This window comes from Simochromis diagramma, unplaced genomic scaffold (genome assembly GCF_900408965.1).
Source record: "Simochromis diagramma unplaced genomic scaffold, fSimDia1.1 OVJJ01000079.1, whole genome shotgun sequence".
Taxonomy (NCBI): domain Eukaryota; kingdom Metazoa; phylum Chordata; class Actinopteri; order Cichliformes; family Cichlidae; genus Simochromis; species Simochromis diagramma.
This window is the reverse complement of record NW_024387075.1, coordinates 1,685,491-1,757,579: the sequence shown is the minus strand read 5'-3', so window position 1 is coordinate 1,757,579 and position 72,089 is coordinate 1,685,491. Positions and strand designations below refer to the sequence as shown.

The window sequence follows — 72,089 nt, the reverse complement described above, 5'->3', positions numbered from 1 at the left end:
ACCCCAGTGTCAGGGCACATCAGCTAAAGGTTCAGCTGATATTCTTCTGCACACTCAATTAGTAAACCTCATATAAGGAGGACTATTTTACCCTGCTTCTCCTTGATGCTTCTTCTGCAAGCCGCTTTGCAACCTGCCTTTACACCAGGTCTTGCAATGTGTACATGAGATTGCAACATCCTGTGTGTAAGCCACTAACATTAAATGTTTAGACAGAGACTGAAGAATATAGACTGAGTCTGAAATATAAAATTCCTCGTTGAGTCCTTTCCCCTTCCACTGTGTATGGATAGGAAACTGACAAAAACAACACTTAAAAATTATTTCTATTATTTCTATCTATCTATCAGCCAGAAGAAGGTTGAACACTAAAAACAAAATGAGTTAGACAAACTAATGCTTAAAAGCAGAGCGTGAGCGCGGTTATGCAGGATGACTACACACAACCAAAACACAAGCATAATCAGTTTTCCATAACATTTCAGATGTTCTATGCCTTAGAAATTATATATTTTTTTCTTTAAAAAAAAAGGATATTATGTACTTTATACAATGCATCTATCTAAACAACCATAATAGTAAATATGTAACACTGACCTGATACCAGATACATTTTTATCCAGTAAGTGGTGTGAGAGGATGTCTTGAAAAATTGTCTTTCCTTCATCTTAAAAATCACACACTGATCTTTAAGGAAATATGCACAGTATCCAGATTTTAGTGTATAGGATGTTTCTTTATTCATCTGTACTATCAGCAAATCCTTTTTTTCTTTTCATTTTAGTAATAGCTGCTACTATGCAACTTTCAGCAGCTACTATAGACGCTAGATGTTGCCAGTATCATGATTCTTTGTATAAACACATAAATGTTTGAAAGAATTATTGCTTCCGCATGAATTTAAAAGATTCATAAAGTTTCAGACCAGGTGTAGTGGCTTTTTTTGCAAGGTGCTTTAAAATTCTGGTTGGAAACGCTTGATACAAACTGGCCCTAAAGGGACAGCGCATTAGGTGAGAATGGCGCAGGAACTGAGAGCAGGTGGAAAAATTAAAGCGACACTGTGTGAACATGTAGGTGCTGATAAGGCTTCGGGAGTGCAGCGTGAAGTGCAGCAGTGAGATTCCAGAGTCGTATAAAAAAAAGCCAAGGCAGGATTTTTACATGTCAAAGCAAATAGGCACGTGTGGAGGATTGAGCGTAACTCTGCCAGAAGGAAAAAACACAACATATTAGCCTTGTTATATGTATTTGCCCTCACCCAGGCAAACACATATGACTGGCATGTGTCCCATCTCAGCACAAAGCACATCTAGAGTGGAAAATGCACTTCATACCTGTATACTCCCAGCTCAAAGTAAGGTCATGGAGTATGTGCATTTGCAGAAAACAATTCAATTCAAAGCTCTATTTTTCCTCGGTCTAATGAATCTTTTTTTTAATGAATTGTGTTAGTCTCTTGCAAGGCTAACACAAAGATGTGGAGAACCATTCAAATTCACACCTATGGGCAACTTAGAATCATCAATTAGCCTAACATCTATACTATTTTAATTAAGTAACCTAATTACTCCATTTATCCTTGTTCTTTTGCTGTAGTGCTAGCTAGACGCTAAAGTACAGTAACCACAACTTTATTGAAATCTGCACCTTTCTTTGCATGCAAAGGAAAAATGACGTGTTGAGAATGTAAGCAAAGGCCATGGGAAGACATTGCTTTCGTTTCATTCAGCAAGTATTTGCATGCTTTTACCTGAAAGCTACTGTAGGCTCCAGCATGCAAAAAAAAAAAAAAACTTACTCTCCACTATTGCATATTAATTTGCTTATTAATATGCTGACAGCCCATTGTTTATATTGCATTTATATAACACCCCTCGCCCCTCCGCGAATCGCTACCTTATCGTGGTGGAGGGGTTCCTGTGTCCCAGGGATCCAAGGGGCTATGTTGTCTGGGGGCTTTTACCCCCTGGTAGGGTCTCCCATGGCAAATTGGTCCTGGGTGATGGACCAGACAAAGAGCGATTCAGAAGACTCCTATGAAAAGACCATCGAGGGAACAGTTCACCCTGCCCGGGATAGGGTTACTGGGGCCCCACCCTGGAGCCAGGCCCAGGGAGGGTGCCCGAGGGCTTGCGTCTGGTGGCTGGGCCTTAGTCCGTTGGACCTGGCCGGGCACAGCCTGAAAAAGGTACATGGGCCCATCTTCCTGCAACCAGCCGCAGGGTGGGTCGGTAAGTAATGGTCGGGTGCAATGTGAGTCGGGTGGCGGCCAGGAGCGGAGGTCCTGGCGGACCGATTCCCGGCTACCAAGACTGGCAGTTGGGACATGGAATGTCACCCCTCTGTGGTGGGGAAGAAACCTGAGCTAGTGTGTGAGGTTGAGAAGTACCGGCTAGATATAGTCAGGCTCACCTCATCGCATGACCTGGGCTCTGGAACCAGTCTCCTGAAAAGGGGCTGGACTCTGTCTCAGTCTGGAGTTGCCCCTGGTGAGAGGTGTCGGGCTGGGGGTAGGTATCTTGGTATCCACTTGCTGCTGGTATGTTGGGGTTTCTCCCAGTGGACGAGAGGGTTTGTTCCCTTCGCTTTCGAGTCAGGGAACGGGTCCTGACTGTCATCTGTGCGTATGCGCCGAGTGGCAATTCAGAGTACCGAGCCTTCTTGGAGTCCCTGGGTGGGGCACTGGGGGGTGCTCCCCCTGGGGATTCTGTTGTCCTACTGAGAGACTTCCTGGGAGACAGACCTGGCACGCCCAAACGTACAGTGAGTGTGTACTGGGAATGTCTAGCAGAGGCCCCGGTCCGCGAGATCTTCAACTCACACCTCCAGCAGAGCTTCAACAGCATTCCGAGGGAGACTGGGGACATTGAGTTGGAATGGACCATGTTCAGCACCTCCATTGCCGAAGCCGCTGCACTGAGCTGCGGCCACAAGGTAGTTGGTGCCTGTCGTGGTGGTAATCCCCGAACTAAATGGTGGACACCAGAGGTGAGGGGAGCCACCAAGCTGAAGAAGGAGTCCTACCTGGCTTGGTTAGCCTGTGGGACTCCGGAGGCAGCTGATAGGTACCGACAGGCCAAGCAGAATGCTGCGCGGGTGGTGGCGGAAGCAAAAACTCGGACGTGGGAGGAGTTCGGAGAGGCCATGGAATAAAAACTTTCAGACTGCCTCGAAGAGATTCTGGCAAACCGTCAGGCAACTCAGGAGGGGAAAGCGGTGTTCCACCTGCACTGTGTATAGTGCGCGTGGAGTGCTGCTGACTTCGACTGAGAAAATTGTCAGGCGGTGGAAGAAATACTTTGAGAATGTCCTTAATCCCACTGGCACGTCTTCCGTGGCGGAAGCAGAGTCTGGGGACGAGGGGGATGACCTGCCAATCTCTGGGATCGAGGTCACTGAGGCAGTTAAACAACTCCTTGGTGGCAGAGCCCCTGGGGTGGACGAGGTCCGCCCCGAGTTCCTAAAGGCTCTGGATGTTGTAGGGCTCTCTTCGTTGACACGTCTCTGCAATGTTGCGTGGAGATCAGGGGCAGTATCCCTGGACTGGCAGAACGGGGTGGTGGTCCCCATCTTTAAGTAAGGGGACTGGAGGGTGTGTTCCAACTACAGGGGAATCACACTCCTCAGCCTCCATGGGGAAGTCTATTCCAGGGGGCTGGAGAGGAGAGTCCATCCGTTAGTCAAACCTCGGATACAGAAGGAACAGTGCAGTTTTCGTCCTGGTCATGGAACACTGGACCAGCTCTTTATCCTCTCGAGGATACTTGAGGGTACATGGGAGTTTGCCCAACTAGTCTACATGTGCTTTGTGGACTTGGAGAAGGCATTCGACCGTGTCCCTTGGGGGGTCCTGTGGGAGGTACTCCGCGGAGTATGGGGTGTCTGGCCCATTGCTACGGGCCATTCAGTCCTTGTACGACCGTTGCAAGAGCTTGGTCCGCATAGCTGGCAATAAGTCGGACTTGTTCCTGGTGGGTGATGGGCTCCGCCAGGGCTGCCCTTTGTCACCAATTCTGTTCATAATTTTTATGGACAGAATTTTTAGGCGTAGCCAAGTGGCGGAAGGCTTTCACTTTGATGGTCTCAGGATCTCATCTCTGCTTTTTTGCAGATGATGTGGTCCTGTTGGCTTCATCAGGTGATGGCCTCCAGCTCGCCATGGAATGGTTCGCACCAGAGTGTGAAGCAGTGGGAATGAGGATCAGCACCTCCAAATCTGAGGCCATGGTCCTCAGCCGGAAAAGGGTGGAGTGCCCACTCCAGATCAGGGACGAGACCCTGCCCCAAGTGGAGGAGTTTAAGTATCTCGGGGTCTTGTTCACGAATGATGGGAGAAGGGAGCCGGAGATTGACAGACGGATTGGGGCTGCGGCTGCAGTGATGCAGACGCTGTACCAGTCTGTTGTGGTGAAGAGAGAGCTGAGTGTAAAAGCGAAGCTCTCAATTTACCGATCGATCTACACCCCTACCTTCATCTATGGTCACGAGCTGTGGGTAATGACTGAAAGAACGAGATCGCGAATAGAAGCGGTGGAAATGGGCTTCCTCTGAAGGGTGGCTGGCCTCTCCCTTAGAGATAGGGTGAGAAGTTCATCCATTCGGGTGGGGCTCAGAGTACAGCCGCTGCTCCTCCACATCGAAAGGAGCCAGTTGAGGTGGTTTGGGCATCTGACAAGGGTGCCCCCTGGGTGCCTCCTGGGTGAGGTTTTCCGGGCATGTCCCATCGGGAGGAGGCCCCGGGGCAGACCCAGGACATGCTGGAGAGACTATATTTCTTAGCTGGCGTGGGAACGCCTTGGTGTTCCCCAGGATAAGCTGGAGGAGGTGGCTGGGGAGAGGGAGGTCTGGGCCTCTCTGCTTGGGCTGCTGCGCCCATAACCCGACCCCGGATAAGCGGAAGAAAATGGATGGATGGATGGATGGATGGATGAATGGATGGATAACATTTTAACCAACCAGCTCGATAATGTATGGGGAGAATGTAACAATTTTTGTCTTCCTAATCTGAAAATGTTCTATTTCTTCTTTTATTATTATATACGAACTGGCAAAGAACTTGTGTCAGTATTGGAGAATTTAATTAATCTCATTTGTGGGAAGTGCAATTAGCTCTAATAATGCATAAAAGACAGCATCATGAAAAAGACAACATAAAGATTCTTTATGCTACATCTTGTGAAATGGTACGTCCTAAACATGTAAGTGAAGCACATGTAATGTGCTTCAAGTGAAGATTCCAGCACATAGTAGTATTTTTATCCTGCTGCTAAGCTGAATGGATTTTCCCAGAAAAAGGAGTAGCTAAATGAAGCAAATTTGGAGGGCTTGGGGGGAGGGCAGGAAGCTTTGCGGAAGGTCTTTGGCTGAAAGGAGACCTTGCTCCTGGCAAGGATTGAGTAAAAAGATATCTGCACCCTTGGATTATGTCTTTGTCCGTCCCTCCTCTTAACTTGATTTCCTTAATAGTTGATCACGTAAAATATTTATGTGCAGACTGTATGTATGTGTGTGTGTCTGTGTGTGTAGTTTGTGTGTGTTAGGTGGGAACTTAAATCTGTTTGCATATTCACATCTTGGGAATCTATTTTTCTTAGATAAAAAGAAACAAGAAAAAACAAACAAAAAAACAAGAACAGCAACAATTCCCCATGTTCTATGTAATTTATGATGGGGAGTTTAAACAAATTCACAACCTTTATAAAATAATATAAAAAAAGCTAATCAGTACACCGATTATGTGCCATGCTCCCATTTTTGATTTCAATTTTGTGAATGTCTCTACAAATGACAGAAGATGAAGTACAAACTAAGAGAACACACATAATCAACAGTTACGATAACAGCTATGATAACATTAAAATGCATATCACTATTTACAACAAGCATTAGTTATTTTATTCATTTCCAACACCTACTATACAGCATCACTTGCTATGTGGACAAGTTGTCTCATCACGTTAATGTCCATGTAACTTGTGAAAGAATGTCTCATGGCATATCTGGGTCAGGTCGTGGCCAGCACACATCTAGCAGTAGTAACAGTGGATTTCACTTAGACTACAAAAATAGATACCTAAATAAAATATGGTATTATAACCGATTGATTTTATGATTCAGTGCCCTAAGTTCAGTTCTAAGTATATTGCATTGCACAAGGACAGAAGTATTGAACATTAGGATAACTTTTAATTTATGAAATAAGAAAAAGAGACTGGACAGATGTCCCCTCTGGGTTCAAACTAATCGCCTTTAAGTGAGAGACGTTCTTTCAAATAGGGTGAAAACTATTCTCAGCTTTCCATTTACAGAGATACTGTATGTGACAAGAACACTCTTGTTTACTAGGGGATACTGAGGGAACAATATAGGAATTTGTGAATTAATTTATAAACAAGAGGCAACATCTTTTAAGATGCATTATGCCTACAAGTTGCATGATTAGCAGTGGTGCATCACTGGACTAATTTTTCATCAATGTTTCTTATGAAATAATCAAAGTGAAACTCTTCTAAAGAGTTTCAGTTGCTGAATCTCTGATCAACTTGCACCATGGATGTTAGAGCCCAATGTATCCTAATTACAAGTATAACGGGAAACTGAATTTCAAGTATGTATATAAATACTCCACTGAAAAGTTCCAAAGGATCTAAAACTGAATCCCACCAAACCAGGATCCAAACACTGACAGCACTTAGTCATAGTTAAAGATCTCAGGGGAAGTCTTGTTTAATACACATTAGTCCACGTGTTTTCAGTTGTGGAAACTTATTTATAGCATGATTTATTTTTGTTTATGGTGTAACAGTCATGTTCTTAATATGACCCCTATCTGTTTTAAAATGTGATCCTAGTGCAGCTTATTAACTTGCTTCATTCAATATCATTGATATTGCTCTGAGCATAAACAAGACTACATTTATTTAGCAAATAATTGCTGAGAAATCAAAATCCAACCATATGATTTTTCAACTGTTTCTTCAACTGTTTGCAGGATGTTTTTTAATAATATGATAACATGCAGCAAATAATGCCAGTCTAGATTGGGCATTATTCTGGATGGGATTCTTTTCATTTCTGTTATCGTGGTGATTATGCACACTGTTTGAAGTTCAGGTCCTGTTAAGTTTAACCACAATGTGGCCTTAGACAAAACACAAACACTCTGACTTTTAAACGGTTTATTGGAAAATACAAATTTGGAGTGAATGATGGCAGGCAGTGAGGAATGGAGAGTTTGTGAGTCTAAAGGCAGACAGGGCAGAATGGTGGCTTTTCTGAAGAGAAGAGAATTGGAAAGTAATCCATTACCAGAGCACAGAAAATGCTAAGTTGGTAATGGTGGTGGAGTGGGCTGGCAGGCAGGGTAGAAGATGGCAGAGTGGTGAGCTGGATGGTGAATATCTTGGTAGTGACTATTCCTGAAGGTGAGAAGAGCTAGTAGGCAGATGGCTGTTAAGTCAACAGGCCTGCAACTGAGGGAGAATCTGAGGCACGAAAAAGCAGCAGTAGTAGTAGATTGTGTTAGCCTGAGAACATTGCTACAACTGGAGATGACAGAACAATCTGGCAAGGCAGAAACAGGTCTTGATAGTAAGGACTAGCTCAAGTGTAGGTGTGCCAGGCACGTGAGTTCAGAGACAGAAGAGGAGTAGCCACACCCAGGGACATACAAACACTCAAGAATACACAAGTTGTTTGTCTTTGATGTGCCATCTCCAGCACAGCATCAATCCAATAAGTCATCATTTACATTGCAAAAGATCCTTGCGTCTTTTGCAATGCAAATCACACTAAGAGAGTTTCACAAGTGGCGTATTAAGTCTATGGAGATTTATATGTCATTTACATTGAAAATGTTTGCTATTTGAGACTGTACTGTATATGTCCTCATCTCCTCAAATTTCCCTTTTGACACGGGTTCCTTAAAATAAATAAATATATAAATAAATAAATAACCCTCTTTCAATTTTAAATGACATCGAACAGAAAAATGCTTCTTTCACACACTATGATAAAGTCCTTCTGAAAGACAGAGCTTCAAAACTGAAGAAACTGTAAGCGTTGTTTTAAGTTGGAGTGATTTGCTCTGTGGCCATGTCTGACCAAGGGTATGCACTAGGTGTATTTCCAAGGGTGATATTTCTTTTGCAAAGATATGGTGCCAGTGCTGATCTATTTGAACACTTATCTGAAAAGCAGGCGATATTTTAACATTGCATAGGGACTTCAGAGGGGGGGAAAGATAGCTGTGGACTGTAACTTCAGATCATTTGTGAATATTTCACAGTGCCTTTTTCCATTGTCACTAATAGTAGTGGATCCTTCTTTGATTCAAACAAGCAGAGAAGTGTTTGGGGATTTTTTTTGTGCTAATGTGTGGAGCCGGTTCTCCATTGGCCACTAGCAGCATTACCAGTGTTATAATCACAGCACAGCAGTGGAAACAGGAGTAAAAAAAGGATAAGAGGGAAAGGAAGAAACAAAGCTAAAAACAAATTCCAAAACAAAGGTAATGATGAAATTCACCACATTCTTTTTTTTTTTTTTTCTTTGTGTCCCGTTTGGATCTTTAACCATCAGAATTGTTGTCTTAAGGCCAAGAAAGATGCCAAGCGGATTTATTTTACCAAGTGGATCATCATGGCCTTGCCATATTGGTCCATTTGATTGACCTTTATTATAATTATGAATTTATTTTATTTTCGGTTGCTACTAGGGTTGCCAACTCCCTGAAAAATAAATAAGGGACACCTCGTGGCCAGGGCCAGGCAACCCAGTTCACCCTTCCCAGTGTGGTGAACTTTGTAGCTCTTTTTTTGTGTGTGAAATTATTTTTTAACCATTTGACTTGAATTTGATTTAAGCAGATGCATATTCTTTGTGATATGACCATATGGGAAACAAATGATCATTTAGCCATTTATTTTTAGCTCAAAATGACAACATTAACACAGTAAAACAGGTCTCTTTCTTAAACAGAAGCCTGTCATGCTTAACTTTTGAGAATATAAGTAAATCTTTCTTTAAAGAGAACTCTGTCCTGCTTAACTTAAAATTATATAAATTAATAGAAAACAATAGAACGAAAAATATTCTTGTAACTGTGCACATATAGTGCATTTAGTACAATTGGCTTCAGTTGAGGTATTATTTCAGCTTTTCTAATGCTAATCAGCTGCTCCTGTTTGTAAACCCGCTTGTTCCCATGATTACACATCATAACTCATCATCATTATTCATCTATGTATTACTTTTATGTATTAGTCATCTATTTGTTGTAATCATCTATCCTTGCAGTTGTTTATTACACAAAATAAATGATATTATCACACTTCTGGCCACATAGCGCTGATATTCACTGCACATGCCCATATTAACCTTAACCAGAGGGTTTAAAAAAAACCAAACCAGTGTTTACATACCATATCTGCTTCTGCCGTGGCCTGGTGGACAAAAAATTGGTTAAGGGTTCCCCGAGCTTTCACGCCCCTCATTTTCTTCATGTGCCCACCACTAGAAGCATGCCTATGGAAAAAGTGCGCCGGCACACAGTGCAGTGCGCTTTAAAGGTGTTATCGTGCATTTTCCCAGCCAGGTGTTTTCCATTCCTCCCTGTACTTTTGCAGCCTTTTTTTTTCTTTCTCTGAGGGGAACAAACATTGCTGCTCTAATGCTGGGCTTACACTGTGCGATTTTTTGGCCCATTTTGAGTCGATTTTTGAGTCGTGCGACCGATTTGGTGATCGGCCCGATTTTGGCCTTCATCGTGCATCGTGTAGTATACGTGGGGTAACGAGAAGCGATTAACACCTCACGACCAGCTCCCGATCATCAATCGCTCGTGACGGTGTCAACACAGCCGCTCACGCGCAAACACGTAAACGTCGGTGAAAAAGATGGAGCAGCACAGCTGTGCAGCGTGTGATCTGGACACAAGCGATGGAGGCACAACTTGTAGAACTTTGGAAAGCTCATCTGAGCCTTTTCCATGTGGCATCACAAAATTATCACGACCACAACAACCGTGAAAATAGTTGGATCTACACTGCTGCTCAATCACAGCTGCCTGATCAATGTTTTTCATTAGCAATTTAGCAAAGTTGATGGTGGTGGTGTGTCTGTGTGAGTGAAAGACAGAGAGAGCGAGAGAGAGCGCGACAGATTTTCTGTTATAACCTTCATTTTATGGAGGCACAGTGTGAGCACTCAGGTCGCATCAGAGCATCGGCGGTATAGTGTGAGACCCTGCATCGTAACCTACCAACTTCTAACCCCTGCGAGTCAATCGTGCAGTTTGAGCAGGAGCTGAATAACGTGACTGAAAAAATCGCACAGTGTTTGCCCAGCTTTAGGTGTACTGTCGTCCGAGACTTGCACCGCAGTGTCGGCGTTTGTTTCCCTGTTGGCCATGCTTGTTGTTGTGGTCATCTCTTGTCTTCCGGTATTTTCTCCGTAAGCGACCTTTCCTCGACCAATGAGATGAGCGGTAATCTGAATTGTCATACTTGAATTGTCATAAGTGTGCTGTCAGCTCATTGGTCACAAAGCAGGAGAGGGGCTGGGAATTATGTTTTCAAACAAAGCGTTAATTCCATAAACATTTATAGACTACTTTTGATTCTCACTGTATTACGGGACAAAGTGCGTCCCTTATTAGCTCAATATGGGACGTGAACTTTTGTTTCTAAATACGGGACGATTCCGTTTTTTAAGGGACGGTTGGCAACCCTAGTTGCTACAAACGGGACAGACATGACTGGGGGATAGGACAGGGAGAAAGAATGAAAGAAAGAGAGGGAGAGAAAGAAAACCAAAGGGGAGAAAAGACGGTGAGAAATGGGGGAAGAAAGAAAGAAAAAAAACCCAAAACACCTGGATCACCTGTATGGAGAAAAAAAACAGAAGAGAAAGCAAACAAAAAAAAGAGCAACATAATAAAAAAACAGCACCATCACAATAAACTAGCTAGCAGTAGATAACAGTAGATACTAAATATTAAACGATATTGTGCAGCACGTAGGATAGACAGCGCACAATGTGCTTTGAGGCAGCAGCCAAGAAAGGTGTAGTCAGCGTCTGTGAACACCCGTGTGTACACCTGTGTGCATACCTGTGTGGATCAGCATGCTTGTATTCCAAAGGTTTCTCCATGTAACGATCTGCTAGGGAGTGTGGGGAGCCATAGCCCCGTCCACCAGGGTATGAAGCAGGTATGGAGGAGATCCAGGCCCCAGATATCCAGAGGCCCCAGAGTACAAGGACCTGAGGAGGACCACCAAAAGGTCCCCTCCTGGGAAGAGCTGAGTAGAGCCCCAAACGAGAGGTCACCCAGCAGCTACGGAGCAGAGGCCAGAGGGGGTTGCAGTGGCGTGCCCACGGGCTCTGCCGGCAGCCAGCTGTGCCAGAGAGGACCGAGCTTCAGGCCCAGACGCCAGAGGCCTGAGGGCATCCCACCCCCCGGAAGGGGCCCACGGAAGGGGCCCAGCCGGGCCACAGGCGCCAGGCTCCGCCAATCGGCCACCAGGAGTGAGCCGGTACATACATGAGCGCCCAGCCCCAGACGACAAGGACCACCAACACACCAACGTCTGAGGGCATCAGCCACCGGCAGGGAGTGTAGTGAGGGGAGATAGGCCTCTGTACTTTGGAGGGCCTGAGATGTTCCCAGAGAGGTTGAGTCTAAGACCCAACCTGACATATAGAGACAGACGAACAGGCGCACGCGGACACAGACGTGCATTCCCACCCCATATGCACAACCAAATACTCGGCACTCACCCAACGTGTAGACAGACACAAATAGACACTGCACAGACAGTCGCACTCCCCAAACATACTCTATATCCCAGGTCCAGGTATCCCCACCCTCAGAAGGGCAAGCCGCACCTAGACCCAGGAGATGTAACCCTTCTCTCTGGGGTGGAGGCAAGTGGACCACCTCCTTATCTGCAGTAGCAGGGAGGCCCCGCATCCCAGACCCCAGTCTGACGGCCAGCACCTCCTCCCAGCCCCCCAGCCCTGACGGCTGGGGGGCTTTAACAGAACCGGGGTGAGTGAAGACCTCAAACCTCCCTACGCCTGCTCATATGTAGTGTTGCTGTGTGCTGTTCTAAAGTGCATTTAAAACTCAGGAGAGCATGAGCATGGTACTAGCTTCCTCTCAGAGAGCAGCACGGCTCCTCCCGAAAACCCTTAGTGTCTAAATGCATTTAAAATTGAGGATCGGGCACCAGCGCCAGAGGTGGGTTGGAATACACCGACCATCCTCTGGATGCTGTAAAACGTGCCCATCCCCAAGGCCCTATATGTATGTATTTTTGCACATGCCGAGGAGCGTGTCAGGCTACATTTCACTGTGTGTTATACTTGTATAACTATGCATGTGACAAATAAAGAACCTTGAACCTTGAATGTGTTATGTGAGAGTGTGAGTAATGTGGATGTCTAGGTTGCAGAATAAAATTGAGGCACAGGCGGCCAGAAGGGGACAGAGGGGGAGTGCCTCCTCTGCACCCTGGTGACATACCTGCACCCCAAGCCCTGCGTGTGTGGGTGGGTGTGGTAGAGCGGGAATAAGGAGGCAGCTGAGGATGGGGAGGGAAGAAAGGGAGGGGCCAGCTCCCCCACTGACCCCAGTAGGCACCCCCACACTCTGGAACCCACCAGGGCAAGGGGGCCCAGGCCCATCCGGACCGGGGCCCGCAGCAGCAGCACCGCCCAGCCCCACAGAGTCTGGGGCAGCCCACCTGACTCCACCCCAGAGAAAACTGCACCCACCCCATCATCCAATCATCTCCCAAACTACACAAGACAATAGACACCCAGGTTGAGTTCATTCTCCACCTCTCCTAAATCTCTCCCCCCACCTGCAGAGTGAGCTCCTGTAGTGAGGAGACCACCTGCAAAGATATAACAATCTCCCCACCAGTTAGAGAGCCCCCTAGTTGGGCCGATGCACCAGAGGTCCCCTGCACTGGGGCTGAGCCCCCCTGCACCCACCCGCCCACTGCTCCGGCGACAGGACAGCACCCCCAAGCCTCCACGCCCGTCCCGGACCCTCCCAGGGGCAGCCAGACTACCAGGCCAGTAACCAACATCCGCCAACACAGACCCTCCCCCATCTCCGCTGTACGCAGCCACAAGGAAAACACCATCTAAGAGCCCCCAGAGCTCCTAACCAGGTCATGGCCACATCCCCCAGGTTAGGCCCTCCAGGGAAACATCCCTAGGGACTCCCCAGACGCCCTAAGGCCGTCCCTACCCCCATATCAACCTCAATAGCGAAGGCAGGACCAAACCATGACCCCCCACCCCCACTAGATGATGAAGCCGATCAAAGGAGCCCAAAGGGATTGATCAAATGTGATGGCAGAGTTTGTATCAAGACTAATGTGATCTATTAGATGGTTTTTATATTGGTTAGAATTAAGATTATTTTTATTTTTCCAGTTAATGAGGACCATTTTCTTGGCAATGCATAGGGCCGTAAAAAAAACGTGGGCTGTGTTTATTTCTGCAGTGACCTGATCCAAGTTGCCCAGCAAGCATACTAAGGGGGAGGCTGGAATGTTACATTTCAGACACTTTGATAAGTCTTCACATATCTCACGCCAAAATTTCTGAACTGGTGGACAGAACCAAAAAGCGTGGATGTAATTGTCCGGTGTATTTGCTGTGCAATGTGAGCAGATGTTGGAAGGCGTATAGCCCATCTTGAACATCCTATGACTAGTATAGTGCACTCTGTGTAATATTTTGTATTGTATTAATTGCAAACTGGGATTTCTGATCCGTTGAAAGGTTTTTAAGGATATCTGAGACCAAGGGTTTGGGTCTAAGTTGATTGATAAATCTGCTTCCCATTTTGCAATAGGAAGGGATATTGATTCATCTATTTTAGAAAGTGTTCTGTATATTTTAGACAATAATTTGGGGAGTTTTAGACTAAAAAATTGTACCACAGTTGGTGGTGTTTGTAATTCAGCTTCACTGGGATTAAATTTCTTTTTTACTATGGATTTAATTTGTTGATATTCCAAAAATCGTTTCTTGGTGATCCCATATTGTGTAACTAGTCTGTCAAACGAAATAAAGTCTGTTCCTTCCAATACATGTTCCAAGTATTTAATTCCTTTGCAACTCCAATCTGGAAAGTTTATCGTATTATTGTTTTGTAATATGTCCGGATTGTTCCAGATAGGTGTACGTTTGCATGGGATTAATGAAGACTCCCACCATGCTGTCAGAGAAGAGCTAATATTGATGCTTTTAAAGCATTCATGTCGTTTGATGTTTGAGCTGATAAATGGTAGGTCTGAAATTTCTAGGTTATTACATAGTGCCTGTTCTACATCTATCCAAGGTTCATCTAAGAGGGTGTGTTTAAACCATCTAGAGGTGGGTTCCAGAGTGTGGGGGTGCCTGTTGGCTAAAAAATAGTGATTAAAGTTAGGCAGATCTAATCCTCCTTTATCCTTGGTCTTTTGTAGTGTTTTTAAGCTGATACATGGGGGTTTATCTTTCCAAAGGAATTTAGAAATATACGAGTCTAGAGATCTGAACCAATCTTGTGATGGCTTATTTGGGATCATTGAAAATAAATAGTTTATTTTTGGCAAGACCATCATTTTTATAGTGGCGACCCTTCCCATGAGTGATATGGGTAAAGATTTCCATCTAGCCAGGTTGCCTTCTACTGTCTTTAAAAGTGGGATGTGGTTTAATTTAGTTAATTCTGAAAGTTTAGGAGAAACATTAATACCTAAATATTTTATATTTCCACACTGCAGTGGGGAAGGAGAAGAATTATGGAAGGAGCAATTAATGGGAAGAACTGTTGATTTCAACCAGTTAATTGAATAATCTGAGACACTTGAGAAAGAATTTATCAATGCAGTTACCCCAGAGATATTGGTTTGTGAGTTTTGGAGAAAAAGTAACACATCATCTGCATAAAGGCTGATTTTATGTTCTATATTCTTACATTTTATGCCCTTAATTGTTGTAGCCTGTCTAATTGCTGCTGCTAGTGGCTCAATAAAAATTGCAAACTGTGAAGGGGAGAGTGGGCATCCCTGTCTGGTGCCCCTCAGAAGAGAGAAGCTGGAGGATGTTTGGTCATTTGTTCTGACACAAGCTGTTGGGGAGTTATTTAATATTTTTAACCAGTTTAAGAAAGAGGGTCCAAAACCAAATTTGTGTAAAGTTGCAAATAGAAATTTCCAGTTAACCCTGTCAAATGCTTTTTCTGCATCTAAAGAAAATATTATGGTTTCAATGTTTTTACTGCATGAGTAGTCTATTAAATTAAGTAATCTACGTGTATTTGTTGATGAGTGCCTACCTTTTATAAAACCAGTTTGGTCAGGATGAATTAAAAGGGGGGTTATTTTCTCTAATTCACCACATTTTCTTTCCACTTTCTTTTTACAGTTTAAAATAGGCATTGCTTTCCATCTACTACCTCATCAAGGATTTTACTACTGTTTCTGCTGAGGGATACGGTTCTTTCCAGCCAAACTACTCTGAGACTATGTAAATAACTGCCCACTGGGCAGCCTCCCTGTGAACAATTATTTATTTACTTTATTGTTTTTTAGTAGTCAAAGTACCTTTGCTAACATGACATACCTTATCTGCTTAGTAACAGCATAGTAACATCAAATAGCACCACACCAATATACAGGATGACAGACTTCTACCTATATAATCATAAAAAAATGAAAGAATGGCACTTTAGCTGGCTTTAAATTTCTTGTAATCCTGCTGCATGTTCTTTATTTTGTCCAAACATTATTTCTATGTGATGGATGCACAAGGTAACAAGTTGCCAGCAAGACAAGTTCACTTTGATCAGTTAAAGTCAAGCAACAAATGTCATTCCAGATGCTAAAGGACTGTTGGCATCAATATCAAAAAACTGCAAAAGATGCCAAAAGAAAACATATTTCTGACATTATTCTGTCAAACTGTGACAACCCACGTGTTTTATTTAAAACCATTAACTCTGTTCTTAATGCACCACATACTGACTGTATCGAGCCCTTTTCTGAAGCCTGAGAAAATTTTTTGCACTTTTTTTTATTGAGAAGGTCTCCTTCACCAGGGCTCAAATCTCTCCTTGTGCTCATGATCGCTCAGTCTCTGCTTCCTGCTCTGGTCTCTTTGACAGGTTTGAGCTTTAACCTCCTAGGACCTGGCGTCCATATATGTGGACATCACATTTGGGTTATTTCGACCAAAATACTCAATTTTGCTTTACAAGGGCCTGATATTCATGGGGACATTATACTGCTACTGTTCCATCAAAATTTTAAACGCATATCCTCATATGTGGCTCTTTTTTTTTCTTAAAAACAAAATTAAGGTAAAAAATAAAATCTGGTAATTCTTTGTTTTTACATTCATCGGGCCCCAATATGCCCAAATATCAAAGAGAAATTAAAAATGCATGCCGTGGAAGAGTTCGGGTCTTAGGAGGTTAAAGGAGACTCCAAATGGGGGTCCCTCCTGATTAAAAAATCTGCTCTTGATCCTACAATTCTTGCGAATTACAGGCCGATCTCCAAACTACCTTTTCTTTCCAAAATTCTTGAAAAGATAGTTCACAGCCAATTAATGACATTTCTGGCAAAGCAAAATCTTTCAGAGGTTTTAAACCCTTTCATAGCACAGAATCAGCCCTTTTAAAAGGTTTTAATAACATATTTTTAGTTACTGACGCTGGGGATTGTGTTGTTCTTGTGCTTTTAGATTTAATAGCTGTTTTGTTTTTGATACAGTGGATCATGCCATCTTAATCTTTATTAGGGGCACTGCACTGGAGTGGTTCAGATCCTACTTGGCGGGGTGAACTTTTTCTGTTCCTCTGTGACCAGGTGTCGTCCCACAGGGTCCGGTTCTAGGACCCCATCGTTTTTTCTTTATATCTGCTTCCTCTTGTTTCTATATTGAAAGAATTGAAAGAAAGAATGGCATTGCATTTCACTTATACAGTGTTCAGCATAAATGAGTACACCCCCTTTAAAAAGTACGAATTTAATCAGTAGCTCTATGAACAAACGAACAATTTCCAAAGTTTTATTGAACACTTGTTTAACTCCATAACATGAAATTAAGGTTAATAATATAACTTAGATCACAAAATCCTCAGTTTTACTCATATTGGTTGAAGCAAAAATGAATACACCCTGCAATAAATTTACTACATCTAATATTTTGTATGACCACTGTGATTTCCAAGGACAGCACCAAGACTTCTGGGCATGGAATGAACACATTGGCAACATATTGCAACATCTATCTTTTTCCATTCTTCAAGAGTAACCTATTTTAGAGCCTGTATGCTGGATGGAGAGTGATGCTCAACTTGTCACTTCAGAATTCCCCACAAGTGTTCAATTGGGTTCAGATCAGGAGACATACTTGGCCATTCAATTCCCTTCCCCCTGTTCTTCTTCAGAAATGCAACAGTAGCTTTAAATGTGTGTTTTGGATCATTGTCATGTTGGAAAAGTGCACGACGACCAAGTGCACAGAGTGATGGCAGCATCTTCTCCTTCCATCTTCCTATTTGTTTTATCGTTCACTGTTGTTTTATTCTATTGTTATGAACATATTTACTGTACAGCATTTTGGTCCTGTGCTGGGTATTTTAAAGTGCTTTATAAAGATGGATTGGATTAGACTGGATTGGATTGGAAAAACATACTGCCTGATTATGTGCTGTATTTTAAACCCACCTATTTAAAAAAAAAAAAAAAAAAAAAACACCCCCACCTGTATTGTGCTCCATGCTTAATCTAGCATTGTGCCTCTCACACTCAATATTGCTTTCTTTCCATCCTTCTGTTGCCCATAGAACCACAGGGTGATGGACCTCAGGTGCAGACATCCGTCTGGTGTGAGGAGTTGCCATGTCTTGACATCAGTGGCATCTATCCACTCATGTGGCCAACTTATTATTCCAGCTGGATATATGATGACCAGAAGAGAATTTGTATGGTAGGCTTTGATCTTATTTCCACGATTCGGCTGACTTATCAGAGCCAATCTTACCTTCTGGAGGTATTTTACTGTCTGTGACCTTCATGCATCTTTATCATGGTTCCTGCTGGCCTGTGGGATACCCAGGTACATGTAGCTGACATGTGTATCTCCTACTCTGCAGATTTATCTATTCTGAATGATATCCCAATGTTTTTGCTGTTGAGCCTAGTGAAGTGGATCAGTGAATCGATTCAGGAATAAGTGATGCCATCCTTGGTAGGAGGCTGATATTAATTCCAGTCCTGAATTTACATCCATTCTCTTTATCTATATTGTAAAGATGAGCCACCTTAGGAGGTGGCTATGTAGAACAGCAGTGGGGACTTTGCCTCACATTGTTATATTCAACACTTGATGTTGACTTATGTGATTGTCTTGGAGTTGCCTTCCAGTTCTCTTCCATAGTCCCAGTGAGTTCCTATGAATGTTATTAGAATACTACTAGTTAGAGCTGGGCGATAGAACGATAACGATATGTATCGCGATATAACTTTTTCTCGATAGAAAAATTAAACTATCGCGATAGACCTCGCCACTCTTGTCCTCTTAAAAAAAAAAAGAAAAAAAAAAAAGAACAGCCAATCCAAATTAAGTAGCGCAGAGCCGAACCAATCACAGCCGCAGCGTCACGTCACGTGACTTGTTACGTACAGCACAAGTGCCAAGCCACACATGTGTATTTGTTTGGGAAGCAGCCAGCCACCGTACCGCCCGGGTAATGGAGGAAATGAGTGTGCCGACTAGAAAAATCAACCGAGCGTGACCGAAGGTTACCGAAGAGAAAACAGATGATGGTTCCAATGCCGGAGAGATTGTCGAACGGAAGAGCCATAGAAGTTCCATAGTGTGAAGGTATTTCGGCTATTTCAAGTCTGACAAAAAAACAGAGTAGCGTGCACTGTAAATTGTGCCGAAAGCAAGTCTGGAAATACAATAAACTGGTGCATGCGCTACGTCCACACGTACCCGGGTATTTTTGAAAACACAGATTTTTCTATGCGTTTGCACCTTTCGTCCACACGTAAACGGCGTTTTTGGTCACTGAAAACGAAGATTTTTTAAAACTCCGGCCAGGGTGGATATTTTTGAAAACTCAGTTTTTGCATTTACGTGTGGACTAGAAAAATGGAGAAAACGCAGCGTCAAAGGTGTGCGCATTTTTTGACGTCACACTGTGCGCCACGTTATTGTTTCGATTAAATGAATTTCTACAATACTGTTACTGTTAATTCTACTCTCTGCAGTGTTTAAATGCTTACATATACACACAGTTACTGTCCCTCCACACATACGACTCGGTTCTGCTTCTATGCCCCAGCTTTGTTTACTTTTTCCCACCGAGGCTTCTAGACTTCTGATTGGCCAACATTTCTGCACGGTTAGGAATCTAGCTCCACCTGCTGCTTTGGCATGTTCATAGCAGCGTTTTCCTTCATTTCTCCCTTTATGTGTGGACGGGATTATTTTTTAAAACGAAAACGGAAAATCTCCGTTTTCAAAATACCCAAAAATACCCAATACGTGTGGACGTAGCCTCAGTCTCTGACTGGAAGCGCTAATTCGTCATTCGGCTTTTGTCAGACTAAAGTAACTGTTAAAACTGTTTGAAAAGCTAAGCTATACAACAAGGAGAGATTGAGAATTTCCTTTTAGTTCTCAGTTTATTTGATATTGACAAAAGTTAGTCAGTTTTGTCTGTTCTTCTGTAAAACAAACTAAGATTTATTTTTAGAATTAATATTTTGTTTCTAAGTGGAATTGACAATTTAGTAGTCTGTTTCGTTTGTTCTATTTTGAAACTTAAACGCTTTAGCGGCTGCCTTTTGTGTAGTTTGCAATATTTGTCTTTATTTATCTGAAAAAGTCTCATGTTCCTTAAGTACATCTACCCTGTTGAACTTATTATGGGAAATAAATATTTAAATAAAAACAAGCTGCTGATTATTTCACATTTTACTTGTGAGCAACGGCACATTTAAATCTTACAAATATAGTTATTTGGCTTATATCGTGATAGATATCGTTATCGCCTGAAATGAAAAAAACATATCGTGATATGAAAAAATCTTATATCGCCCAGCTCTACTACTAGTCTTCTATATTGCGAAGCACTACAGGGGGTATTTAGTCCTAGATTTTCTGTAGTCAATCTGGGCACTTTTTAGAGTCTAATCTTAGAGTCCTGGTAAATGGACTGGTTCTTATATAGCGCTTTTCTACTCTATCTGAGCACTCAAAGCTTGTTCATTCACCCAGTCACACCCATTCACACAAGCAAGGCTTTCAGTGCTACCTAACTAACATTCAGACACATTCACACTCCAATGGATGCATCGGAGAGCAACCATGCAGACTGGAGTAGACTGGGATCGAACCAACAACCTTCCGGTTGCTCTACTACCTGAGCTACAGCCACCCTACTGTACTGTTCTATCAACGAGGAGCCTGTGGTTGGTTGACCTCGTGTTATTTTCCATGCCTTTCTCCAGCCTTCTTAGCTTAGTAGCTATGATACCTAAAAGGATTTCCCATGTTGTGAAGAGGCAGGTAATTACCCAGTCTAGATGAGTTCCTACTCTGAGCAGCTCCCTTACTGAGCTGCTCATGGAGTGCCGTTAGCTTCTTCAGCCAGTAGGCGTGGATCATGTCAGGTTCTGGTGCTGTCCAGTTCCTCATTCCGAACTTTCATTGTAGGATGTCTGCTGGATGTCTGTTGAATAACTCATTGTTGAATTATCGTTGCAGTGGTATATGTGAGCTCACTGGTTCCAGTGATACTGGCAGTGGGGATGGTGCATCACCTGATAGCACTTTGTCAGTGAGCCAGGGTAGTCATGCTCTTGGTTGGGTGGCTGCCTCAAGTTTGACCTGGTCTCTACATGCATGGTTCCCACCATGAAGCATGGCAGAGGAGGTGTGATGGTGTGGGGGTGCTTTGAGACACGGCATTCTGTCCGATTTGCATTTAGTTGAACCATTATTTATTTTTCAAAAGGACAATGACCCCAAACACACCTCCAGGCTGTGTAAGCACCATTTGACCGTAAAGGAGAGTGATGATGTGCTGTGCCAGATGGCCTGGCCTCCACAGTCACTTGACCTAAACCCAAGTGTGATGATTTGGGATGAGATGGACCGCAGAGTGAAGGCAAAAGGGGCAACAATTGCTCAGCATCTCTGGGAACTCCTTCAAGACTGTTGGAAAACCATTTCAGGTGACTACCTCGTAAAGCTCATCAAGAGAATGCCAAGCGTGTGCAAAGCAGTAATCAAAACAAAGGGTGGCTAGTAATATAAATATATAAATATATAAAAGATGTTTTGAGTCATTTCACATTTTTTCGTTTATTACATTATTCCATATGTGTTCATTCATAGCTTTGATGCCTTCAGTGAGAATCTACAATGTAAATACTCATGAAAATAAAGGAAAACCATTAAATGAGAAGGCATGTCCAAACTTTTGACTGGTAGTGTATACTGTGGCAAGGAATCAAACCCCCAAACTATTGTTATAAAGACAGTGATAAAAGTTTTCATTTAATTGCCATTCAAATTTTCATACAAATTGCTCCACGTGAGGTGTGGAATCTGTCTTTCTGCCAGGTAAAGAAGAATATGAGAGCAAAGAGGGAGAGACTGATTGAAAGCATAATGTTTCAGTATAACACACATCTGCCCCTTCCAAACAGGTTTTCAGAGACCCAGATTTCAGTCCACTGCATTAGGCAGGTCAATAGAAATGGAGTCCTTTAATTTCCCTTATCTTTCTAATTACACATAATCTCCTAGTCTGTCAGTATGAAATATATTAATAAATAACAGGGGTTGATGGGTATCCTGTGAGACAGACTGATTTAACTGGAAGGCATCCTATTCCCTTTTAGTTCTATTAGATAAGACACAGTTCTCTAATCTACCATTTAGGATGTCTGTCACACGTAAATGAGTCATCCCACAAGCACATTACATGCCAGTCAAAGGAGCAGAATGATTCATAGAGGTACAGCGTAGACAGACTGATAACATACCCTAGTGATAAAATTTATACACTCTAAAATGATTTCAGAAAAGTTATATTTGCTTTAATTTGCTGTATGTTGATTAGGTGGTGCATCAGGGGCAGTATTTCTGTGATACCTGTGGCAATGCAGTTGTGTAATATGTTATTTTTGTTCATATGATCAGGTTGTCAGTGGGTAGTTTTACTGTAATGCCCTTAGGCATATGAGGGAAGCCATTTGACTTTTACTGTCGTATGTACCATCGACACAGATGTCACATACGACAGAAACCCTGACAGAATACAGTGTTATAGTTTTGATTTAAATGAAATCTTGGGAATTTTATGGCTGTTATGACTATTACCTATGACTAAGTAATTCTATAATATTGTCAACACTACCATAATAGCTGTCTCACCTTCCTGATGAACAGAGCAATGATATCATAACACTTATATTGGGATTCCCATCTCTGTTCAATGATGTCCCTTCTCAAACCACTGTTATAAAACATGATGTTGTGTTGACTAACCCACAGAAATTAAACAGCGCACTTATCGGGTTAGCCCAGCAAAGAGGGAAGTTATAAAAAAGGAAGTTGACTATCTTCTTCAGAATGGATTTGTGGTGCCAAGCTCCAGTTCCTGGAGATCACCATGTCTCCTAGACACAAAGTCAGATAGACTCCCAAGATTCTGCACTGACTTTCAGAAGGTAAACTCTGTCACTGTGCCAGATGCACATCCTTTACCTCTTATCGATGACTGCATTGATGAAATTGGGCCTGCTAAATACATTACTAACCTTGACGCGTTGAAGGGGTATTGGCATGTTTCTTTAACACCAGAAGAATCTGACATTTCAGCTTTTGTAACTCCTGATCACTTCCTGCAGTACATGGTTATGCCTTTTTGGCATGTGTGATGCTCTTGCTACCATTCAGAGGCTGGTCAATAAGTGTTGGAAAACATCCCTAGTTGTGGAGCTTACTTAGATCATAGTTGTGTATAGTAGTGACTGGTCAACCCACATGGCTACATTGAGAGAGGGCTTCACTAGCCTAAAAAAGGAATCCCCAATGTTGAACCATGCCAAGTGTGACTTTGCTAAAGGCAGTGTTCTCTACCTTGGTCAGCAGGTTGGTCTAGGAAAAGTGCATCCTGTCAAAATCTCTGCAATTAAAGAATTCCCCCTACCAACCACCAGGAGGAACTGTGTTGTTTCCTTGGGATGACTGGATATTACCGGTGTTTTTGTAAGAATCTTTCCTCTGTTGCTGCCCTTCTCACTGACTTAATCAGTCCCTCAAAACCTTTCGTTTGGTCTGAGGGTTGCCAACAAACTTTTGAAAGCCTTAAGGGCATACTTTGTTGCACCCCCGTCTTGTCTGCTCCCAACTCCTCTTTACCATTCAAACTGGAAATTGATGCGCAGTTGGGGCAGGAGCAGTGCTTCTCCAGGAGGATAAGCATGATGTAAGTTACTTCTCTCGCAAGTTAAACATCATCTCAAGTATTCTATGATTGAAAAGGAGACACTTACTTTGTTGTGGGCCTTGCAATATTTTGAAGTTTATATAAAGTCAAGTCCAAATTCAGTTCAAGTCTTCACAGATTACAACTCTTTGGTGTTTCTGTCTAGGACGTATAATCATAACCAATGACTTATGTGTTGGTCACTGATTATTCAGAACTATGTTCTCAACATCAATCACAAAAAGGGATCAGAGAAAATTGTAGCAGACAAGCACACAAATCATACAATAAAAAGAGATGACAGCAATGAGGGTCAAAATACTGTTGTAAAACTAGTAATTGGCTTTATTAGTCATTTGATTTTTATTTGTCTTTAAATATTTATTATATTAACTGCAATGCAGGTTTTTCACATGTAACTTTACATACAAATGGAAATTTAAAATTAGAACTGCTAAGGGTGAGTTAAGAAATAGATTAATAGTAACCATATGAACCTTGCTTCCTCTAACACACAATATTCGGCCCTTTCTGACAATTTCTCTAGATTTAGTTAAAAACAAATTACACTAGTGAAATCCTCACTTGCTCCACTGCTGTGCTTTATTCCTCAAATTTAAATGTAAACAAACAAACTCATTGAAAAGTGTGTATCGGGTCATTATAGGAGGTCGAAGTATCCAAATCTGAATTATTAGTGGTACTGCAGAAATACAGGAAGTTATTACAGAAGTTATTCCAACTTTATACCTGTCAGAGTAGTTTGTGCAGGATTTATATTAGGTGATTGAGTTGTAATGAGATATCCAGGTTTTGTGATTTTCATAATGAATATCTTGGCACATGACTGGAATGCTGTTCTTGATGCAACTGTCATGCAGAAATATGCAATAGCATTGGTATTTAATATACTAGATCCATTAGCCATTAATAATACCAATTTGTATTAATATATAAAGAAAATTGACTGTGGAGTACTCATAAAAAATATTTAGTAACTTCTTACTTCTAAGACTGGAGGCATAATAGTTGCACCCCTAAGAACTAATGCTACTGCTGAACAGATCATTAATAGCACCCAGGCTTGAAACACCATTATTTAGGCAACATATTAATCACTGATTCCAGTACCATAGGTGAAAATGAAAAACTCCATTGGTTTTAATTAAACTCTATCTTGCTTCGTAGCACTTTACAAATGCTATTGCCTTAAAAGGAAAGAATCTTTTAAATATAATATATTGTCTGTAGTGTGATTTAGATCATTACCTTAAAGAGGCAGAGAGCAGCCTTCAAATATGCAAAGTCACATTGTAGTTAAATGTGTGCTCCTGCACAGTCATGGTGTGTATGTGTCAAATCTAAGATTTTTATTTTTGCTAAGGCTATGTAGTAGTTTATCACTACAAATGGATGCATGGAGAGATGGGATATATGGTTTCTATTTGATTAAATAGACCTTTGACAAAAGATCCAGTACAGGAGAATGACAGCCACAGCTCTGTGGGTTTACACTGAATAAAGCTCATCCTGAGGGACAACTGCCTAGTTGGAATTTCAAGCAGCCTGAAGAACATAGAATAGTGCCACTGGTGCTGGAGGCAGGAGCCTTTTCAGGCCATTTACTTATTCAATCAATCAGCATAAACAGGGATGACCAACTTTGGCAACATGCTGTAGTAAGTAACAAAATCTACCAAGCCACAATATAATTTGTGTAAAGTTTGTCTAATTGCACAGTAGGCACTTAGAGCTTTCATTTCAAAAGATTTGTATCACATGGAGGAAAGAAAGAACTCACTTCACTTACACATATAGCAATTAGAACATTCCATCCAGATTTCTGAAACACACAGTAATTGCATCATCCGAGTCTCAAGCAGCCATGTAATTAGGTGAAAGTGTAATTGGAAACCACAGTTACAAGCACTGAAAAAAATAATAATCAACTCTGGAACAGCATTAGGCTACAATGGGAAGAATGACTAAAATTATAATGATAGTACAAAACATTATCAGTCTATTACTCTACAGAGGCTATTTTAAGATTGTAATGAGACATCTTCGTTCAAATTATAAGTGCTTCAGATTTAAATATAGTGCATCCAGAAAGTATGACTTCCCGGATGCACTTATTTAGTACTGATTTCATGTATTTCATAATAAAGCCTTATTCCCAAATGGACTGGGTTATTGTGAGTAAAATTTTGAGGTGAAAAATCAATTTAATCCATTCTGGAATAAGGCTGTAACATGACAAAATGCAAAATAAGTGAAATGAAAAAGGTCTGTGAATACTTTCCAGGTGCAATGTGCATGTATTTAATTCATGATTCTGACAGTTAGTTACATTTTTAGTGTCTAAACTGGTGAGCAGGCAAAATTGCACACATATATATGTTAAGCAAAGCTATACAGTGAGGTGAGAACACCTGAAATGATGCTGTTGGCACAGATGGACATGCGGTAGACAGATGTAGGAGTAGAGGTTGGAGAACAAAGTGGTATAGTTACGCAATGGGGTTGCACTCAGCCTGCTGGTTTGTGTGCATTCACAGATCACCAATGCTTGCTTTTTTGCTCACTCAAACGAATCTGACAAGCATGACTGAATGACTCAAACACAAATCAGTGCTCTTTTTTTCCCCCTACGATTGGCTTGTGATAAAGTCCAAGATTAAATTAATTCTTGATCTCGGTAACACCTCACAAAGCTAAGGAAGCTACAGTTATCTGTGTCTCTGAATCATATTTCTTGATCTTCAGCACTATAATTTATTAGGTTCCTTATTACTGTTTCATTAATTGTTTTCACGGTTAAGTTTTTGTTATTAGGTCAACATTTCACATTGCTCGAATCAGAGATTGGAAAGAATTTTGGACACAATGTATGCACTAAGTTTTATAGCGTATGTAACAGCACAGGTGGGACAGTATGAGTAAAAACTGATGGGGCTTGAGGTTTCAATTTAATTCAATTTTATAGATTATGTACAGCTCAATTAACGACTGCGTTCCTTATGAGCGGCTGTCTCAGAAGATCATTATGATGCTATTGGGGGAAATGTTGCTACTCTAAAATGTAAACTTCTGGTTTGAGGGGTTTTTTTGTTGTTGTTTTGGTTTGGTTTTTTTACACCAATTGGCGTCTCTGTGTGTTGAGAAGGATAAAAATATCAACTATAATAAATGCAGAAAACACAAAAAGGAGTGTTGTATTAAATAAAAATAGTTGTGAGATGCTGTATCAATAGAAGTAGTCCACAGGTTTGTTTTTTTTTTCAAACTTCAAGATGCTGTGTGATCTGCCTCCCCCTATTTTGTATATGAGAACAAGACAATCCCTTGAAATCCTCGTGCGCAGAGCTCCAAGTTGTGAATGAAAAATGGCAGGCACCAAAACCAAGCTTCTGTCACTACGTGCATACTGGCATAAAGATGATGGAGAGAAGAACAAAGCCAGTACCCCCCATTCACACATTATTTAGCCTGGCGTGTTATGAATCTGTTACAAATCCTTTCATAGTGTGCTCAAGAAGAATAGCCTTACGTGATAATGTGCGGAAAGGCTATCGCTCTGCAGCAGCTGTACAGCTTCAGTGTGGGAGTGAGTCCCCTATGACAAGGCTTCCACAAGCTGAGTTCATTGACATGGACGCTAAGGGGACAGCCATGGAATCAGAGCTGTATAGCTGCTGCTTCCCTCGCCTCCCTGTGCACAGATTTAAGCACATGCAGGGGGCTTTCATCTATAAGATTGAGACAATACAAGAGAAGCTTTACAGAGCATCCAATAAAGGGCAAATAAATGTGACCACAAACATGCACAGAGAGAGACGAAATCAAAGACCTGCTGGAGCAAATGATTGCTTCAGATGGTAAATAGTTATAACCATTAGGGAAGATGAGTTTTTTTGCCAACATAAATAAATACAAAGTATGTAAATTTCATGTTTTATTCTAAAGGATAAAACAGGATAAAATGCAAAGTTTCTGCACAAACTATTTTGTATATACTAACATATGGAATTCATATTCCCATGCATTTTTTGATAATATAATATACTAACTATCAAAAAAAAAAATGCATGGGAATATGAATTCCATATGTTAGTATACACAAAATAGTTTGATAATATAATATACTAAAGGCAGCACGGTGGCATGGTGGTTAGCACTGCTGCCGCACAGCAAGAAGGTCTTGAGTTCAATTCCACCATCAGGCCGGGGTCTTTCTGTGTGGAGTTTGCATGTTCTCCCAGTGTTTGCGTGGGTTCCCTCCGGGTACTCCGGCTTCCTCCCACCGTCCAAAGACATGCAACTTGTGGGGATAGGTTAATTGGATAATTCAAATTGCCACTAGGAGTGAATGTGAGTGCGAATGGTTGTCTGTCCCTGTGTGTTGGCCCTGCGACAGACTGGCGACCTGTCCAGGGTGTACCCCGCCTCTCGCCCTATGACAGCTGGGATAGGCTCCAGCGCCCCCTGCGACCCTGAAAAGGATAAGCGGAAGCGAATGGATGGATGGATGGATGGATGGATGGATAATATACTAACCTACTACCACATCATGGGATTTCATTTCAATACAGTCTGTTTACGTTAATTAGAAATATATATTGAGTTTTTCTGTATTTAATTTTTGATTTTTGTTTTTTTTATTATAGTAAATGATTCAGAGCTTTCTCATCTAAATGCAGTTGATGGAGCTATGTTAAGCTAAACCGTGTATAGGTTTTATTTTTCAAATGTGGTTGTTTCATTTTTGATGAATTAAATGCACACACTTTACTGAATCTGTTCACTGGATAATTAAATTAAAAATATATACGTATATTACCACAAATACCTTAAAAATCAGAAGTCATAAAAGTTGGAGATTTGTAATGTGTGTAATTCTCACTGTAGTTTAAAATAAAAAATGAAAATGTTGCTTTGACACGGCCTAACCTCACCAGAAAAACAAGACTCACATTGTTAGATTGCTTGATTAAAGTTTTGTGTGTGTGTGTGTGTGTGTGTGTGTCCCTTATTAACATAATTACAGTGAATTAATATATTTTAACCTAAATTATAATTTCCAGTAGTGGTCCAACACAGCGGAAGTCCCGTGTTTAACTTGTGCCACTGTCACATCTTCTTCCATTCAAAGTGGACAAAAACTTATACCTGTCATTTCAGGAGTCGCTGTTAATCAACCTTTTGTGCAGTTTATGAATGAAGGCATTTTTTTTTCATCTTTTTCACGTCTATGTAAAAATTTAATTTGGAAGATATCTGCAGTGACAGCTCATTAACATCTAAGGTCTCCAGCATCTCAGGGTAAATCTTTGTGTCTCTGGCACAATGCCACTTTAGATATTTTAATTACCTCAGTGTCATCTTTCAGCAAAATGTGAAACCAATTCCCCTCGAGCCATGATCCCAATAGTGTGTTTACTAGAATCATAAATAAAATATAGTTTTATTACTTAAAGATAGTCCCCTCATGATGTAGTCCAGCCTTGTCTGCCGTGTTGCCATTACTGGATCACAATTGCTGGACTTGTGTTCCACGTTTATGTGCATGTGTTTGATTTTATTTTGAAAAGGAAAATATAAAATAGATATTTTATTTCTGTTCTGTTCATGCTTGGATGATATTTAGATGCTTAGATCCAAGCAACTGATAATGAATATTTTATAATTGTTATGCAAAAATCTCAAGACTGTCTAAAGACTGTGTGTTTAACAGAAATGTTCATGTAAAGGTAAACCTCTAATTGAAGACTGGTCCATGTAATGTGTGAATGTGACCATAACACTGATATTCTGCATTATCCCTGTGATGACCTGGCAATGGGCTACACACTGCCACTCACCTAATGCTGGTTTAGTCTCCATCCCTCACTGACCCACTTTGAGGTAACATGAGTATGGAGTTCAAAAAAACAAAACAAAAAAAAACAGCTTCTAATAATTTCACAACAACAGTAGCAGTGAAAGTATCCAGTAGATGTTCCCTGTAGGTGCTTATAAAACTTGGTCAGTAATGGGGAGGAATACTTTGTCCCAGACATAGTGTTGAACATTCAGGCAGCAAACTTTCAAAAAGTGCCCTCATTTTTAATTGGGTGGCAGTAGGCTCCTCCCTGAAGTCCTTTCATTAACAATATTCACTTTTTTTCATTACTATTTTAAATGTTTCTTTGACAGTTTTTCAGATCTGTTTCCTTTTGACACCCACTGTGTTCTTTTTAAACTCATATCATGTTCATTATCACCACACCCAGTCCTTTATCAAGTGGAATGCAGATACCCTGGAGACAGAGCTTTGCAAAATCACAGAGCCCCAGGCAGTAACACTGATGTGACAAGTTTATGTCAAAGGCAAACTTCTTTTTTTCATAAATAATTTTAGCCAGAATTTGACATGTAGAATAGAATAGAATAGAATAGCCCTTTATTGTCATTGTACATGTACAGCAAAATTGTGGGTGCTGCACACCAACTGTGCTGGAATAAAATATTAATAGTAGGTGGCAGGAATAAATAGCAAACAAGAGAAATGCATACAAACAAGAGGGATATATGAAAAAATAAGAGAAAGGCACACAATATAAGTGCTTGGAAGCAGTGGAAAGAAAAAGTTTGGTCTGAATAGTCCATATGAGTGGTAGAAGTTACTCAGACCATGGCTCAGACTGGGTTGGCACTGGTGGGGTGTGGGGGGGATAGTGTTTGTTAACAGTCCGAATGGCCCAGGGGAAGAAGCTGTTAGTGAGTCTGAAGGTGTTGGACCTGATTGACCCGAGGCACCGACCAGAGGGCAGTGGGTCACCTATTATGGCCATGGATTTCCTGAGACAGGAGGATCTGGCAATAGCCTCCAGGGGTGGCAGAGGGCACCCAATGATTTGGGGGGCGGTGTTAATTACCCTTTCTGTAGCCTTCCTGTTCTCAGTAGTGGCCCCTGTGTACCAATCACCCAGGCAGTAGGAGCACATGCTCTCCACTGAGTAGTAGTAGAAGGCCAGCAGCAGCAGCTTCTGGTCCACGTTATTCTTCCTCAGGACAGCCGCTTCTTTACCAGGGGATTGATGTTGTAAGTCCAAGTGGGATCATCAGAAATGTGGGTGCCCAGAAACCTGAAGGTGGAAAGAGATTCCACCTGTTTTCCATTTCTAAATAGAGAAGAGTGGACCTGTCTGTGCCTCCTGGAGTACATGATAAGTTTGTTTGTTTTAAGGACGTTCAGCTTCCGGTTATTTTCTGAGCACCAGCAGGAAAAGTTCTCAGCTCAACAAAGCTCAACAAAACAACAATAAGTGAACTAAACAAACCTGAGGAGCTCCATAAAGTTCAAGAACAAAAGACAAGCTTCAAATATGTAATTCCATGCTAATCAAATATTTGAATTTATTAGACCCTGAAAATGGAATAAATCCATGAAGATCCTCAGACACAATGCCTGTTTTTCAGCAGCTTTATTGACAAAGGTTATGTTTAGAAATATTTATACACATACAAAAGTTCTCTCACTTTGGAACATTTTAACAGTGTTGTACATTTAATTCTGCAGCTCCAGGACAATAGTAATCTTTTTTTCTTTCCTTTAACTTTCTCTGTCGGAAATAAGTAAACATCATACAGTGTATGGTGTCATGTACCCTTTTTTACTTTTATTTAGGTGAAATCAAATATATCAAGTAAAAACGTATGAAAATGGTCTATAAAGATAAAATCATGAAACTTAAATATAATGGAAATGAGCAACGAATTTATGTCAACTTATTCTTTCTATTTTTCCCCCCTTTTCTTAAAAAAAGTTATTATAAACAAACTAAAAACACATCAATTACATAGAAAAATAGTAAAAGATAATAAGCCCCATTCAGGCACACACACATTGGAAACCTTACACCCTTTATGTGTGTCCTAACACAAAACAATCAAAAAGCACAGAGTATGTTTTGTACATATTATTGCCTATGACATTCTGTGCTACCACCCAGTGGAGGACTTGGCTTAGTTAGCTGTTTAACAACATGCTAGCAGTCACAAAAACCTAAATAAAGTTTTCAAAACGTTCCTAATATTCAGCCAGTATGTTTCCAATAGTTTAAGAACATAAATACTCATTTCATTCCTGAAATAGGGGATAATTTATTAAAGATACACCAACACCATGATGCTCTTTCAGCAGCTGCTTTGAGAATGAGGCATCTTGGCCAGAGCTCCCCCTTCTGGCAGCTGCAGGCATAACAAGTCAATCACACGCATCATTTTTTTTCAGAAAAGCTTTGATAGGTAGTATTTCTTTATTTGGTAATAAAGTGATTCGCCCTTTTAATTGATTTAACATTGTTTGCATTACACCAGTTTACAAAAAAATCGACTGAATTCCAACACCACAGTTTCATTATGTACCTAACTCTGACTCATGATGAATATCATGATAAAACCAGTCTATTACATATGTAATTTAAATGACATGGCTGATAGAATCATAATGAACTTGCTACCAATTTGGCGGCGTGAAAGGCGATTGTGTGTGTTGCGTCTATAAGGTTGGGCGTGTGCGTGTGTGTGTGTGTGTTAGGGAGAGAGAGAGAGAGCGAAAGAGAGAGGCAGGTGGAAAGGGGAGGGGTTTGGGGTGGTCCAGACAGTCGGTCCTTGTGTACCTCACACACTCAGCCTCTGCGCATCATTTAAGGAGAGCCCGGTTGTCTTCACCGCCTGGCTTCGTAGAAACACCACAGCCGCCTTAGCGTTACTCCAGCACTTTTCCCTCCCAGTTTGTTCTTGTTTATCTGAAGCCAGTCGTTCAACTTAAAAGCGACTCTCCAGCGTTGGATGGAATATACGCTTGTGAGTGGCGCATTTATGCTCCCCTGACCGAGAAGAAGCGCACAGTGGAAAACGTTTTGAGGACTAATGGAAACCAGCCGGGATTCATTGGCACACAGAACATCATGAGAATACTACAACTACCAACAAGGTATAAGGAAACAAGTGTGAACGCACTCCATAATATTACTTTATCTCGCTAAAATCTGAACATTAACACGACATTTCTTTTACACCTATGGTTATTTTTGAACACTTGCTGGGTGGGATGGCTGTTTTGTTCTATATTGTCCTTATCGCGCAGCGTTGGTAAGGATGTCTGCATCGCAGAAAATCTCAGTAAGCCAAACCTGTTCCCGCTGCAGTGTACTGGGCCCTTTTTTTAATTTAAAATGTCTATGATAAGAAAGCGCCGGTGCTCTCTGCAAGCATGAGTCGTCTCATGTTGAAATCGGTGGTCAGAGAAAGCAGTTTTTTAACGTTAAGAGTATAACAGTAAGCTATCATTATTTCCAGCCCCTGCACACAAGCAGAGAGCTCTAGTGTGTCAGTGCATTGGAATAACATACGTCTTATTTTTCATTTAAAGGTGGCGGGGGGGGGGGAGTGATTTTAATTTGACTTGCTATCTTAATGTCTTTCCTCCACATCCTGCTTCTGAGGCAAGACTCTCATGCATGCATGGCTTCTGAAGTGGTGATGGTTAGCCTTTATTTTTGTTTAAGTTCCCCATGCCAATGCACAAGTCCATCACAATGTATCTTAAAAGGTAAAACCTTAATGTGACTGATTCTTATATAATACATTCAGTATTACTTTCAGTTCTATCACCAGTTCCCCTTGACATGACATTGGCAGTAAATCTTGAAAGTATTGTTTACATGTCTGTGCTGGCTATATAAGACTGTTTTGTCTTTTCCAGCAAGGGCAATGCTTAGATTCTCCAATCAGACCAAACAAGGTCCGGGAATTAGATGCAGATATGATAGAACAGACACAGAGATTAGGGAGGATGCATGGGAAGTGCTGCAGTACTTGGTGAAGTGAGTTGTGTGCCTTATTATATGACTATAACTTTTATAAACCAATAACAACAAATACACAACTTGAACAAGCTGTTTTTTAATGTTATTTAAACAAAGAGAAGATTTTTCTCATCATATATAAATACTGTAGTCTGGGCTTTCAGACTGCTTTGTGTGTTTTGGGAACAGATAGAACTGGAATGAAAATAATGAGTTCAGACCTTTTAAAAAAAAAAAAACTTTTTCATTTTCAAAAATTAAACTGCAGCAAGAAAGAGGAGGCAAACGGAAGGATTAGGAATGAGTCATCGTTGGGTCAAATAAGCACATCGCAAGCAGTATTTTCTTTGTGGTTCTAGGACCAAAAGGTTGCAGTTTCCTTAATTATGCTACATATGCAAAAAGAAAAAGGGTTGGATTAAATTTGATAATTCATGTTGAAGCTCTAAACAACAGCCCTAAAAGAAATTCTGTCTGAGCCATAATCATAAGATTTAATAGCGAAATCAACTGGAGTGCAGGTTGTCCTTCTGTTAATTGTGATATTCAAATTAGATTTCATTGTAATATACTTCATTACATTACCATCTTATACATCTATAGACAACACGCTGTAAACCTGTATGTTTAAGTGATCTGCCATGTAGTATTGTGTTTGATTAAAAAGGAGACAGACGAACATCAGAGGGCTTTTGCACATTTACAATGCCATACAGAAAATCCTTTCTAGAATAAAAAAATTCTTTGTTCACAGGGAGGACCTGGCATGGACCGCTGTGTCTAAATGAAGTGGTTCAGCCATGCAATGTTCCTGGAAGGCAGTGATTCTGCTGGCCTTGGCCTCCATTGCCATCCAGTACACGGCCATCCGAACACTCACCTCCAAGCCTTTTCAGCTGTGCCCGTTGCCCAGCCCCCAAAACTGTGGCCTGGGGGGCCAGGAGACCGAACCTCCCTTTGAGCGGGGGACAGCAGGTGGTGGAGGCTGTGATGACTACCCTTACTTTTCCATCAATGCCACACGAAAAACTCACATATTGGTCCTGGCCACCACGCGTAGCGGATCCTCCTTCGTTGGCCAGCTGCTCAACCAGCACCAAGAGGTTTTCTATCTGTTTGAACCTCTTTATCACGTTCAGACCACGCTGATTCCACGTCTATCACATAGCCGCAATGCGGCCGATCGCCGTGTGATGTTGGGGGCCAGTCGAGACCTTCTGCGTAGCCTGTACGGTTGTGACCTGTATTTCTTAGAGAGCTATATCAAGCCAACACCTACGAACCACACCACAGACAAACTGTTCCGTCGTGGTGCCAGCCGCGCATTGTGCCAGCAACCTGTATGTGATGCCTTTGGGCCTGCTGATGTTAATGTGGAGGAAGGGGACTGTGTTAAGAAATGTGCAACCCTCAATATGACCTTAGCCACAGAGGCCTGCCGCGAGAAGCGGCATGTCGCAATCAAAATTGTTCGAGTGCCGGAGATTGGAGATCTGCGTGCTTTGGTTGAAGATCCACGTCTGAATATCAAAGTGATTCAGCTCGTCAGAGACCCACGCGGTATCCTGTCGTCACGGATTGAGACATTTAGGGATACATATCGTCTGTGGCGTATTTGGCGGGCCACAGGGAGAAGGCCCTATAATCTTGACTTGAGTCAGCTCACGGTTGTCTGTCAAGACTTTCTCAGCTCTGTTTCAACTGGTCTCACCCATCCTTACTGGCTGAAAGGGAAATACATGTTGGTTCGATATGAGGATTTAGCGAAAAATCCTCTTCTTAAGACAAAGGAGATCTATGACTTTCTGGGGCTGCCTGTGGATAAAAATGTGGAAGACTGGATACATGCAAACACTCGGGGCAGCAATGAGCCTTCAGCAAAACACAAGTTTGGTACGGTGAGGGACTCAGCAGCTAATGCAGAGAGCTGGCGCTTAAAACTATCTTTTGATATGGTGGAATACACACAGACTGTGTGTCAAAAAGTACTTCACCAGCTTGGATACAAGGCTGTGAAATCAGTGGAGGAACTGAAAAATATGTCCCTCTCACTGGTACAGGACAAAACTTTTGTACCATTTTTGTAACAAAGATAGTTCTCTAATGACTATTTTTGATATATTTATAATTGTTGCCTTATAAGGTCCTTTGTTTGTTTGATTTCTGTATTTTTGTTTCCTCAAATTTGCACTAAACTTTAAAGATTTTGAATGCACCAAGGGAATTATGGATGACTCCCCAATGTTACAAACAGCACATTTTAAATACAAAGTAATCAAACAGGCTAGTTTACAAATGTCCCATGATTTAGTTTTGTCCATCAGTAGAATCCAGACGGTACCGTCTTCATCAGCTGTCTGTATGCAAGTTGATGTTGTTTTGAGAAAAGTACGATGTTCCTCGACAAAAAAAGAGAGCAAGAGACATTTTTTAGCCCTGTGATGGCAAAAGATTGACTGTACAAATCCTACTGTGCAATAAATGGTGAATGTCGCAGTCAACCTTTACCACTATGGCATTTCTATCCATGTGGGAAGAGAAGAGATACTTCTGACAGATGCCACGCTTTCAAAGGATAATTGCAGACAATTAATAGGCTCTCAAGTTAAAGGGACCAGAATCCCATTGGAGGTCACGAGCGTTTCATCAGAGGATTTACAACCATCTGCGATACACAAACACACACTAATAAAAGGTAATGCTGAAATCTTCATTACTGTAAGAGAATATGTGCTAATTCTCAAGAACATTAAAAGAAACGCAGACTCTATGTAGAGACTGGAGCATTCTTATGAAGAACCATTGTTTTCCCCAGTTTTATTTATCAATTTATTTATGTTTTAATATGTCGAGTCAATTGAATCTGAATTATTTGCAGTGTGAAATTTTACACAGCCTGTTCTGTCTTTAATTAAATTGTTTATGGCACTGTTCTCCATTGGTAGCGTTAAATCATCATTTAAAACATACACACTTGTTTTGATGGCACCTGATAAGTAGGACTTTATAAAAACAGAAAACATTGCTTGGGCAGGAACAGCTCCTGGATTCTTTCTCAATAAAACGAAAGCACGGCTCCTTAGACAGTCCATGATGCTCCTATGTTTATTTACAGATATGACTTTCATAACTGAGGAAGATATGTTTGTGCCTTTCCAATTTTACCAGGATGCGTGGGCAGTTTATGGCGTACAGCCACATTAACAAAGTCTGCATTTGATGGCGTACAAAGAATATATGCTGTCCATAATTCCGGACGAATTGTTTGATCATTAAAGAAGCAGCGAATGCGCTGTTTCCATCAAGTTGTCTTAAGGGGAGAAGGTCAAAGAAGAAGTACAGTACACCACAGGCATATAAATTCATGTGGCATTACTTTTCCCTCCACCTTGCAATCAGCTTAAAGAGGAAGTTTTTGTGATTTTATATATTTATGGAGAGCAAAAACTGATGATATTTGGTTGTAATGCAATTCGAATAAGAATTCCAAGTAAATAAATAAAGTCATTGCAGCAATATTTGATGTAAAATTAAACACATTATAACCCATTTGATATCGATGGTGTCTTGGGCGATTAGCGCTGCTACAAATATGGTTTTTATACCCCCAACCGGCACAAACTGCAATGCTGTCGAAAATGCTCCCACAGTTGGTTCATATTCAAAGTCATGTTTACCAGGCTTATGCAGTGGCTAGTTTGGCAAACTGTCTTCACAGTTTGTGTGCAAAGTACAGTCACAATTTCATGCTGTGCACTGCATTTCTAAATATCCCGCTGTTACTGTAGCAGCTTAAAAATGAATGTGTTGGACTGTGTAGCACAGAAACTGTCAAGGGTGCGTGCACAAACCACAGCTGCACCAAGAAGATGCAAAGTAAACACCTTTCAGAATGATGTCGGTAAACACACTGAATATAATATGAAAAGCATGTCGTAATTTAAACTTGGCACATTTGCCACAAATAACAAAAACGAAAAAAACAGTCGGAACTGAGTTAATTGTTAATTGTTGCAACTTTTAATCGGGTACATATTGCCTTCAAGGAATAAAGTAATAGTTACACTCTATAACATGACTAATGATAAAAAATATATATATTCAGGGATCAAACATGAGAGATATATAAAGGTTTTAAATTTTATTAAAGCAATACAGTACCTCTGCTGCAATAAATGCCTCGAGTGAAGATCAAAGTAGTGTCCTCAACACCAAAAAATGTCAAAAATCCCAACGTTTCCTTACCCTCGTGGGCTTTTTTTCTTTTTTGGGGTTAATTTAACTTTTTTTTTAAAAAAACTGAATTTGAACCACTATGAAGTGTAACTGTGCAGTCAAGATGCTCATTTATTTGCATGCATTGACCGCTTGTTTACCCATAAGAGATAAACCCTGTGAATGGAGCACCACACGCCCGAGCTCATCAGTATTGGTGACCGAATGTCCATTGAGATGCAGAGCACAAACCTTTGATCCTCCTCTGTGCCGAGACTGGAGGCAAACTCTCTCTCCTCCTCCTTTTCTCTCTCTCTCTGCCTGTGCTTTCTCCATCATCCACCTCTTTCTTTCTTACAGAGATCTCAGGGGATTGTTCCTTTGCTTCAGTGCTCACTCTCTGTTTTTCACTTTACCTCTGAATCTTCTGGATGTGCTTGGCATACTTTTAATTTTAAACTTTAAAACTAAAAGTGGCTGCGAATCCGGGAATTATGTGCATTTATGTGATTTCTTTGAGCAATTAAAGGAGATGGATTGACATTTTTGGAAAATACGCCTTCTGTCAGAAAGCTAGAAGACCGGTTTATCTTAAATCTGAAACCGTACCATAGCAGCCAGTTAGTCATGCTATGCACAAAGGCTGGAAATTTGGAAACCCTTTATGTAGCACTGCCTGACACTAACACTGATTTCTGAAGCTCACTAATTAAGATGTCAGATGAAATATGTTCTGCCCCCAAACTGAAGAGTTAAAATATCTGTAAAGCTAAATCTCGGTGCTCCCCCCGCCTAGTACTTGTACTACTGCTGCTGTGCTAAAACAGATGCTATCTATCTTTTAATCTAATATCATTATAGGAAGCTTTTCAGCTGTTGTGTGACTGACAGTTTTTAACCTGTCCACAGTGATAGTAAATCTCCCTTAATGGGCTTTAATGGGATCTAGAATGCATCAGCAGCACACGCTTCTGAAAAGTAAACCTGCACTGCTGTCATTCATGTCATTTACGTCCTGTGAAATAAAGAGCCCTAACATCATTAGACAGTTCGTCAATAGGCTTTCAGCTGAATGATATCTAGCTGAACACGAACGCGTGTGATCCGAAGCTCTGCATTAAGCTCAACTCGGCTCCTCGTTTTTACCATTGAACTGTGCCAGTTTGCCAGTAATGGTGCACTTCCTCCACATGCCTGACCCCCGCACACAGTTTGCAGCCTGCTTTCCATGTGTTGGTGTGTCGGGTATGTTTCTGGGCTCTCGCTGAGTCCCTCATGTTGTGTATTGTGTCCCAGGGCTGAACATATGGTTCACAAGCCCCTGGAAGAAATTAGAGGAATATCCCTCTCTCTCTCTGTCTCCCTCTCTTTTTATTCTTATCCTCTCATAATGTGACCTTAATAATCCAACCCTGTGTGACTGCATGACAGAGCAGAAAGATATGTGCTTCTTTGTGTGCCCGCTGTTGGCCGAGCTGTGCTGACTGAACATGCCCTGCTAGGTTCTTGTTAAGAGTCTGCAGGAATAAAGTGATAAACTTCACAAATGGAAGCCCGAGATTAAAATCTGCTGCTCACACGTCTTGCTTTTGTCTTTGTTTACACGAGCGCATTTGTTAGTGTGTGTAAGCGCTTCTGATCAGCCACTTAGCGAGATATAGTCTGTGAAAAGCTCACTGAGCCGAACAAATCATGTGAATCGTGGCACTTAAAAATGTGTCGCCACTGCTGAAGTGAACTGTGGAGACGTGCTTTCTGCGTGCTGACGAGCAGGCGTCTTCTTTGACCCCTCCTTTGTCACATTCGGGGATGATTTGTCGTGGTGTTCAACTTTTGAACAGCAGTTGCTGCTGCAACTGACTGCAATCAGATATCATGTGAAAAGCGTGGCATGCTTTTATATAACTTTTCTGCACAGGTTTTCCAAGTTCTCATTTGATTGCTGGTAAAATGGCAGGGCTAGCAGGGCTTTAGCAAAAGTGATGTAAGCAGTTTAATTGAAATTGTCAGCAGGTCAGCATTACAGAGGCGTAGCAACCAGGTCATTATGTAGTTAGAGATCCAGAGTCGGGTTTAATGGGCAGAACAGCTTTGAAATTAAATTCTAAAAAATGAAATATTCTCTCTAATATGCAAACTGGAGCCGCTATCCTTCGGGGTAGTCACATTTTGTGGTTGGATTGAATTCTAATCCCAACTTTGAGTCATATTTATAATGTTGGCTCATTTTTATAGACAAGATCATTTTGCATCTGTCAGTGTTCTGTTGCTGGATACATTTAATGTTGCACCAAGCATGTTACGGGAATATTTAAATGCCTGAAATCGCTGAACTCTAACAGTATAATGATGGGATAAAAACACTGTTAATCTCCTTTTTTCATACTTAAAATTAAATCTGTACAATCACTAAATCTCTTTCAGCTTGTATGAAATGTGAAGGGGAAGAACTGGAAATGATAGCCTGTCCCCTAAAAGCTAAGAGCTGCAGCTGCTACTGGCAAGCACAGGTTACTCTCTCTGCCTCTCTCTCTTTCTCGCACACACACTCCTAGACTCACACATGCACATTCACACTGAGGAGCCATTGATGGTTAATTCCCCCGTGGAAATGTGGTTATAGGTGAGTGAGAGGGTTTGGGTGTATGTGTGTGTGTGTGTATATGTGCAAGCAGCCTCAGTCAGGCCGGTCAGCGCAACTTACGTCACTGTGGTCAGCTGTGGCTCTCTTGCTTTGCTGCCATTGCTCAAATTCTCCCTTCGGCTGGCCTGAAAAGCTGAGATGAGATTAGCGCACAAGCAAACAAGTATGTGCAGTCCTGAGCTAAAAATGAAGCTCACACAGCTTCGGGAATAGCGCGAACACAGAAAAATCTCAGTTTTGACATTGCGTCACATTTTGTTTCAGTAATATGAAACCTGAAAATACTGTACGCGGTGTGGAAACCTTGTGCAATATTAATATCATTACATGGCAGAAGCCAAAGTTGGGCAGAGTGGTGTGTGTATTTCTGGCCTTTAGGATATAAATTCTCATCCAACCAAACATACATTATTTTAGACAGTGAGGCTGTAAATTGGGGCTCTAGCAGCACAGTAATGTAGGGCATGAAGGCATTTTATGGAAAATCTTATATTCAGTAACGATGTTTGTTCAAATGATTAACATATTAATTTCGTTGTTTGCATACTTTATTTGTTTCTCTTACAGATCTACGTATATAAAAGACAAAGTATTTTCTCATAAATCCTAGCTTAACAGAGCACTGGCTGTGAGGCATTATCTACAACATTGTGCAGGTTTTGATTTAAGCTTTGTCTTACACATTTGCCAGATTTGTTAATTTCCCTCAAAAAGAGAACATCCCCTGACATGTCTACAGCTCTGAACATATGTTCTTTGCTACCCTGTCAGCTCTGGAGAAAAAGCTGGCATGAGCAGTATCTGCTGTCTACTTTTCATTTGAATTCAATAGCCATTATCTAGACTGATATCTTAGTTAACATATCGGCAAACTCTTAGGCCTCGAGGCTGTTCCAAATGACAAAACTTGATCTAAAACACTAATTATAACAACGCACATTAGACTGTTTTGAACTTCATCAACCTGCAATTCCATGGTAATTTGTCTTTTGTTGCAATCTTGAAAATGTCATTAAGCATACTTCTTGCTTTTTGTTCTTTTCAACTAATTACATGTGTAAGAAACTCTCACTGACTAAAATACTAGAAAGGTGGCCCAAAGAGAGCACCAGCTGTGTGAATATGAATTAAAAACATTATTAGCTATCAGTGCTCTTATATTTCGTCATCTAAAAAGCATTATTAGAATACGTATTGAGATAGTTTTTTAGCCATTGTTATTATTCTTTTATTTTTGCAAATATACTAGGTCCCATTTGAATGCACCCTCATTAAAATGCCTCAATAAGAGCTCAATTCATCCTACTTATTTTGTATTTATAGCTTTCTTCTTTTTACCATCCAAGGTTCTCTAAGGCTAAGCAGAATGGTGCAATAGATTAATGTTTCCTAAATCAAACCACTATTTTATGGAGAATTATATTGTGTTTTCTTCCCACAACTCAGGTTTGCATACTCCAGAGAGCTCTTAAACTTTCCTGTCTGTTGATTTTAGTACCTCTCATTAATTCACTCTAATGGTGAGATCCACAGCATGGTCGAAATAGAAAGAAAGTCAAGGAGCTCACAGTGGTTATTATCACAAGAAGACCTTGGTAAGGCTGTCTGCTAAAACCTGATCAAAGTGGTTTTATTCATGGTTTACGCTACCTCATGTATGCCTCTGGTTTTTATTAAGATATAGTGCAAAATCATAGTATTTCATATAATGAGGATTTTTCTAATAGATTGATTTGTATCCTGTCTGTGGTTTTCATTTGGATTTATTCATATATATATATATATATATATATATGACAAATACACAATGTTTTACAAAAAGAAAAACAACATGTAGTCACTGAAATGAAGTCTGATATCTGGAACAATGGAGACATCACTGCATGAAAATCCTAGAGAGGAAATGTCTCCCAGACATTTTGGTAAACTGGGAAGTTGTGACGTTTTACCATTTGTATTTGACCTTTGCTGACTCAGCCATGACTTTGAAAATGCCTTACTTCCTGTGGCGTGGAACATTTGTGAATGTCAGCAACTAACTGGTTTATTTGTTGTTTTATATGGACAGAGGTGATAATCACAATTCCCTGACTGAATTGCAGATGTATGCCTCCATCAGCAAAGCAAGTTGCTGTTTATATCCATGTCTGTCCAGGCTCATACTGTCTAAGCTTTAAAAACTGAAGGAGTTTAAGAGGAGGGCACCCAGAATGACATTTACTAATTTAGTAACTAACAAAAGCATGAAATATAGTCACAGTCTCTATTATCTAGGACTCTAGAGCATCATTATCTCACAATGAACTTTTGACATTTGACGCTTTGAGTCTCAGATGTCATCCTTTTATCCTGCTGTGAAAAATTTTGGGAAATTCTCTCAACACATCGAAGAGATCTCGTGTTCACAAGAATGATATGGATGGATCGACACATCAACAACCCAAAAACATTATGCCTCAGGCTATGGCTGTCACTAGCATGGAGACATAAAAAGGCTGCTGTCAAAATGAAGTCACCCATTCTTGACTGGTGAGAAATTGCATTGCTAAGTGCCAAAGTCAGCTTTCATCTTTACTAATTTGATTTCATTATTTTTTTTAATTAAAGGAATGAAAGATTTTTTTTAATTATTACTCAGAAAACATCCTGCCAGACAAGCATTAATATAATCCTGTAGCAACTATGCTACAAGAATATAACATTTAGCTGAAGAAGTGCGTGTTGATAAAGGGATTATTCAAAAAAGAAATTAATATCAACTTTTAGCAGCAGGTAGAGAGGATCCTCGGATTCTTAATGTTTTCACTTATCCTGAAAAGCAAAATGCTGTGTGTCATTGGACCTTAAATAATTTTGGCATGAACTTTTTCATCTGCTGTCATCGCATCAATCGAGAGGTAAAAAAAAGAAGATTTATTCATAACACACGGGAAAAGACCCAGGGAAACCGAGTTAACGATAAAAACGATGAAAACCATAAATTTCACACCCGAGCCTCAACTCTCGCGGCCCGGTACCAAACAACTCCAGGGATTAGGGGCCGCTGTTTTAACAGATTCCTCTGGTTCCTGGTGAACTGTGATGTATCGGATCATGGACTTGATAGCATTAGACTTAGCGTTAACTTAATTAACATATTAGAATTGATATTGATTGTTAATATTTAATACCAAAGCATTAAGTGCAACATATAAGTTTGTCATATTAAAGCCTTCACACACCAGACTCATAAAATCTGTACAAATATTTTGTGCGTTTCATATGTTTTTTGCAATTTGCCAATAAGTGCACTCATAGCTCAATCCTGAGTATACAGCTCAGGCATGCAGCTAGATGCTGTTCCAGGTCAATCAGCTCTGAAATTATTTCTCAGCATCTTCAGGCGTGGTTCCTACACCTTAACAAGAGCTCAAACTGCCCCACTGATATCCTGACATACGTTTGAAAGGGGTTGTGATACAGTTACATCTCCTGGATCAAACCATGAAATTCTCCCCGCTGATGCCTTTTTGTGAGAATCGGATGACCCAGAATATCAGTTTCTTTATGTTCTTGATTAGAAACATCAGGACCAGATCGTCATTGTTTGATATTGAGTTTGTTTTTTCACAGCATGTTTTTTGAGAACGCATTTCCAGCAAAAATGCAATGCGTTCAACTCAGTGTGTAATGGCCTTTATGTTCCAGCCACACCAACAAAATCAGTAAGCTGGGGCTTTGCTCAAGTTTCAGAAGTTCCCATTTAGGACAGGAATAAAAATGAGACACTGGTATATTACCCCCTTATTAATTGATACTAACTTGACTTGCTTTTTTTTAAAGTATCTAGCAGAAAGAAAAACAGGATATTGTTTGTAACTAGAAATTTGAGGTCACCTTTCTTGATTTTCTTGACAAACTCCAGAAAGTGCTCCAGCCATTACCTTTGCCTGTGGTTAGCTTGGTGCTCAATGGGTAGCCAGTTCTACAGCTGCTTCGCTGAAAACAGTGGCTCGTTTCACCTCAAAGTGAGGTGTGAGATTGAATCAAAAAGGATACATGTACACACACAGAAAAACTCCACAGAGCTTTATGATAATATTTCGCTGTGTGTTCATTACTAGAAGCAACACCTTTGAATTCAAGTAGTCAAGTCATGCATTTTTTTATGGTAACTTTGGTCAGAAAGATTAATAAAACATTTTGTCCAGAATTCATCAGCTTAGTGTAGAATTCCATTTCCTTGGCCTTTTATCAGTCACTGGTGATTTCAAAAGGGGTCCTGGCCTGCAAGACAAACAAAACCAATATTTTTTATTCTTGGTCTTTACATTATTTAGTAACCAGAATAAGTTTCTGCTTCCTCTCCTTGCCTTGAATATCTTGTTAGAGTCGAGCTGTGACTCCACCCTGTCTGTGTAGCAAAACAGGTGTCGAGTTCTTGTAATGCAAGGATTGTGTGACGGAGCTCTATGGACAAAGATAGCACTGCCTAGTAACACTATGCGTACTGTAGCTACATAGTGTAATGTGACACATAATTAGATTCAAGCCTCTTAACACGCCCATACACTTAAACATACATATTTTTTTTGACAATATTTTTATCATGGCTATTTTACTGAAGACAGTACTTCATTGAAAGTTTGAAGATTTCTTATGAAACAAGATAAAATATATCATGTCAGGAGAGAAGACGTTTTGTGTGTGAGTTTAAAAGAAGTATTCTGTACTTTTAAATGATTTAATCATGTAGTCGCTTGTATCTGACATATTACTAGGAGTCCACACAACAAATGAAGAGGGGCTTTTTTTGGTTCAAAGAAAAAAGTGAAAAGTCTACTCTACAATTACTGTTCACGTACTTAAATGTTACAGGGCAGCAAGTGAATTAAGGCTGAATTTCTGTGCTATTCTGCTTTAATACCCTAGCCATAGAAGCCTTCCTCATGAGTTCCTCATTCTCAGATCAATTTGTCGTGGTTGCTTTATTGGCAAACACAGAGACGGATTTAGCAGGGAAAGCCTGTTACATATATACCACGTGTCAAACCTCCCTTTTTAGCTGTTTTCAGGTCATTCCTGACAGCAACAGCTGTACAGGGTGATATATTTAGAAACTTGAGACAAGAGAAAAAGAAGCTCCTCCACTGAAGTTGATAGCATTTACTGTAGTGAAAATAGATAAGGAGGCAAAATTAATGCTCAAATTAATGCTATAAAGAAAAAACACAGGGTTAGTTTTGCGGTTAAACTCTGTGGGTTATTAGCATTATTAAATCTGATAATATTTACTTCATGATACCAAATAAACCAAGGAATCATGACTAACTCGGTTAAGTATAATTAGACATAGAAACAAAGAGATTTACTTTTGCTTTTAATTTGAGTGCTGCTACGTAACAGTCCATGTACCAATGTGCATTAATGAAATGAACTTTCATCTCAAGATATGTGAATTTTAAATATTACTTTATGTTGTTTTTTTAATTCTATTTATTAATGCATATTAGTTAAAGAGCACTAGACAGCCACTAATTGGATGTAAGTTAAGTCCAGGCTACAGAATTCAGGACCATCTGTACTGAAGCACAAAAGCGTGACTAATACTGTAATACGGGCAGATACAGTAATAAAGGTATCTATTAGATGTGAAAATGGAAAACCAGATCTGATCCTTGATGTGATTTTTTTACTCAGAAATGGTAAATGGTCTGTTGACTGATGCATTTAATAATTAATAATTCATTTTTTATTATGCTTTACGCTGTTACTAATTAGAATCAAATATTTGGATTTTTAAATATGTATTATCAAAGCTTTATTAGGAACTTTAGATTAGGTTAAGCATACCATGAAACAAATCATCAACATATAAATGATTAGTTAGTGCGCAGAGAAAAAAATTACCCGTAATATGCAGTCAAGTTAAAAGAACCCGCATCCTTACTATTTATAACATTTAAAAGAGACTTGCATAAATGCATGAACAAATATATTCTGAAATTGCCCGATGATGAGTCTATATTTACTTAATTAGGTGTAAGTCAGTGCAAGTAAGTGTGGTATTAGTAGAATGCTTAGGTCATGGGTTTGGCTAAAGTGCAGTTAAATAAGGATGGATCGTTTGTTGACTGTATGTTCTTTACAGTTACTATTCTCCCCATTTCTTCTTCAGGTAAATCTTGTGCAGAAAGAAGATTCAAACACTTCAACCATCCAATAATCATTAGGAAAGTACTTTTCATGAAGAAAATGTTATTACTAAGAGGTTAACAAGCAAGATTGGCTTTACAGTCTTGCAGTGGGGTACCGTCAGTGGGGTAAGCAATCCAAGTTCTGTTTCTCTATTAAAATCTAAAAAATAGACATATCTTCTGATCTCAGATATCATTCTGTAATAAAGCTTCTTCTGTGCCCGTTTGCATCCATCCTTAACTGTATTGTAAAGGGTGGATATCACTGTACTGCTGTCTTGTGGTCCCAGAATGCTATTGTCTCTGGAAGCAGAATTATTCCCACTTCACTACAATCCCACTGAAATCAGTCCACTGTTTTGAAAATGTGTCTGTGTCCCATTATTAAAGGCTTTAGCTTGTCAAACTGTAATATCATGTACATTATAGAAATTTCTGGTCTTTGACGGAAGACCAATAGCTCTGCTTTCACTGCTTTGAGATCAGTTATGAGTTGCGTTTTGTATGGAAAGTATATTGTGAAGCTTTCTAGTGACTCCCTTAGCGCACTAACAAAATTCCTGATGATATAGAGAGGATTTTCAATGACCAAAATATGCTAAGAATTGTGCTGGGAGACAGTGAAAAGAAGTGGAGGATCTATCGGTTTTGTGAAGAAAGAAAAGATGAGAGGTAAGTGTGTTAGCCTGACTATTAGCCTAAAAATCCGTCATCAGTATTATATGAACCAATAGATTAAAAACACACTTACCTAGCAGGTATTGGTTCCTGCAACTGGTCCATTGGGTTTTTGTCTCCCCAGAAACACTTCCCTTGTGCTTTTGGAAATCTGTTTTTTCCTATTACCAGTTTTGTTTTTTTCTATTTCTGTTTTCTTTTTTCCTATTTCCATTGTGTTTTGTGTGCTTTTGCAGCTTTTTTTTCCTCATTGCTGGTGTTTTCTTAAGTTGCAGTCCAAATGGCCTCTCAGGGCCACCGTATGAACATGTCAGGTTTAATAAACAGGCAAATTGAACAGGCTCTCCTCTAGCCCTTTGAATATAATAATATAAATATCAATAATATAAATAATAATAATATCAATAACATATCTGACCAAACAAAGTTTAGCCATCTGTGTGGCTATGGTAAATGGCCTGTATTTGTATACCGCTTTACTAGTCCCTAAGGACCCCAAAGCGCTTTACACTACATTCAGTCATCCACCCATTCACACACTGGTGATGGCAAGCTACATTGTAGCCACAGCACCCCTGGGGCGAGGCTGCCGAACACTGGCGCCACCGGGCCCTCTGAACACCACCAGTAGGCAACGGGTGAAGTGTCTTGCCCAAGGACACAACGACCGAGACTGTCCGAGCCGGGGCTCGAACCGGCAACCTTCCGATTACAAGGCGAACTCCCAACTCCCAACTCTTGAGCCACGATCAAGACTTTCATTTTTCATTAAATTTTGAATCCCCATGTAGATATTGGCAGTTACCATGTCACACAGGGCTCAAGTCTTTTAATTCAGCTTTGAGTCCTTTTGTCTTAAAAATACAGGGAGTGCAGAATTATTAGGCAAATGAGTATTTTGTCCACATCATCCTCTTCATGCATGTTGTCTTACTCCAAGCTGTATAGGCTCGAAAGCCTACTACCAATTAAGCATAGGTATTAGGTGATGTGCATCTCTGTAATGAGAAGGGGTGTGGTCTAATGACATCAACACCCTATATCAGGTGTGCATAATTATTAGGCAACATCCTTTCCTTTGGCAAAATGGGTCAAAAGAAGGACTTGACAGGCTCAGAAAAGTCAAAAATAGTGAGATATCTTGCAGAGGGATGCAGCAGTCTCAAAATTGCAAAGCTTCTGAAGCGTGATCATCGAACAATCAAGCATTTCATTCAAAATAGTCAACAGGGTCGCAAGAAGCGTGTGGAAAAACCAAGGCGCAAAATAACTGCCCATGAACTGAGAAAAGTCAAGCGTGCAGCTGCCAAGATGCCACTTGCCACCAGTTTGGCCATATTTCAGAGCTGCAACATCACTGGAGTGCCCAAAAGCACAAGGTGTGCAATACTCAGAGACATGGCCAAGGTAAGAAAGGCTGAAAGACGACCACCACTGAACAAGACACACAAGCTGAAACGTCAAGACTGGGCCAAGAAATATCTCAAGACTGATTTTTCTAAGGTTTTATGGACTGATGAAATGAGAGTGAGTCTTGATGGGCCAGATGGATGGGCCCGTGGCTGGATTGGTAAAGGGCAGAGAGCTCCAGTCCCACTCAGACGCCAGCAAGGTGGAGGTGGAGTACTGGTTTGGGCTGGTATCATCAAAGATGAGCTTGTGGGGCCTTTTCGGGTTGAGGATGGAGTCAAGCTCAACTCCCAGTCCTACTGCCAGTTTCTGGAAGACACCTTCTTCAAGCAGTGGGACAGGAAGAAGTCTGCATCCTTCAAGAAAAACATGATTTTCATGCAGGACAATGCTCCATCACACGCGTCCAAGTACTCCACAGCGTGGCTGGCAAGAAAGGGTATAAAAGAAGAAAAACTAATGACATGCCCTCCTTGTTCACCTGATCTGAACCCCATTGAGAACCTGTGGTCCATCATCAAATGTGAGATTTACAAGGAGGGAAAACAGTACACCTCTCTGAACAGTGTCTGGGAGGCTGTGGTTGCTGCCGCACGCAATGTTGATGGTGAACAGATCAAAACACTGACAGAATCCATGGATGGCAGGCTTTTGAGTGTCCTTGCAAAGAAAGGTGGCTCTATTGGTCGCTGATTTGTTTTTGTTTTGTTTTTGAATGTCAGAAATGTATATTTGTGAATGTGGAGATGTTATATTGGTTTCACTGGTAAAAATAAATAATTGAAATGGGTATATATTTGTTTTTTGTTAAGTTGCCTAATAATTATGCACAGTAATAGTCACCTGCACACACAGATATCCCCCTAAAATAGCTAAAACTAAAAACAAACTAAAAACTACTTCCAAAAACATTCAGCTTTGATATTAATGAGTTTTTTGGGTTCATTGAGAACATGGTTGTTGTTCAATAATAAAATTATTCCTCAAAAATACAACTTGCCTAATAATTCTGCACTCCCTGTACGTTTAATTCAAAAAAAAATTAAATACATGAGATCAAATATATAATAAATTATAGTATAATGTATTTACATATTCGAATAAATTATATTTGGGTGAATAGAATTTTGTTTTTTAATGAATTTGTAGATCTGCTAATTAAAAGCTATTTATTTAGAGATTTGTCATCCACACAGGACAAGGAGATTACAAAAATTTTATTTTTTTTTTAGAATATGATTTAGTACTAAAGATTAAACAGAATGCTACTTTCAGTTGCTCTCTCATTTACAAGCAGTCACCACAGCTCTGAACATTTGATTTTGCAGAACTTTACAGCAGATGCCCTTTCCCAAGGAGGGATTCATGTCTCCTCGTGGGACCAAACCAGGATTATTTCACTTGCTGAGTGACTATGTAAACCACTACCATATGAAACCTCTGTGAAATAAACAAAATATAAAGTATTTAAAATGAAGTCCAGCTCAACCATCTGCAGCAGTAATACTAATCTATCTATAACTGATGGGGCAAATACTTTTTCTTTTGATCATTTATGTACAATTTGACAATGACACAGTTTTGTGTGTAGTAAGGTGTTTCCTTGCTATTTGCAATTGCTAAGGAAGGATTATGTAAAATTCCTCCATCACACATCATTATTTAATAGTACATAATTTAATGACAACAACAGAAGAGATTCCAAGAAGAAGTGCAGAAGCTGCACTTGCCACTGTGGTCTTGGAATAATTCTAAATAATATGAGGCCACCATAGCGCAACAGAAAATCATGTGTTACTCATTTGTTGTTTTAGAGTTATTGGAAATCTTTATGTATAATTGCACAAAATATTGCACTTTTCTCATTTTGCCAAAAGTACCACAATGCTGCTACTCTGTCCTTCCAAGTGTATTTACAGATATTGCTTTGAATGTCAGTAAGCAACCAATAATGTTCACAACAACAAGAAATGGCCTAATTAGACAACAAGCACTGAGGTGGTATGTCAGTCCAGTATGAATCACTGTCCTTTTATCTCTGTATTAGCCTTCATCAATTTCTGTAAAAAAAATCTTTTGTTCTTTACCAATTACATGATCTTCCTTCAGCCCGTCGCTAATGCTGTATGTGATGTGATGCAATAAAACCAACTCAGTAAGCCAAAATTAAAGTTTGAAAGCACTGCAGAGGTGGATGATATTCTCTGTGGGTTTGTTAACAAAAGCAGTAGCTTTTAAACTCTCTTAAATATTAAAAATTATTTAATTACAACTTCCAACTGTATTACCTCACCTCACAGATTTCCCTTGGGCTGCCATGTGCAGCACATACTTAAGGATACTTCTACAACCAGTACATCATTAGCAGTGAAAGCTATGATTTACTAATGGATGCACTTTTGTTACTATTTTACATCCTGCACAAGTGAACTCTGACAGGCTGGCTTATGTAAGTTTAGCACTTACCTTTTTTAAAGTTGTTTTATTGCATTATTTTTTATAAATGACATTAATTCAGATTCAAATTCAAAGTAAGTAAGACCCGTGCACTTATCATTTCAGACTCAAATTGCTTAATGTCATAGTTAAAAATAGGACAAAGAATATCATTGCCTGCAGAATCCATCCTTTCTTTTTTTCCTTTTTGCTGTTTAATAGCGACATTTTCCATGACAAGAGTCTTCAGACCAAGAAGAAAGAAAGAAATCAGACCAAGAAGAAAGTCTCCTGCCTCTGACAGAATACTAGGAACAAAACCCAACAACAACGACAAAAAAACTTCGAATTATTGCAGATTGTCTTTAGTACTGAAGCGGGGTGCAGTTAGGTCACTGTGACAGAAGGGAACTGAATGATGCATCACATGACCTTCATGATTCAGTGACCCTGGCAACATTTGTTTCCCAGCTTGAAAAGGACCACTTGCAGCAATCATCAGGGCATAAGAGACATCTGCGGTTTCCATCATGTAGAGGGCACTAAGAAACATATCGTGTGAGTATGTGCTTTGTGTGTGTGTGTGTGTGTGTGTGTGTGTGTGTGGAGAGAAAGAAAGAGGGCTTCTAGTGGTATTGCCAAAGCTCCACATGTGATTCTTCCTCCCTCCAGTCACCTTCTGCTCTGTAACTGCAGGATGTCACAGTCTGAATGCATGTGGATTTTCTGAGTAGAAACTTTATTTCAAAAAGTTTTTTCATTGTTTTTGTCATTGTTTTTTAACATAATTTGCATCTAAAACATGAACACTGTCACTCTGTGTGTGTTTAAGTGTATGTGAATGTATTTTCTTTCTCCCCAGGCTCAAGCTGCCATATTATCTTATAGTATCAATCCACACCACACAGGTACACCAGATGGGTTTCATACTGTCTTTTAAATTCTAGGCTGGGTAAGACCTGCTTTAAAAAAAAAAAAAAAGCTGTTCCTAGGACTCCGCTCTTCTGGACAGAGATCTTGGATGTTGTTCCTGGGATCTGCTGGAGCTACTCGCGTAGCTTGGGAATCACTGCACCGAGTGCTCCAGTTACCACTGGGACCACTGTTACCTTTACCCTCCACATTCTCTCTCTCTCTCTCTCTCTAAAATATCATCAGTGTAAATTAAAATTCACCTGATTTATTTCCTTTTATTTAAAGAAGCTGAATATTTAAGACCATTCTTAACGCTTCAAAAAGAGAAAACTGCATTAGTCTTTTAGGTTATCTTTGCATTCAAGTGGCAAAGCCACATAGTTGTCATCCATCAGGGGCAAAGAAGGAAGTGCATCAAAATCCTCTTTGGACGAGGTCAGGATGTTTGGATGAATCAGCAAAACAGCTGAGCAACAAGCAAGTGGTTTAGCTGGAATTTCCAAACACACTTCAAACACAGCATTGGATGGCTGTGGTATGTTGCCTACTAACTCTAAGGTTAGTGGTTTTATCTCTGGCTGCTCTATTCGGTGTGTCATAATCAGAGATGGGAAGTAACGCGTTACTTGTAACGCGTTACTGTAATCCAATTACTTCTTTCAAGTAACGAGTAAAGTAAGGGATTACTATTGCAAAAACGGTAATTAGATTACCGTTACTTTCCTGTAGGAACGCTGCGTTACTGCGTTACTAAAACCGTGATTTTTTGCTAGAATGTCTCATGACAGTGACGTAAGCGAGTGCGACGTTTGTGACAACAGCTTTGTGCAGATCAACAATGGATAACATTGTAAGTAACTAAGTAACTAAGTAATTAATTACTTTTGAAAACAAGCAATCAGTAAAGTAACGGAATTACTTTTTGGGGGAAGTAATCAGTAATTAGTTACTGATTACTTTTTTCAAGTAACTTGACCAACACTGGTCATAATATCCTTGGGCAAGATACTGGACCCTTAATTGCTCCTGATAAATTCTCTGGGAAATCATCATTAATCTGCAATCATCTGTGAATGTTGGATAGAAAGCACTCAGGCACAGAAAATGTATTCATATAAATGTTTGTTTGAATGAGGCTCATGGTATAAAGTGCTTGGAGTGCTCAAGCAAAGTAAAAAAAAAACAAACAATATGGAGGAATCAGTCTATTTACAGTCTATTTTCAGGGTCATTGTCATTGTCATAATGCCAGAGATTTGAAGACTCAAACACAGGATTCAGAGACCAATGTCGAGTTTATTTTTTTTATAATAAAAGTTCATTTCACAGGAGTCAAACTCGGGAACCAAGCAACAAGTACGTTTTTCAGGAACATGACAGATAATTTCTGGATGACCGCCAGAGAGCACAAGAAGGTTAGCGTCACATAGGAACAGACTGTTGCCAGTATTACTTTTATGTGCAGAGAGATAGATAAATGGGTCACTCTGTTGAAAGACTGCAAACCATTTTTTGAAGGACATGCTGGACGGCTATGCAACAGAACTTCAAAAGTATTCAAATCCCTTAAATTATTATTCAAACTGATAGTTGTTTTTGACCCTCAGGTGGTAAACTATTGGTTTAGCAGCAGCCCTGCAATTTTATCTATGCATTTCACAGACCAGTGAAAGATATACATTTAAAAATATAGTGTAGACCAGAGGTGTCAAACTCATATACACAGTGGGCCAAAATTCAAAACTGGAACAAGGTCGTGGGCTAACATTAATATTTATTGAAAAAAAAATCTTCCTCCAGATTTAAGAATGAATCTTTTCTTATGGACTCAAACAAGTTTTGCTGAAAAACTGAATATGGAACAAGCAAAGCTTAATACTAAACAATATATATATTAGCTGTATACAGAGATGGGCAGTAACGCATTACTTGTAACGCATTACTGTAATCTGATTACTTTTTTCAAGTAACGAGTAAAGTAAGGGATTACTATTGCAAAATCGGTAATTAGATTACCGTTACTTTCCCGTAGGAACGCTGCGTTACTGCGTTACTAAAACCGTGATTTTTTTGCGAGAATGTCTAATGACAGTGACGTAAGCGAGTGCGACGTTGGTGACAACAGCTGTGTGCAGATCAACAATGGATCATATATCGATTGTGGGAGCAAGTATGAGCGTGCAGCATGTTTAAAGCGTGGAAGTATTGACCTTACTTTGAGTTTGATTCCATAAAAAGTGACAAAAACATTAGCATCCGTTGTGCGTGGGAAGAAAACTTTTTACAGTGAAAAAAAACCCCTAAACTTCCAAGCAAGCACCGAGTGCGCAACGACGTAATGGGAAATTCACAGAGAAACTCGCGGATTCTTCAACTGACCGCGGCACACCTGCACCAGGGTAAACCTCCGCCTACCCCCAGTCCTGCTTTACAGGTGAAAATAGAGCAAAAGGACCGCTAGTCTTTGAATTTATTTATTTTCTGCTGTGTTTTACTTGCATCTATTTGAAAGAGTGAGTGTAAACACAAAAAATATTTTATTTTATGTGCTGGAATGTGTAGAAAATAGGTTTAAATGTTAAACTAATTTATTCAAGTCAGAGAATGTTGCATATAATTAAATTTTTGCTTGATGCATAAAGTTAAAAGATTAAAACTGATAAAACAAGTTAAAAAAAAGAGACTTTTCCATTTGATTACATTTTGTATGATGGATTATGCAGAAAAAGTAGAATTGGGCTGAAAGATCTATCGCTTTATCACCTCTTCAGGTTGTAATGTAATTAATTAATTAATGTAAAGTAATTAATTACTTTTGAAAATAAGTACAAATGTAATTAGGCTGTGGGCCAAATTTGGCCCGCGGGCCAGAGTTTGACAACTATGGTGTAGACAGTTGCATACTGACATTTAAAAGACTGAGTTCTTCTGTGAGTCAGCAAAGTTTCTTAGGCGTCTGAACATAGACAGAAAGTGGTGATCTCTTTGGATGATATGCAAGGCACATCTTGCCACCGAGACGTAGACACTGTCCCAGCAGAGCCAGGGGCTGCATGTGCTTGACTGCACCCTTCTGACATCACCCATCACTCTTTGGTAGCTGAAGACCTCCTCTGCCCGTCATCCTTTCCCTCTCTCCAATGTCTCTGGCAGAGTTTTGAAAGATGAAGTCTACCCTGGGGACAGCTCACCCTGCTAGGCAGAAATGCTGCCTGTGGGTCACGCAGGAACTCTGCTGCATCCAAACTTTTTCTCATTTTCCAGCAAGACAACGAGCACTGATGCAGTTGCTAGAAATTTGAATTAATTTTTTAAGCAAGTTTTTCTCATTTGTTCATCACAATATATATATATATATATATATATATATATATATATACATATGTGTGTGTGTGTGTGTGTGTGTGTGTGTGTGTGTGTAGACTTGACAACACTTTTTCCTTTATTTTTTCAGTGTCTTCTTTCTTCTTCTTTGTCTTCTTTCACCCTCCCAATCATTTTTCTTTCTTTTTTTTCATGCTTTTTGACGGTGGCTTGTAAAGCTCATGCTGTGCTGAACACTCGTACAATTGGAGAGGGAAATAAAAATAGCTTGGCATGTCAGCAGGGGTTTATGATGGCCTCTTTTCCTCGGAGAACTCATATTAACTCCTACTCACATCTTATACAATAGACTAATGGAGCAATGCCTTTAAAGCTAGTTTAGGCTGACGACTTGAGACGTGCAAAGTAGAGGTTTCAGCACATCACGATGTGGAATTTTCTCTCAGCGAGTTTTTCTCCATCCATGGTACAGCTTGCTATGTCGAGAATTTTCAGAAATAAGTCCTCTAGTGCACAGGCTTCGAAGGCTCACCTCGTTTATTTCTGATACTTCTTCCTCCCTCTCTATTTTTGTTTCCAGGAAAGTTTCTGCCACATCTATCTACATCTATCTATCTACAGTATGCATGCTTGTACTATTGTTATTCATTTTGTCTACTGTTGTTCAGTGCATTAACATTGCATTGAACCTCCCATATGAGCTTAATCTCTATATAAGGAGGAGGATAGCAAACATGTGGTGCATTAATGAAGGTTTGTGTGTCAAAACACATCAGGGTAAGAAAAGGAAATGGTAAACTGAAGCTGTAGCACTGAGATTATTTGTTTCTGGAATTCAGTCATCTCAGTTCACAAGTTGTTGTCACTTCAGCAGAGCATCAATTTACTTAAAGAACACCAGTTTTGTAATCACCTTGTGTGCTGCTGCTTTAACGCAACAAGGGAAATGGAGCAGCAAAACAAGACGATCCAGCCCATTTCCTCTGAGGATTTTGTTTTAGAATCGTATTTTTAAAAGCAACGTAAAGACAGTTTCCTTCTAATCTTAGATGAATCTTTAAGGTCTATACAGAACTGACATGCATGGTTTATTTCTGCAACAATAAAAAAGAAAAATCATGACTGCTGTTGAAATTCATTAGCTGAATAAAGATAAGCTTGATATCTTGTGGGTTTTGCATATCAATGAATCGTCCATATCCATCTTAACCATTAAAGAAACAAATAAACCTATATTCTCTGGTTATTTTTATCCTTTGCTGCATGTTAAGTAATGAGCAGCCCATCTATTTTTTGTCCATTTTTAATTAGAATATCAGACAGACTTTCAAACCAAAGACTTGCCCCTCATTCCCAGTTTAGTTCATCTCTGTGTGATTGACAGTTTCTAACAGAAAGACACTTCACATCATCCTCTGCTTGTCCACACACATCCATCATGGAATTATGTGCGGTGACAGAACAGAGTGGGTGGTGAGCAGTGACTCTTTTGAAGATACAAACAATGTAGAGAAAACAAGACATTCTTCAGTCTAAGTGTGCAGCATGTAAACGTAACACAGCAGCGAAAAAGCCTTCTGAGTCAAGGATCGCTCTTCTAAGTCAACCCCAGCATGAGAATTTTGGTTATAAATGCCTTTAGAGAAATAAATGAAATGTATATATTTTTAATATTTTTCAGATTTTATAATCCAGTAGAGTGACAGATCAGATCAGACAGGACACTAAAGTTGCACATTATGTACATCCAATCGGCAAACATTTTGTCATTATATGAAGTCACATCTCACTGAATCAAATTTCAACCCAACATCCAGTTTGTCTGATGTCTGTTTGTCTGACTATACTGAGGTTAAAATACTGAATTACTTCAAAAATGAAATATCATAATTTAACAATGTAGAATTTTTTTTTAGGTCAAATCCCAACAAGAAAATCTAGAATAGACTGACTGGACAGATGTCGTATATCACAAAAAAAACGGGAAAATCAAACCACCCCAGATTCAATTAATGGCAAAATGAACATAAAAGTAAACATAAATACAACAAGATGTGCAGTAGTTCAGTGATTATTACGATTTGCAATTCAATTCAATTCAATTTTATTTATATAGCGCCAAATCACAACAAAAGTCACCTCAAGGCGCTTCATAGATACAGAGAAAAACCCAACAATCATATGACCCCCTATGAGCAAGCACTTTGGCGACAGTGGGAAGGAAAAACTCCCTTTTAACAGGAAGAAACCTCCAGCAGAACCAGGCTCAGGGAGGGGCGGGGCCATCTGCTGCGACCGGTTGGGGTGAGAGAAGGAAGACAGGATAAAAGACATGCTGTGGAAGAGAGACAGAAGTTAATAACAGATATGATTCAATGCAGAGAAGTCTATTAACACATAGTGAGTGAGAAAGGTGACTGGAAAGGAAAAACTCAATGCATCATGGGAATCCCCGGCAGCCTACGTCTATTGCAACATAACTAAGGGAGGATTCAGGGTCACCTGGTCCAGCCCTAATTATATGCTTTAGCAAAAAGGAAAGTTTTAAGCCTAATCTTGAAAGTAGAGATAGTGTCTGTCTCCCGAATCCAAACTGGAAGCTGGTTCCACAGAAGAGGGGCCTGAAAACTGAAGGCTCTCCCTCCCATTCTACTTTTAAATACTCTAGGAACAACAAGTAGGCCTGCAGAGCGAGAGCGAAGTGCTCTAATAGGGTGATATGGTACTACAAGGTCATTAAGATGAGATGGGGCCTGATTATTTAAGACCTTGTATGTGAGGAGCAGGATTTTGAATTCAATTCTGGATTTAACAGGAAGCCAATGAAGGGAAGCCAATACAGGAGAAATATGCTCTCTCTCTCTAGTCCCTGTCAGTACTCTTGCTGCAGCATTTTGGATTAACTGAAGGCTTTTCAGCGAGTTTTTTGGACATCCTGATAATAATGGATTACAGTAGTCCAGCCTGGAAGTAATAAATGCATGAACTAGTTTTTCAGCGTCACTGAGTGACAGGATATTTCTAACTTTAGACATGTTGCGCAAATGGAAGAAAGCAGTCTTAAGAAGCAGAAAGTTAGCGGCCATCCAGGTCTTTATGTCTTTAAAACATTCCTGCAGTTTAACTAATTGGTGTGTGTTATCTGGCTTCATGGACAGATAGAGCTGGGTGTCATCTGTATAGCAGTGAAAATGTATGCTATGTCTTCTAATGATGCTGCCTAGGGGAAGCATGTATAGTGTAAACAGAATTGGTCCTAGCACTGAACCCTGTGGAACTCCATAATTAACCTCAGTGCAGCATAATAAAGTCCTTTAACTGCTTGCCTGGACATGCTACATAAAACTAGAATTCATAGTTGTATCTTTCATGGTATGCCTTCCTTGGGGGATCTGTCTTAATTTTCCCTTAGCATCACAGTTTGTCAGGTGGGAGATTTAAGACATTCTTAAAGTGATTGCAAAATGCAATGCCCCATTTGCATTGTTCTTTCTGTTCTTGGTAGTTTGGTGTTCTTGTTAATATCAGGGAGTGTGATCTCAGTTTTTCTGGGCTACAGTAAATGCAGGTCAGATATGTGTATTCCAGTGTGAATGCCTGAAAAAGTAGTAGTTAAAGTAGTTTTATCCAGCTATCAGTTGTTAACTTATGTTACGTTCTTTTTCTAGACGTGTCTTGAACGCAACAAAAAAAATTGGCCCACTCCCACTCCACCAAAGCAAGAACCCAAACAATAGTATCTTCTAAAATGCTAAGCAGCCATTTATTCGCTTCAGCAGTGAGCAGTGCCAAAAATAACAAACAAAATTCCCTAATGGTCCCTATGCTTTCCTACACAAAATGAAAACCAAACAAAGACAATTCACTTACCTAACTTTCTACATGAAAAACAGGAGAAAACTTAATCAACAAAAAGGCTTCTCATGCCTACTAGGCTGCTGCAGTGAACAATATATACAAGGTGAACAAAATACTCAATTGCTACTTTACAAATCTATTTACAGCTATTTACAAATAATTAAAGATACAACAAACTAACACACACACACAACGATACGGACAAACACACACACACGGTTATACTTGCAAATCACTGGGCACAGACACTCTATCAAAAAACGAATCAAAAGCTCATGCTATTTGTTGGATGGTGGAGGCTAGTAGAGAGGGGGGTGGCTGTCATCTGGTAGCTAAATACTGGAGGTGATTATCCAATTATCCAATCCAAGGACAGGAAGAGACTCCACCCAACTACTCAGAAGGCACGCCCAGGTGTCCAACTCCTAAAAGAGAAAGGGGAAAAAAACCCACAGCCATCCTCTGGTGGAGGAGTCACGCAATAAAAACAAAACACTGCCACACATTGGATCTAACACTTAAACAAAGAGAAAAACAAAACTAATTAATAAATAAATACATATATATATATATACTATATCTATATATATATATATATATGCTGTATGTATTCTGTATTATGTATGTATGTATGTATGTATATATATATATATATATATATATATATATATATTCATGTTTGTGAATTACTTAAAATGAATTTTCTCATTTTCACAGGCTTATGCACTGCACTCTTTGTTCCTTCTAGATGAATGGATCACCACACGGGTAATTCAGTGGTTGTACAGAAGATGCACCGAAGTGCGACAGTAGTTATCTTATCTCTGATCAAGTCATTCATATGTTGTGACATCTAATTCCAGTGTGCATGCACAGGCAGCAGTCACTGAGTAACAGAATTTGTTGCCTGGAAAATGTAGTCACTTTAAACTCCCAAATTATTTATCCTTCTCACATGAAAAAGTAACAACGAGGACAAAGTTTCTGTCTCAATTTGAAAGCAGACATGGCTGGGATTTTTTGTTTTGTATTGTTTTTTTGACTGATAACCTGAACTCTCAGATTAAACCACCTATTCTTTCTCGCATCCAGTCCAATACACCCACAGTCTCACTAACTATCACAAGCAGCTAATACTGCCTTGGCCTGCTAACAAGCACCCCTATCACTCCTTCCTTGTAAACCCCTGAAGCCCCCCACCCATTAGCGGTGACCCTGCTGACAGAGCTCCCAGTGTTTTAAAGGACAGGAGGCAGAGGCTAGCGCCTCCCAGACCAAAGCCTGGATTAGTTACTAATCCTTGGAGGTATTTCTCTCACTCCCCTGCCACCCCCTGCTTTTCAGGAATCTGCTTGCTGCATGACTTAAATTTTCAAGGCAAGAGAGAGATGTGGGAGACTGCAAAGCACAGAATGGAAGTCAGAGTCAGTTAATGAAACTGTTAGAGAAGAAGGGAAAAATGTATAGTGTAAAATCTGCCTCTTGGCATTCTAGTTTGGCTGCTATAGAAATGTGTGAACTCTTCTTCTTGCTAATTTCACTGAACCCCTCCTTAGGCTAGTAATTTCACTGGCCTGACATTTCTATATTTGCATTCGGTTTATGTGCTTTAATGGAAGTGTGTAAAAAGCTTCTATTTTAAACACAAAATGTAAATACCCTGAACTTAAAGCTCAGGTATTGAAATGGCCCTGACTAACTCTGATGCTATCTGCATTCAGTGTTTCATCCCTATTTTCAGTATCAACAGTCTGCACAGCATGCACGCTACCCTCACTATGGTTAACCTGGGTACTATGAATTATAATTTGCTTAACTGTATACATATTTTATTTCTAAATGAAAATCACAAAGCCTTGCCTTCTCGTGTAACAGCTTCGATCCTTTAATCTTTAATTCAGCTAAGACACATTATCTTGTGAATGTACTTGCATGACATGCCACATTATACAAGTATGTCGCCGCTTTATATACACTAAAAGACAAGCTCTCTCTCTTTTTTCTTTTATCGTGTTTATTAGCTCCACAGGTTGTGACTGGCTGGCTTTGATGAGGGCACAATAATGACGTTCATCATCATGTAACCATCTCACTAATTACCCTGTCATAATCACTGTCATCAAGGAATTCGACGCCGAGTCCTCATTTGCAGAGGTTGAAATATTCACGCTCTTCTCATGGAAGTTGAGCAGCATGAATTTTAAAACGATTACACTCCAAAAATCTCTGGAGGGACATGCAGGAAGAAGCCATTTCAATCAGTTATTCTGTTTTTTTTTTTTGTTTTGTTTTGTTTTGTTTTGCTTTAACAACAGTTAAAGTCTCAGAAAAAAATGGGGCACAGGCCCATAGATTATGTTTAAATAGACAATGTCATTACACATGGCATGACCCATCTGGTCAAAATAAATCAAAGCAAATACTTGTGGAAGTGACAGTTCAGTCATACTGTTGTCAGAAAGACTATAGTTGTTTATTTGTTTTTGGGTCTTCTTCCCTTTATACCCCTTCTTCTCTTTCCCCAGTAGAGCAGATTGGATTATACTGAGGACAGGCAGCAGAATTAGTGTTGGATTGCTGCGTCGCATATGCTCCCCAAGGAGCGATGGTCTTGAAGAAAGGGTGTGTGTGTTTGTGTGTGAGTGCAAGTGAAAGAAAAGCAGAGAGAGATAGAAAAAGAGCGACTGAAGCAGATGGTGGAGTTACTCAATGTTCAAACATCCCTGGGCAGTAGTAGGGTGCACATTGTTGACTCTTCGCCTGTAATAACTGAAGTCATGTTTCTTACTGCCACATTTCATGCTTTAGTGGTTGGATGATGCACTATATTCTTGTGCATAGCTCCAGATTTGCAGGTTGATAGCGTAGATCCAGAATAGAAAGGTCTACGTCTGATTCTGTGGAAGGAAGATTTTCTATGTTCAATTTTGAAGGGAAGCCTGAACCTGAGGCTGTAAAATTACATCTCTTGCTTTAGAAAAGAAGAGGAAAAGGGCAGTTATTTGATGTTACCAACTAATTCACTTAGGTATAACCAGCATAATCATGTTGTCTCTTATAATGTAACATATATTGAAGTGAAGAAGAAGAAATGTCTCATTTATCCCATATTTGGGATACTGTTTTGCTACAGTAGATGAAATGTAATAATAAAGGAAGCTACTTTTTGCTGTTCAGTTATTCACGAGGGGTTGCCACAGCGGGTACCTATGCACGTTTGACTTGGCAGATTTTTTCACACTGACTGCACTCCCTGACACAACTCCAAAGGGATTTGTGTTTTCTTGTGGGATTGAACCAGGCTTTATTAATAATCTGTAGCAATAATAATAATAATAATCCATCCATCCATCCATTTGCTTCCGCTTATCCTTTTCAGGGTCGCGGGGGGTGCTGGAGCCTATCCCAGCTGTCATTGGGCGAGAGGTGGGGTACACCCTGGACAGGTCGCCAGACTGTCGCAGGGCTAAGTAATAATAATAATTTAAAAAGTAATAAAAATCTGATTAAAATAAAATATTTCAAAATTACCAAAGCAAAATAGAATTTTAAATGGTAATAAATTGTTAAAAATGAAGAGTTGATTAACTCTTTCAGGTGTGATCTAGTGAAAGATTACCTGTATGTGTCCTCGTGGCAATGGAGCTGAGGGTTACACATAACCAGCTCTGTAGGTTTTCTTGTATGTGATTACCATCAGTCTTGTCTTACTCACATTCAGGAGCAGATGATTCCACCTAGACCACTCCACAAAATCGCCCATATGTGTTCTGCACTGCTCCTCCTCCACATTGCAAATACATCCCACCACTGCAGATCGTTAGTCTATTTCTGTAGGCGGCATGACCTGGAGTTGCACTTCAAATCTGAGGTGAACAGGAATGGATACTGCACAGCCCCCCTGTGGCCCTCCTGTACGGCACATCACCAAATCAGACAAGCTGTTGCCCCTGTCTCACATACTGTGATCTGTCTGTCAGGTAGTCAGTAATCCATGAGAAGGTTTACATGTATACTGATGTTTCCTTTAGCTTCTCCCTCAGTACCAGTGGTTGTAGCATGTTTAAGGCACTCAGTGTACAGCCCTTACTGTCTAGATAGGAGTAAGGCCTCTGCATCTTAAAGACCACGTCATATACTCCCATTTTTGGTTGCAGAGGGTAAAGTCACCACAGTCACCAAGTGTTTCCTCAAAGGGGGTTAATTGACTGTCACCTTAAATGAAGGGACTTTTTTCATTTCATTCCCAACATCCAGTGTGTTGTTCTGCTTGAGTTTGGTGTCCTCCTGTAGGAATTCTTGGATTTCCAAAGTTTCACCTTCCTCAGGTCTTCATTGTTTCCAAACCTGAAGGATCCTTTAAAACGGGCACTTGTCACTGGTGATTCAGGGCTTGTTGTTCACAAATCTGTCATGCATTGCTGGCTGGTACGATGATGTGTTCACAAAATTTGACATACTTTTTAATGCAGCCATACAATACTTCATAGTAACAAGTTCAGGATTGCATCACTTTTCAAACATGTACATTTGTACATGCATCATATGTATGCCTTAGTGTTAGGTTGCAGTGTTATATTGTACCACTGCCCATGTTTAAGAACTTCAAACTTTGATGACACGCACTGATAAATGTATTGTTTCAACGTGACAGGGCTTCCTCAGAACAAGGCTCATAGAGAAGTCATTTTCAGAGACGGCTGTACAATCTCCACATTATCCAGCACCTTTGTTGCAGACTGTCTTGTTACTTCCACCTTGCTAACACCCCTTTGATTTGTTTATAGTGTCTAGTTTATGAGCTTTTAATGTTTCAAATGAACATTAATTTTAATAATGTCGTTAAATATTACATAGGGGTACATTATTCAGGTGTCCACAAACATATGTCCATTCATTCTTTTGCTTCATAGCAGTGTTTTTTTCTTGTTGTGCCTGATTGCACCTTGTTGCAATCACTCTTCTGGTTGAAAGCCTTTCCTGTATCTGATTCATTCATTCTTACATAGAATTGTTCGCTTCCTTCACTTGCTCTCTGCTTCCACTGCTATTATTAATGCTGGGAGTATAATGGAGTCTTGTTGTGGCACATAGATTCGGAGGTTTGCAGTGGCCCACCCGCTGACCCAAGGTCCTGTGCTTCTGAATATCTGGACATCCGAACTATTGAGATGCTTCTAGAATACTGAACAAGGTAGACGCACGCAAACCAAGGCTAAACCTCAGTTGATTATAGAGTGTGATTTTTTGTTTGTTGGTTGGTTTTTGTGGACCCTCTAATTTCCGAGTACATGCGAAAAAATATTTTCTTGTCTGTTAAAAAAAATAGTTAAAGTGTCCTAAAAGAATGAAAACAAAATCCATTCATCTTAGCAAAAATCCAATCTTTCACTCCAAATTAGAGAAGAGCTGGCTACAACCAGCAAGCTACCACAGCTGGTAAGCAGAGTCATAAATCTGCAATTTAGGGTAATTATCACAACAGCTGGCACATGCATACACATGGCAGGCTGATGAGTTTAGCAATGCATGACAGCACCGCCCCCAGATGTAGCTGTTGTTGGGGACATGCTGGACAAACATAGATTGTTCTGTGATTAACTCAGATGCCCTGCATCTAAGAAATTCTAATGTTGTTGAAGCAGCAGCCAGGATTCATTATACACTTAGACTCAGTGAAATAATTACATCCAGATTATGGGGAAACATTTTGAAAATAATGAAAATGCAATGTGCATACTTTGTGATGTGCATAAATGCACATTTTGCAAAGAAGTATTTTTTTCTCAGACAGTTTCATCTATTTGTAAATGATTTCCTAGATTTTTCAAAGTTGACTAAATCACTCTACTATCAGCTTCTCAGTGTTAAAGGAGACAGTGACACAGAGAAAGGTGGGAGTGTATCCAGCTTTGAAACAGTGAGAGTCATGCATGTACTGAAAAAAAAGACTGGAGCTGCATTGCAGTTGGGTTTATTCGGGTTTCTGTTTAAAATATGACTGTTTAAACTGGGTGCAAAAGGGCTTTTCTGGAGAATACTGCATGGTCTGAGGGACTGACACCAAAACCTGACATTTATTTGATGTACTGCACTAAGTGTCTTGAAATGGTTCTCCCTTGAAGAAATGTACCCAGAGAATGTCAAAAAAAACCCACAGCTCAAGTAAAATGCACCGAAGAGTGAAAGAAAGGGTGTTTCAAATTGTTAAAAATAAAACAGGCAAAAGAAAAGAAAGTAAAAAAAAATTAAACAAGCACAGGTCACTGTGTATCTTTTTAAAAATGTATTTTCTATATCCCAGTCCGCTGTCATCAAACTCTCAAGTGTATTCACATTTACTTTAGTTTTTGTTTCTAATGTTAGGAACCATGATATTTAAGTTCTCGTCTCTGTCCTCTTCCCAGTAGCATAGTTTGTCAGGAGCAAGAACATAATCATAGTGACTGCAGAAAATGGCCCAAAAAACAAACATGTTCTGAGTACAAAGAGTACTATTTTCCCTTGTGCTTGAGAAATATTACAAAAATGACAAAAGTTATAAACATACTGAAAGCATAAGACCGGCTAAAGATTTCAAGTGCAAAATAGCACTGGGACTTGGTTTATTGTTGGAGTTGCCAAAAATGTAGAAATTAATGACTAATTCCTTATCAGTCTAAAGCATATGGATAGAATCTAACCAGAAAAACAAACACATCTAAAAACCACTTTTGTTTTAAATCACACACACATATTTGTACATGTCAAACACAAGAATTTGTCTGACATTTACATAAATTGTTTTCAATCAATAAGGCAGCATCTTTTTCTCTGTTTTTAAGTGCTTCTGTTCATAAAGGTCAAAATAAAACAAGGTAGTCTAATCATCCCTCCCTGTATATGCCTTTCATTGCTGGACAGGCATATACCAGCTGTAGGAGGATAAAGGGAAGAAAAGCTAATGCAGCAGATAAGAAATTTAATATGAGAACAATCCACTGACATCACTTAACAGCTTGTGACTTGGTGCTGTCCTTTGGCCAGCAGGCACAACACAATTGCTTCCAGCTGGAGACACAAAATCCCGAGCTCATGGAGATTAATGGCTTTAACTACATTTTCTTTGTGTCCTTTTAATTTAAGATTGAATAAACCTTACATATGCTCTACATGTAACAAAATCATCAGAACTCATGATGTCAAAGATGATTTTGATCTTTTCTTGGGCCTAAGGTTATTTTAAGTGAATTGCTGATTATTAATCACTTAAAGAGGTGATTGCAATCACTTAAAGCTTATATCATAATTTCCTTTAATTATCCTTTAATTATTATGCTGTTTCTCCAAACTAAAATGTATGTTATCATTCACTGACTTCAAGGCATTTTTTTAGACAACATAGTTCAAAACCGAGACTTTGTGTTTAACCCAGCAGTCATGGAAAATGATATGAGGGTGTTTCCAACAGTCAGTGGCACACGGGTCCATTCATGTGCCCACTAACCAGATGAAAAATGCAACAACAAAATATTTTTAAAAAAAGAAAAAAACAACTTGAGAGTTACGATTATCATATTTCTCATTTTTTAGTGTAGCCTTCTCCCAACACCTATCCCTGCTCACCATTGATCTGTTGTTTTAGGCGTAGCACTATCTCCACAGAATCAATCAATAGGTATTACCCTTCCAGTTAAACTTGGTAAGATAATTAAAAAAACACCTAAATATCAAAGTGAAGGAGAATTACTGTAATTAGCAACTGTAAAAAACAAAAAAATCAAACTTTAGTTACATGCAGTGACAAAGAACCCATTTGGAAGTGACTGCTGTGAGTGAATGTCTGTTTACAGATGTTTATGTTTATGTGGCTGTGTGTTTATTATCGTTTGTGTTTTGGGTCTACCAGCAGTGTTAAACCTACCGCATGGCCTTGAGGCTGTTGTGAGTGAGAAGATTTCCTCAAAGCAAGTGGCTCTGATTTGCTGGTTGTCTGCAGAAGGCACCACTCTCATACCCCCGTTTACTATCTCAAACCACAACTGTGGTCCAACCTCCAGCCTCCCCTGAGCATTTTGTGTTTTAATTTGCCCTCCCTTCCGGGAAGCCTTGTAGCGCAGGCATCATCATAGAGTTTCCACCCTGCTTGAAGTGCAAAAGAGAAAATTGCATTTTTCAGTTTATCTCTTTGTGAATTAGCAAACACTTAAATCCCTTAGACCTTATCTTAAATTATTGCCAATTTCCTTAAAAAAAAAAAATCCAACGATGTATATGCATATGACTGCAGTTTATTCTAATATGGTAAAAGGCACTGTTTAGTGTGCTTGTACCTTATGCAGCAGGTGAGTTGTTGATAATATTTTTTAAATAAACAGAAAAGGTTAAACAATTATGACATAATTTTTCTGGATCTCTTCAAATGTCAGGGTCTGAATAGACGTTAGCTTTATGGAGCAAAATGCACAGTGTAGGCAGTCAGTTGGCACCCTAGGCAAAAAATCACAGGGCGGGACTCTCCAACCAGCATTCATCACCATTATGTTCTAAATAATATGACACCACAATGTTACTCATGACAGGTAAAACAAGATAAGACTAGCGAGTTGACTGCTCGAGTTATGACACCGACCCCTTTGTTCACTTGACTTGTTCACATGACAGCCAGTAGAACTAAACACATTAGGATACTGTTTTAGCTGAGTTAACTAATGTCAAAGTAAATAAAAAAGTTGAAGTCATGTTTAGCAGCATTTAGTTATTAAGCAGGTAATATACTGAGTTTTATCTGCTCCATTTAACACTATTTTGCTTCTTTTTTTTTTAATCCTATCTAGCTTCCCTTTTTTCTTCTTTCATTCAAAGCACAGAATGATTTTTGCTGATGAGTTTTTGTTTTTCTTATTAGGTCTATTTAAACAGAATCAGACACACCACTTGCAAGAGGGATGACTGGAGTCATTGGGACCTCATGAGATAGACGTCAGGTCTCTCTTAATGTCTTTGCAAACTTTCACATTGTCATTGCTGCAATTTACAGTTTTCAGTTGTGTAGTTTGTCTTTTTAATGACACAGATAAATCCAAATAGTAGACTTACAAATGTCAGAATTACATTCTAGGTCACACAACTGTTTCAGAGCTCGTATTGAGTTACTAGAGCAGCTTCAACCCTCACATGCATGTGATACATGAAATGAAAAGTTGTTAGTAATGATTTTTTTTGTTTGCTTTGCTTGTAGGTTAACACTTGTATTAAATAAAAATAACTACAGTCACAGATTAAAAACAGAAAACAAGAGTTAGAGTTCTGACAATTATATGTGATTGATTGATTTGTGACTTGAGAATTAAAAAACTACCAAAAAGAACAACAACAAAAACCAAGTTCCATAGTCTGATCAAAGTTCATCTTGATATTTTAGCTGCAGATGTGAATTAAATTATCTCTATATAACCAGTCTTTACGCTATTTCAGCAATTATGTGCAATTAAGGAGAACGTATGGCTACACGTGCGTTATGTCGACCTCAATTACACGAAAAAGTTACTTTTATGAAGTAATAAAATTTAAAGCATTACGTTTTTTATAAACATCTCAAAGAAAATAATTTATTACACTACTTGTTACAGTATTAAATGCTCACACACTCGATCCTAAAGGGGTCACATACCACATCATACTTTCTGCATTTAAAGCTTATTCTACTGAAAAAAAAGGTACAGCTAAAAATGGAAGCAGCGGTGCTGCAAGCTGGACGGGCGTCACTGCTTTTCTTGTTCTTAGCAAATCAAGCCTTGACTGTTTGTCCTTTGAATGTTCTGCTGCTGGTTTCTCTCTCTGTCACTCTGTCACTCAGCTTTCAGGAGTAATACCAGGCAATATTGTACTGTATGTGAGATCCATTTGCTCAGGTAGAGGCAAACAGTGCACCTGGGCCTACAGACTGAGTCTTACTGTAAGCTTTTAAGAAGTATGGCTCTCAATGCAACTGTATACAATGTATCATTTTTTTAGTTAATTATTCACCAACAGCATTAGGTTTTGTCTTGTCTTGTCTTTGGTCTGAAGGTTTTTTTTGTCTTTCACATGGACTTTTTTTTGTTAACCGAATGACATGAAAACATGCAGATGTCCTTAAACGTTCTTAATTCCAGATACCCAAGGTCCCAGTTCTGATTATACCACCTGTGGCTCAATTTGGAGCCTGCCACATGCAGGTCTCTCCAATCAAATCAAGATAAGAAGGTTTCATACATGGACTTCTTTTTCATTTAAATTTTTGTTATAACTGTCTCTAGCTGCCTGAAGTCTTAATTCCTTGGCTGTCACAGCATGCTCTGACCCAGATGAGATGCTCTGCCATAACTGTGCTACAAGTGAATCTTGGTTTCATCTGTACAATTTATTTATTACGTATAATTTTTATTTTTTCATTTATTTTTCAGAACTATGGATGTAACCAGTGGTTTGCACCATGTTGAAAAGCGTCTCTATTTATAATTATGAAGATTGTGGACTGTGACAGTGCTACATGTTGTGAAGAGGTTTCTTTCCTAACCAAAGAAAGACTTCAGCAACCATTGCTTTGTTTTTGGCTTTTTTAATCTAATGATGGCATTTTTCTATTGATGTCACTGTCTCAAGGATAAGCGGAATTCAAGACTCTTCAAATAAATAAAATAATATATTTGCCAAAAAGCATGTCTTTAACTAAAGTAATGTCATCTTGTATTACCTGTCATCTGCAGCAAAGCAAAAGAAATCCCAGGAAATGCACATGTCTGTGCTGTCAAGACATTCAACCTATGTGACCTGGACAGACATAAAGTGCCAGATGCTGCTGTCAACACACCCACTTGTTGTTGTCAGTGGCTGTAGGCAAGCTTAGGGCATTAAAAGGCACATTGAAATATTTTGACAACACTGAGCATTTTCCTGGTTCAACAACACATCACCAGAATCATGATAATGCAGGTTTTGTGATTTAAGGAGGTGTACCAAATACAAGTGGAGGTAAAATATTTCTAGTTGCCATTGTTGACTCAACACACATGCAAGCAAGAAAACAGAGCAGCCCGTTGCATATGAAGCAGTAGATGTTTGCCTTTGTTTCCCAGTGACTGTATAACATCTGGTTAACAGTGTGAAAGGGCTTATTTTAAACAAAATTATTACTTTAGATTACAGAATAGGTATTTCCTAAACTATTAAACAGTAAATAAAACCAAAGACAACAACGCAAACTCCAAAAGTTGATTCTGGACGTAGCATTTTGTGGGAGAAACATTTCGTCACTCATCCAAGTGACTTCTTCAGTCTCAGCTGACTGCAGTCCCATATGGAAAAGAAATAGAAAAAACTTATAAGAGACTTGCATAAGATGTGGTCTACTTCATATAGTGAATCATATAAGGCTTATATGATTTACTCATGAAAGTGGCCACTTTCTCATTACTTTCATATATTGTTTTAGTAAGTATCCAAAACATACAAGTTTCATTTATATAATTTTTCAAGGGATCTTCTATCTGTTTTCACTATTGTATGCTTTTCATACAAGTTTCACACAAGACAGATACAAACTTTAAGAAACAGCCCTTTTCCAGCTTTGACAAAAGTCCAGCTGGGATAACCACATTTACTCAGGGCCTTCTTGATGTGCTGTTCTTCTGCCTCCCTGGCCGCTGTGTCAGTGGGGATGGCGTTCGCTCTGTGTTGTAGCGTCCTGATGACACCCAGTTTGTGCTCCAGTGGATGATGAAAGTCAAACCTTAAATACTGATCCGTATGTGTAGGTTTACGGTACACGTCAGCTTTTAGATTTCCACCCATTACTGATGGAAATCTCACAGTCTAAGAAGGCTAACCTGCCACTTTTCATATCCTCCCTGGTGAATTTGATGTGTTGGTCCACCGAGTTAATGTGATCCGTGAAATGTGGTACGTCCTGAGATTTGATTTTCACCCACAAAATGCTACGTCCAGATGAGCAGAATCAACTTTTGGAGATTTACTTACCTGGATGATTGAGCATGCATCAAAACAACTCAAACTGTAAAAAATTTTCATCTTAATCCCTATCTCTGAATCTGAAAGCATTCATATATTTTGTCTGTGAAGGTTTTTCAGTCATCCAGGTCATTGTAGTCTTAGGAGCTTAAAAAAAAGCTTGTGGGCTTCTTTAATATTCCTTGAAGATGTTTCACCTCTCATCCGAGAAGCTTCTTCAATTCTAAGAGCAACTGGTGGAGAGTCCCAGATTTTAAGCCTTATGGGAATATCCCCAAGAGGGTCATGGACCCCGTTATTAATCTTCTACCTAATCACACGAGCCAAGGTGTGAAAATGGGTGTAGGCCACAATCAGCCATAGTTTCGGGTAAACCCACTGTCCTGAGGCTTTTCTTTCCAAGCTCCTTAGATTCATATATTTTGTTTCTTCAGAGATTTTTAAAAAAGGATTTGTGATATTCAACCTTGGAAAAGAACTAAATGTCATAACATCGTACAAAAATATGACGTTGAATTCATATATACATACTAAAAACTATTTGTTCTAAGAATATCTGATGGCGTGTCAGATAAACTAAGATTACTAAGAAATTCAGTCACTGAAGATACATTCAGTTTTATTTTCAAGGTCAGAAGTGTTGTGTTTGCTGGTAAACTATTTCCATTTCCTCTCGTCTCTCATCAGGGCTATTTTCATGCTCTCTGGTTTGGAGCAGCAACTGACCAATGATTCATAGAGCAGCAGCACTGTACACGCCAGACCTCAGTCTATCATAAATATCTGCTATATTTGTTCAGAGAAACCAATAATGCAACAGACTACTGTGCAGACAAATGTCCTTTTCACTGGATTTAGATATTTTAATTAGAAATAGGCAGTGTTATACTGGCAGATACGAATAAAAATGCAATGTTTGTGACTGGAATTCTGTGATGGTTCTTTACCTAATTATACATTATACGTATTATGCTGTCTTTCCACTTAGACTCACTAAATGTTTGCTTTTTACATTAAATAATCCACATGGAAGGTATTTTATCTTTCATGTATAAGCT

At 39.8% G+C, this 72,089-nt stretch overlaps 1 protein-coding gene and 1 long non-coding RNA gene across 2 annotated transcripts; one reads left to right on the top strand and one right to left on the bottom strand.

The window, feature by feature from the left end:
- Nucleotides 1–14,237: 14,237 nt before the first annotated feature.
- Nucleotides 14,238–38,519, bottom strand: LOC120742305. Its single transcript, XR_005697840.1, has 3 exons — nucleotides 38,507–38,519; nucleotides 19,581–19,585; nucleotides 14,238–14,394 (listed from the first exon to the last, which is right to left on the bottom strand). It is a non-coding gene; the product is annotated as an uncharacterized LOC120742305 (long non-coding RNA).
- On the top strand, nucleotides 32,127–37,359 carry chst1 (carbohydrate (keratan sulfate Gal-6) sulfotransferase 1). Its single transcript, XM_040045564.1, has 2 exons — nucleotides 32,127–32,510; nucleotides 34,139–37,359. The coding sequence occupies exon 2, from the start codon at nucleotides 34,185–34,187 to the stop codon at nucleotides 35,469–35,471; it is 1,287 nt and encodes a 428-aa protein (XP_039901498.1). The 5' UTR covers nucleotides 32,127–32,510; nucleotides 34,139–34,184; the 3' UTR covers nucleotides 35,472–37,359.
- Nucleotides 38,520–72,089: the final 33,570 nt, after the last annotated feature.

Excerpts from the sequence above, each read along its gene's own strand:
- chst1 (XM_040045564.1), top strand. The coding sequence starts at position 34,185 with ATGCAATGTTCCTGGAAGGCAGTGATTCTGCTGGCCTTGGCCTCCATT.